We start from the raw sequence: 62,020 nt of genomic DNA on the forward strand, positions 1-62,020 counted from the left end.
TCTCTAGATATCATCATACAAACAGGGCTGGAAATTACCAAATTCAAATTAGTGTGACCTGGAATACACAACCGACGATAAGTGTACAAATTAATTTAAAGTGCCGAGTGTGATGGGCATATATTTTGATATTATTTTTCTAACATGAAGTAGTCTCTGGCAATTATTTTTATCATTGTTTATTTGAATTGTAGAATGGTGATTTATAAGTTATCGTATTATTATTATTGTTCATTATAATAATAAAACAGTGCTTAGTAAGTTATCCTTTTTATTACAAGTATTATTTATGTTAATAATAGGACAGAACTTTATACAGAGTCATTTTATTATTATCGTTGTTTATATTAATAGAACAGCACTTTACAAAGAATCCTTTAATTTGACGTTATTATTAATGCTAATAAAACGGCGCTTCATAAGGTAAGTTGTCCTTTTTATTATTGACACTATTTATGCTTATAATAGAACATTGATTTATAAGTAATTGTTTTGCTATTATTATTATTTATGTTAATAATAGAACGTTGGTTTATAAGTAATCATTTTATTATTTTTTTTGTTTATGTTTATAAATATATGGCGATTTTTAAGTTATTAAAAGATTATTCATATTGTTTGTTAGACAGTAATAAAATAGTTCTTTATGTTATCCTTTCTAAAATTATTGTTTATGTTAATAATAAAAACAGTGTTTAATGAGTTATCATTTTATTTTTACTATTATTGTTTATATTAATGAATAAACTGCACTTTATAAGCTATTTGTGTTAATAATAAAACGGCACATTATAAGTTATCTTGCTATTATGTTTTCTGTATTCTATTGGTGGGGTGCATGAAATTTATGGGAATAAATAATATTTGCAAAGAATTTTATTTTTTAGAAAAAAGTATGTATCTTTACTATAACTGTATACAACTTAGAAAGCAAAACACCAAAAAATAAAACAAGCATCTTTAATAATTGGCGACGTTGCAAACAGAGGCAACCATGCGTGTTGTCTCGCCAGTGATCCAAATTTCAATTCAGTGTCGTACATTTCTCCGAAGTATTTAGTCTTTTTCTTAATTCTGTTTGAAAAAAGTTGAAATTTTCAAAGTGCATAATGTTGGTATGTACTATTTTACTGTATATTTATTTAGTTTTGATTTACAACATTATTATTTAAAGGAGACCGTAATGTAATATTTATAAAATTAATGAATTTTTTAATGTTTTTCCGTGATAACTTGGACTTGAAAAAAAAAAAAAAAGACTATCGAGTTCCAGAATAAAATTGTTATATATCAGGATATTAGAAGCAAACTTAGAAATCTCCATAGAAGGCGGAGATATTTATTTATATTTTTATTTATATATAACAGCGCATGATTATATATTATATTTTATCAGTTCCATTTTTTTCTTATTTAAATTGCCCATTTTGTTCAGATTCAGAAGAGGTTTTAAATTTGTTAAAACTACCACAATTAATAACAGCGCACAATTATGAGGAGGACATCTATGCATAGAAGATTTATTGAAAATAATTTCTTCGTTAATTTTTATTTTTTCAGTTCCAATTTTTCTTATATAAATTGCCCGTTTTGTTTCAATTCAGATTGCATATTAATACATTTTTTTAATGTTTATATAGTATTTTTATTTAATAAACGGTAGTAATTTAAAACTGTGTTTATTTATAAAAAATGTATTTCAATATCTAATTATTTTTTCCACCTAAATTGTCGAATTCGACATCTGTGGGGGGCGTGTAAATAATGTGTAAAAAAAACATCATTTTCTAGTTTAATAAAACAGTTTGTAAAGTGTACGATATTTTACGGAAACAAAATACATTTATTGACCATAATAGGCACCGAATGCTTCTGAATAAATATGATGCCTAGCGTATGTCGGCTCGGGTTTTAGTTGTTTGTGAGTATTCTAATGGCGGGTGACTGAACATTAATGTATTATTGATTTTTGTTTATCTTGACTTGACTAAAGAAATTAATGTGCAAAAGATTTATTATGACAATTTTGAATATTTAGAATTTATTTGGGATAAAAGTTTTGTGTTTTAATAACATGTAGAAAGAGATACAGATATAAAAAAATTATACTAACTGATTGGTATGGAAACATCACCTATACTTTAAATGTCTGGCGTCCATAGGGTTAAATAATGATGCAAAAATTATGCTTATTTTTATCTATTTCTTTCTCTTTTTAGCGATTTAAGTATGAAAAAGTCATTCAGATTCATTGCTTCTGTTTGTTATTGATTATTATTATACATTATAATTATAATACATTATATTACATATGACATTATAATTATTATGCAATTGGCAGGAAATTAGACTTATTCAAATTTTAGACTACAGCCTTAATTTTTTGACAAAGTAAGGATGACTTTAATAAACTCAAAAAATGACATACGGTTTGCCTGAGGAATGCCATAATATTCTATTAACTTACTGTAAATTCTAGTTTTTTTGGCACATAACTAAATTTAAATAATCCTATAATACGTATAAAGAAAATAGTTCAAGATTCAGACGACTCGTTGACCGCAATTTAAATAATTAAAGTTACGAATAATAAATGGGTTATCAACTTTCAGTCGATCTGTTTTGCCTATTCAGTATTTCTGTGAAAAAAATATTTAATGAGAAAAGGAAAATATATAACTACATATTTTGTAGAAAGCTGTACCAACAGACTTAAAAACTAAAGATCACAAGTAATGACAATTTTATGCCACGTCACTGGTTTTAAACGATATTAGTTTAAAATATATAAGGTAGAATGTTCGAATGAAAGGTGAACACTATGATAATTGGTTATATATTTGAGTCCTTGATGAGATTTACTGGAAAGGATTTTCTGCAAAAAAAAAATTCATGTTAAAAAATGATTAAAACTAGGCAAAATAAAGCCTTTTAATTATAATGTTATGCTTTGCTTTGTATCAAAATAAAAAAAAAAAGAATATTAAACGGTACCCGAAATGTATTTCAAATGTTTCCTAGAATATAACAATATGAACATTTAATTTTATGGCAGAAATTCTGTATATATATATTATAATGTGCTACAATTGGTTGAAATTCTGAATTTTTTTGTGGTGCAATAGAAAAAAAAGTGATTACTAAAACATAAAATTTCCAAACATTTAGGGGAAAAATCATTGTATTTTATGCAAATCAATATTAAATTTTTGTGTTTTTAAATAACATAAAATTATTTAAGCATGTTTGATTTAATTCAATAAAAAACACAATATTGATTGAAAAAATATAAAATATTTTCAGCAATATCATTGAAAATAGGTCAAAATGTTCATAATCCCCAATTATGTCAGTCTTTGCAATTTTTCTGGCAGCATATTACACCAGTCAATTTGCCTAGTACATTAATGTTATTTTCATGTGATTTATCAATTTTTCCCTACACTTTTCACATCCACACTTCAGCGTTTTCCTCAGTTTTACACTTTGCTACCTTGAAAAACGTGAACAAACGAAAAAAGGGGGGGTTTCACAAAGTGTGTGCACAAACTGAATAAAAAGCAGGTAAACAAAAATTTTATTGCCTACAGCATTAGTGACCACAAACATGGCATGAAAAAAACCACATAAATGTCTTATGTAATTCTTCTGTAATGGAAGAATAAATGTGGAATTGCATCTACAAATGCTTTTAAAAAAAAATAATATGGGTCTTTGTATAACCTAGTAAAATAAATAAATAAAAAGCGGCTTTCCTGATAAGATTATGTTCAACTCTCACTTGTACGCTTCTGTGACTTCATTCAGTTTGATGCATGTACGATAATAAAATTTGATTGAAAAACGTTACAAATCTTTTCGTCAATAATAAAAAAGGGATAGTGTTTAGCAAACTTATTACCTGGAAATGGGCAACTAAAAAAATGTGTGTATGAAAATATGGAAATGAACAGTTTTATAAATTTAGTTTGAACATTAAAATATGTTTGCATTCCTATGATATAAATATTTGCATTCCTATGATTTATCCAAATATTCCCACTTTGAGAGCCATTTTCAATGAGTTGTAAATAACTAACTGTTAGAAAATGGGAATCAAGCTGGGGTAAAGTGGGTATCGGGCCTCAGATTTCTGATTGTGAGTCCGCTACCACAACCCGATTTCTTATAGGTATTATTTAAGAAAGCATTTTTTTCAATCCAATTTTGAATAGCACTAAACTTCATCACAACCAAAATAAGTAAATGTATGATGACATACCCTGGTCTGTAATGGGCTGACGAGGTCGAAAGCCACGAGTGCCATCAGGCCCACGAGGCTTGCGTATCACGAGCAAGCGCGGACCAGTCTGTTCCTCCAAGGATATGGTACGCAGTCGGCTAATCAGTCTCTCTGGCCTCGCAGGAGGAGCTGTTTCACTGTCACAGGAAATGCTTATTATACAGGGATGTTTAAAAAAAACGGTGTTGAAGCCAGCACAAATAATGAAGATGATGTGTAAGGCTTCTTTTCTAATCAAACCACTCCATTTATAGATTGAAGTGAGTAGGTGTTTTCAATAATCGTTAATGTTGTACAAATATTTTATGGTCTTAATTGAAATTAAATATACAAAATTTCCCAATCAAATCAATCTTTTACCAAGGTAAGTAAGTGTCAAAAACATAATATTTCAAATTGTATGGTCTGTTATTTTATTTCATATTATGTAAAATACCAAAGTAAACACTGCACATAGTTTTTTTTTCTTTAATTTATATTATATCAAGTCACATTAATTACAGATTTCAAAAATGCATTCGCTGTTGTATTCATTTTAAGTTTAAATATTATAAGGAAAAACGCAGCCCAACTCAGTTGGAACTGGGTCAATCATGTAGAGACGGAAAACGTTGGACACTGAGTGCTCAAGTGGCGACCATGGACGGAACCAACAAATATTTAAAGACACTCTTGGACTTGATGATGGCATGAAGGGTATACCTAGTCCTACCATAAATGCTGTTAGACGAGTTCAAAAATTCATAAAATGTAAACAATAGCAAGTAGAGACCCGTAACTCTTTTTTCAGATAAAGTACCAACCCTTATGCTATTGCTATGATTAGTCAGTCGTTGAACGTCAACAAGTAAACATGGAGTGGGGTGTTAAAGAAAACCGAATCGCTGTAAACCAACAAAGATCTGGACGTCCTCGAACTGTGCGGACTCCAGGCGCTATAAGGGCTGTCAGAAGCAGAATTCATAGAAATCCGCTCCGTAAACAAAAAATCTCGTCCAGGGAGATCAATACATCGACTCGAAGTATGTCTCGCATCATCAAATCTGACCTAAAGATGGGGGCTTACCGAAGAAGCACTGGTCATTTGCTTACTTCACCTTTAAGGGACATTAGGAAGAACAGAGCAAAATACTTATTTCACGATACGAGATGCTCATAGTTCTCAAGAAGCCGCTCAAGTCATTCCTAAATTCAAAGAGGTCATCATCCAGCAACAGTGATGATTTGGTGGGGTGTCTCCTATGAAGGGGTTTCTAAACTTATTTTTGTGCGCAGGGTGTAAAGACAAGTGCGAAATCGTACCAAGATGACATTCTAGAGAAGGTTGTTAAGCCTCTCAGTGACACAATATTCAATTCGAGACATTGGATCTTCCAGTAAGATTCTGCTCTAGCTCATAAGGCAAAATCTACCCAACAATGGCTGGAAAATCACATACCGGAGTTTATTAGAGCTGAAGATTGGCCTTCTGGAAGCCCAGATTTAAATCCACTAGGCTACAAATTGTGGTCAGTGTTGGAGACCATGGTCTGTAGCAGACGACATCCAAATTTGGAGAGCTTGAAACAGTCTTTGAAAAAAGCAGTGGCCAATTTTTCCAAGGATATCGTGCGTGCTGCCATTGACGATTGGCCATCACGTTTAAAGGCCTGTGTGAAGGCAAGGAGGACATTTTGAATAATAAATTTTTCAATTAGAGGAATATGCATGTTGGCCTAGTAATAAAAAAAAACTTTTGTAAAATTAATTGCTTTTTTATAATAATAAAAACAGTTTGTAACAGTATTTATGGCAGGACTAGGTACACTAAGCAGTATCTACTCTACCTTCCCTACTTGATTATCATGAAAAAAAATTGGAATGAAATGGCTGATGACAATAATGATAATAACTTACATGACTTTGGTAACGTTACAGGCAGTAGTTTGTCTTGTTCTCTGATTAGTGACCACAATATATTCTACAGTATCACCAGGCTGTAGAATGGTTCCTGATCCTCTGACATCGGACATGTAGAACATCAATTTCTTGCCCTCTTCTTCAGCATTTAAATACCCGTATGTTCCTTTAAAAAATACATCAAGAATTTTAAAAGAATGCATAGTAATAAAAAATTTATTTACCCCAACTCAACAAAGGATCTATACTAGTTACATTTTAGTCAAGCTTTCTTTTTTTTGCCTTTAGTAAATTAATATTTTAAAGTGTAGATTATATAAATAAGTTAAAATAGTATTAAATACACTGGCCAACGTTTATTTTTTTGTTTGCTTTGTTTTACGAGTCAAATTTGACTAATTTTGGGGAGTAAAATTAGCTCTTGTTTCTGTGATGTACAGTAGGTGGAAGTACTATCTTACTTAAATGGATTAAAAGAAAATGATACGTGTAAATTATTACACATGCCAAGAACATTGCAATTTTATGCCTGACAGTTATATTTGTAGAGTTGTAATCCTTACACACAGACCAGCAGTAATCTGCAGACATTACTTCTTTCCAATGGCCCTGATGTCTTCGAAATATCTCTAATGGAATCTCTCCGTGTTTATCATAACTAGGAGGAAAGTCTTGGTGGGATTGGAGAAAATTTATTTAAAGGGATATGTTTCATCCGAGTTGATGGAACTTACTGTCACTAACTAGGTGTGGTTATCATATATTTTCTTGCCTAAAAATCCATGAATCTCCTTTCAGACTTCCCAAGCTTCTTTATCTTTCCCCGCCAAAACTCGACCAAATGCAGGATCCTTTATAAGTTGTCGAATTTGTTGCCCAATAAAAATACTTTCCTTCAAATTTTCTAGATTAAGTGATGCAAGAGTCACTTAATCTAGAAAAATTGTCTCAAGTACTAAAGGCCTGCCTTTAGTTCACACTTTTGTCAATTTTTAAAATTAAATCCAGTTTTGTATGAAGGGGTGTAAAAATGACATCTTTTGGGTGCATGTGAGGATCGACAATGACATTTTTCTCGCAAGAGGTTGGATTTCTTGCAGGTCAGTTTGCTTTAATATAATGTGATTTCTTATCCCTACTGTCCAACATATGTATATACATAAAAAGCATCAATTTTTAATATACCCCGGTTGCATTCCTAAGAGTACAGTGATGACATTTAGATCACCACAGATTATCCACCCGTGTTCAGCATATTTGATTAAACCTAGGAGGGCTCTCAAGTTTGCATAAGTCTACTTTATGTGAACTGCATGACCAACAGGAATAGAAAGAAGACATTGCCGTTGTGAAGTTATACAGATATTAAACTAAATTTGGAAGAGTCTATGAATAGCCTCCCTATCAACATAGTAACTTGAAAAATTGACATGTCACTGTATCTCCAGAGCAAAAACTAATCAGTCATTTTTAATTCAGCAAGTGAAAATACAAAAGAATAAGCTTTTTGTGAGCCATTTTCATGGTTTGCCAGTGTTTTGGAGTGGCTCCTAGCAGCAGTTGACTACTATTACTTAAACAACTGTAAACTTGCAGCTGACTTGGTGAAAATAATGTATAAAACATCACAAGCAACAACACAGAAATAAGAATTGTAAGGCAAATAAGTGACGTTGTACCTAGTAGGTAATGATTGTTGTCAATAAAAAAAAAACCTATAAATTACCAGAAAAGGTACACCAAATTGCCATTGAATCATACAAAAAGCACTTGATCCTTTAATACCACGAATTATTTTAAATGCCTCCATATTTTCACAGTTAAGTTTTTGAAAAATACAATATGAAATAAAGAATTCATATGATACAAAATATAACTGATGTTATTCAAGCAGTTAAAGAAATAATACAAAGTAGAAGTGCGGAAGTACAAATAAGCAGAACAGGTTCAAAGTAGAGAAGATACGAGGAGTATTATTCAAAAGGTGGTGGTTGAGAATCCACAACTTGAATGTACAGAACCTCGTTTCACGTCCCCATTAGACCCAGTAGACCCATTTTTCCCCAAACATTTTATACAAATATTCTCTCAAATGTTTTTTTATGTATTACAGCACCCCAGTTTTACATTTAATTATTTTCGAAATTCATTTGATGTGTTAAAATAAGTTTAAATTTCGTTGGCATAAAAACAGAACCACAGTGACAGGTCATAAGCCTTGTAAATGCATAGACTTCCATTTTCCTTCTCTAAAATGTTCTACATCCTTATTGTAATTAGTTGAAAATGCGATAGTTTTATCAAGTATACAATTGTTACCTTTGATCGACTCCACTGTAGAACGTTTCTTCTTTCGAGCAGAAATAATGTTACTGGTACGGTTTGTGAGTCCATTTGGAAGTTTGCTATAAGAAAAAGACCAACATGTTAGCAAGATTATTTCAAACTCCATCAGCAGTCATTCACTTTGTTAATTTTCAAAATATATACATATTTTCTCAAAACATGCATTTACACCTCTGCGGCTGGAGACCTAATAACCCATGGAATTCAATGAGTAACTGCTTTGAGTATAATACATTAAAAATATGTACTTATTCATAAGTCATCGAAGTGGAGAATTATTAAAAACTATATGCCTCTGAAAAAAAATGCACGCAGTGGGTTCAAGCAGAGACTACTAAAGAGTAGCAATAGAGGAGCAAATTAATGAAATACCTAGGAAGTAACCTTAACAAAAAAAAGACTCAGATTATGTGCAAAAAATCCTATCCAGACCCTGATCAGCCTATCTTTAATAATGGACAAAGGATTGAGAAAGTTGACAGCTTTAAATACTTGTGAGTTTACATAACTGAGGATGGAAGCATCGATTTTATAACCAACATTGAAGTCCGAGAACGGACGCAGCAGCCTCCTGTAACGAGTGTCTTGAGGATGTGGCGGTGGACCTGGCTTGGACACGTGCTGCGCATGCCTCAAGAGAACCTAAACCAAAGTTGCCTCTTCTTTAAACCTGCAGGCTCACGCCGTCGATGACGATCTTTTGACTTTATTCGGCGGAATTAAGGGGCGCTAGATTGACGTGGGAAGAGGCGAAAATGCTGGCTGGCAATAGTGTCTCCTGGAGGCAAATGGTGATGTCCACATGCGGACATGTGACATCCACTTATGAGCGGATGCGGAAAAGAAGAACCTTAACATCCCTACCCTAATAAAGCTTCATAAAAACCGAAGACACCTATTAGCTGGGACAGGTATTTACACATCTATACAACTAAATGAAAATTCGTAGGTAGTGAAATGACTCATTTACAAAACAATGTTAACTATTATCTATATACGAGGTGTGTTCAGAAAATAACGGGAATTTCAAAATTTCGCTGGTTTGGAGAGTCTGAGTGTCTATTTCTTATTATGTTGGTATACATGTCCCTGAAGAATGCTAAAATTTTCAGCTGTATTCATTGTTTACTTTGTAAAAAAAATGGATCAAAGAATTTGTATCAAATTTTGTGTAAAAAAAATTAAACCAGGGCTGCATTCGCCGAGAATGAATATACAAAAAATTGGAAGAATACAATTTTTTCTAAAACTTATAAAAACTTAACTTGTTTACAAATAACATTCGTTTAAAGGATCCCATTCCTATTATTTTCTTATAATTTCTACATATTATTTTTTTATTGAATTTCTAGTAATGCTTAGATAATTTTAAATGAGATTTGATACATTTTTGAAAAATGGATTCTTACACAAAATGCACCACTGTTGGTAAGTAGAGCAGATTTTGACATTTGCAAAAAGAAATCTATATTTGAAAATAAATTGTTTTATGTTTTGGAGTTCAAACATAAATAAGTACCTAGGTTCCTACTTATCAACGAAAAGTTACATCTCTACTAAAATTTAGCAATAGCAAAGCATTGCTGGGTTCAGCTTATTGTTTTATAAAGATGATAAATCCATTATAAACAAATTATGTAGCATCTCTGAATGATGTTTGAGTATGGAATCAATAAATAATGCACAATAAGTTTTTCTCTTTTTTCTTTTTCTTTGTTATTATGCCGTGTGTCGTTCGTACTCTTTACCGATGTTTCGGATCGCGTTACAGCGTCCATCATCAGGGTTGATGTTATTTATGTATAAATATTTGTTATGTTAGGTACTTAGAATTTGTACCGTGTCGTAGTCGTTTATGTGTGACGTTATGTATTTGGGATTTGTACCGTGTCGTAGTCGTTTAGATTAATGTCGGTAAAGAGTACGAACGACACACGGCATAATAACCCAGAAAAACTTATTGTGCATCTTAACGGCCGTGAAAATCTAAGAAGTTTAATCAATAAATAATGTTAGGAAATGGAACTTGCAGAAGAAATGAACCATGAACTCGAAAAGCTAGTAATGATGAATCATGCATATATCACAAAATTGTGATCGGCAGGAAAAGGATCCTGGAAAAGGACTGCCTACACCTTTTTGACTTTTAAAGCCGCGTAACTTTTTTTCTGTCACTTTAGAATGAAATATTTTCATGACATCCTCAAAATCGGTACGGCAAACACAACGAGAACAAACACAGCAAATTTTTGTATATTTCATAATGAAAATTTTTCTTTGAAAACCATTTCTATATTTGAAACACTACAAGGTCTATACACGCCTAACATAAATTTTTAAGGGTTTCTATAGTTGGACGAATAGAACGGCAATGTGTAACGTGGTTGGGTGCTTGTTAGACTATGTTTTTGAGATAGGTATTTTAGTGTTTAGATGACATAAAAAAGATGCAGCACAGCTTCTACAAGTTACTAATTGGAATGTAGACTAAGCGAGAGTTTGAATACTATGAAAAATGCACGCTTGGCGATAATCAGTGAAATTGAGATGTAGACTACGGTTCAAGTTTTTATAAACATTTTTTGAATTCTTTCAATTTTGCAGGAATGAATTTTATTAAAAAAGAGACCAGACAGGGGAAGAAAATTCAAGTAAAACTACGAACATAAGAAAAATATAATTTTTTAAGAGTATTGGTATTTTGAAATGGTTTGCCTGTGCGTAATATAAATCCTAGTGTTCTAAAAGATTTTTCAGTGATACTATCAATGTGACAATTAAAAGTTAATTTTTCGTCTAGGGGGATACCTAAATCACGTACCGTTTCGACAGATTTAATATTCGTATTATTTAATGTGTAATTGAAAACGATAGCACTGGTCTTTCTTTTGAATATTATTTATTTTTACAATACATTGACAGTCTAGTGAGGTCTTCCTGCATTTTATGACAGTCATTGATATTTTTAATTCAAGTATATCTTCATGCCGTCTGAATACATAATGTATTTAGAATTTTTAAAACAATCACCTTTACTATGAACATAGACATTGAATAAAAGAGGACCTTGAGGGACGCCAGATGGAAGCAAGTTCAAAGTCAGACGAGTGCCCGTAAATACGCGAACAGATCCAATATGGCGACTATGACGCGATGTATAGCCCCGCCCACTGGCTCACTGGTTTCAGACAAAATCACTGAGCAACGACTCAATATTAAGTTTTTTTGGTAAAGCTTATGAAAAGTTTGCAAGAAATTACGGACATATTGAGGGCTGTTTATGGTGATAGTGCTCTGAGGAAAATATCAGTGTTTAAGTGGATAAAGCGTTTTAAAGATGGCCCAAGAAGACGCCAAGGATGATGCAAGATCTGGACAACCTGCAACCTCTTGTGTTGCTGAAAACATTGATCGTGTGAGGTCCCTTGTCCTTACTGATCGTCAAAAAACTGTGCAGATGATAGCTGATGAACAAAACTTAGGTAAATCAACGGTGCACACAATTTTAACGGAACATTTGGGTTTAAAAAAATCTGTGCCAAAATCGTACCCAAGTTACAGACGCCGGATCAAAAGTTGAAAAGGGCTGGTCAAACAGTAAATGCTGCCTTCTACATCACGGTTCTCAAGCGCTTGAGAAATCGTGTGCGACCAAATTTGGTTTAAGGCGACAGGTAGATTTTCCACCATGACAACGCACCTGCCCGTTCAGCGTTTGTTGTTTGTGAATTTTTGACGAAAAATTCAATCACTATCCTTGCACACATTCTTATTCGCCAGATCTCGCCCCCTCTGACTTTATATTTTTCAAAATGATGACGAGGGGACACCACTGGGAGGATGTGGGAACAATAAAACAAGAAACAACGAGGAAACTAAAAAGTCTAACTGCCAGAAACTTTCAGGGAAGCTTTGAACAGTGGAAAGAAGATGAAACAAGTGCCTAGCAACGAATGGAGAGTATTTTGAAGGAGACAAAATTAATGTAGATGAAATTTTGTAAAATAAAGTTATTATGACCCTTGTTTGTGAAATTTATTGAACACACTTCGAATATATACATATATTTTTACATGGCAGTGGAGTTTAGTTGCTTGCAGGAGAAAATTGAATACAGAATGTCACAAAACATATTTTCCCTGGCTTGATTAGTAAACAATAGGCACATTAGTAAGATTAGTACAAATAATGTAAAGATTACTTTCGTGTTAGTAGATTCACTGCCCAGCCTAGAATAGCGAAATTTTAAAAATTGCTCAACAAATCATTTTACGCATAAGTTTGAGTGACGAAACCAGTTAAAACATTATTTTTACTGTAAAATTTATATTTGAAGCACCAACTTTGTGGTTTTTCATTTTAATTAAAATTATAATAAAACCACTTTTTTAAATCAAATAAAAAATATTTTATAGAGTCGACTCCTCTCTAACCGTAATAAAAATTGAACCCCCCCACCCTACACCGCCTTCATCATAGAGACAAAATACTACATAACAAAGAGACTTGACTTCCATGTGTTTGGATTTAATATTTAGTAGTAATGACACTGTTCAAAATAGGATAATATAAATTAGTAAAGTATACCTTGATTAGGAGGCTTGTGTAGCTTCAAAACCGGTAGGTAAAAAAAAAAGTGGTTAAAAACAAAGTTGTTTAATTTTAATTTCATTATTTTTACTAATTAAAAATACTTTTCCATTGGACCTGTTTTTCACACAAGGCAACAAACTAGTGGAGCTAGGAGTAAACGTGTTAATAGCGAACAATCTTTACCATTCTGAGATTGGTCAGTGTTGTAAGTCTTGTTAGTTTTAGAAATAGATCCCTGTCGCTCTGTCATCCTTAACGAACCTTTGGTTATTGGTCGCATCATATCTGAACTGCCAAAACTGTTAGATCGGTCGCCATCAAACCCGGCACTATCACCATCAAAGTTTCTGGAATAAAATAAGTATTATAATACATATAGATTGTGAAATGGACAATTAAACACAGCCACACCTTTTGTATAATGTCAAACAGGATATTCTGCCAACCAAGAGGTTAATCTGTCCAGGGAAATTTATTTTGTTTACAGACCTATAAAATATTTTTAGCTAGGCAGTAGAAAATACATTAATTTACTTGCTTAGTTGGTAGCACTAAAATTTGCAAATGGGTTACTGTATTAATAAAAGTTTTTTTCTGGAACTGAACCATTAAAAATAATATGAATACAGTGAAACCTCTACCTCATCATTCCCCGAATAATCGATTTCCCGAATGTGTCATTTATTTCTTCTAACTCCGAATTCATTATATACAAACACAAAAATAGATTGCACCAATCGTTTCTCTATCCACCATTTTACCGCATCAATGGTTTGAATTACATTGGGTATTAACATATTTTTATAATTGGTCTAAAAGTTGAAAGATAATCTAAATGTTGTTGTTGTAAAAATGAGAGAGAGATTGTATGAAAATGGAATTAGGAAGATTTTGAATAAATTTTATATTCAAAAAAATATATACGTCCGAGTTGAGCACAACCCTTAAAATGGTGCAAATAAATTGTATGAATTTGATGGTGAATTCTGCCTACTTATTTGTACAATTGTTTTGCATAGTATCCAATTAACATCAACATTCGCACTCGAGCACAGAGCCCCGAGCTTCGCACCCTGCTCCACCACAACTTGGTTCTCATTTTGTATTAGTGAGTTATTTACAATTTGCTAAAAATGGCCCCCAAAATTGAAATATTTGGGTATATCATAAGAACACAAATATTTTTTATTTTAATAATAAAAAAAAAAATCCGTCAAATAACTTTTTGATATTTTAACAAACTGAAATTGAGTGTTTCAAAGTAGGCAAAATAATCCTCAAGCAACAGCCATAAAGTAATACAAAAATAATAAACTCAATACAAAAAGTGAAAAATATTCCAAATTTCATTATAAACTTATCAGGTACTTACTTATACGCATGCATGTATACTTGATCCAGAAAAATGAGGAAAAAATGTTTGTAAAAAAAATTCTTACACAATCTTGGTGACATTGCTTGCTAAAGACTTTCCGTTGCGCTGATTCAACACAAATTCCACCATATCACCGGGCTGCAAGTAGTTTGGTGGTCCACACACTTCGGACATGTAAAAAATCAGTTTCTTTCCAGCTTCTATTTCAAAAGAGAGAAATCCAAACCCTCCTGCAAGAAAATAAATAATTAAGTTACTAGAAAAAGAAATCAATAAATTTCAATTTATTCGATAGTGTTTTTTTTGGGTGAACGTGAACCCATTTCACCGGAAATATGAGGTAAAATATGCATGGCAATTTTAACTTCCACATCCGGCAAACTCGACAACTAGATGGCTCGCACACACAAGAGCTTCACAGGAATCACACTGTTTACCTGTCTTCTGTCGACTGCTGTTGCCTGCTTTACAATCCGTTCTTCACTAATCTTTTCCATAAGTGACAATTAAATAGTATTAATATTTAAAGCATTAACTTTGTGGTCAAACATTTCAATTAATGTAAGCAAATATTTGTGTATAACCACTTTATTTTTCTATGTCTACCGGTTTTAAGACGTACATCTCTTTGTCAAGATATTAATTACACTAACATGCAAAGCCTACTATACATACACCTTCACTATAGTAGTTCCACAAAAATATTGAATATTTTTGTACTATGGAGGTGTTGTTACGAGTCACATAATCTAGAGGAACTCTCCCCATTAACAAACATTTATGTAACCCATCTTTTGATTCATCTATGGCAAACGCTCGAGACAAAGACCTTTTTCTATGCCTATTTAGTTTTCTTCTTTGACGACTGTGTGAGAAGACGTTTTCTTCAATATAATGTGTTACAACTAATCAATCGTTTACCATTTAGAACCCACATGACATCTCATCATGTCTCTACTACTGTGGCTGGTTGGTGCCAATTAAACAATTTTTTTTTTATGTATCGTATTATCAGCACTATGATTTTTTTAAGTTTTGTATTTCCGAAATTACTTTGATGTCTCAAGTTCTCTTCCACTTCTTCTCGGTCACTTCTGCCGATTGGTCCATTGTCTCACCGTAAACTGGAAATGTTTCACAACTCTCTTATCATCGGTTGATTCATATATAATTTTTCGTTTGTTTTTATTAAAATATTTTTCATAATTTTTTTGGCATTTTCAAGAAACTTTGCTTTACAATTTAGTGCTCAAGTTTTTACCGCACGTAAGAAAACATTTTTTGTATCCAAATTCCCGTAGGACTGAAGTTCCTCATTTATCATCGCAGATTCAAACAATATTTCGTTAAAATAGAGAGTAAATACGCAGATCTTTTCCTGCATAAAAAGGTATGTTGACTTTCAAGAGGAAACGTTTTAAAACTAAAATAAATTTGGTTTTCAAAAGAAATCTTAATTGTTGTTCTGCTGATTTGTAGGTATACCTAATCAAATAAAAATTTCTCATTTCTTACTTAACCCTTTTAATCAGTGACCATTTTGCATATAACGCGCAAAAAATTCCAAGAAATTGAATAAAAAAAGTTTATACAATTTTTATCTATTCAGTTTCAGTAAACTAAACAAGATTAGGAAGTTTACAAAATATCACTGAACACTTTGAAATTCTCAAAGTCACAAAACTTCAACTTATAAACTTTGAGGAATAGAATTTTTCCTATATGGGGTCGATCATCAGTCCTGTAGAATTAAGATCATTTCAGTATATAAGGACAAACATTTAGAGAAATACTTTACGTACCTTTGATAGAGTCAACGACTGCTCGTCGCTTTTTACGAACGGGTATGATGTTTGTTGCTCGGTTAGAAGTGTCGACATGGAAATAAACGAGATCATTAACACGCAACAGGTCGCGCTTACATGAAAGACCCATGATGCCAAATTCATAGATTGCTCCATTCATAGCTTGGATGGCCCCTAGAAAATATATAAACAGATTTTAATATTTAGATTGAAGACTAGAAATTTATAATAGTAATGAAGAAGTTCAGTGTTTGGAAAATTGGATATAAAAATATTTTTTGACACGTAATAAAAATAAGCAAATTAAATTGTATGGAGAAGTTTCTCAAATATGTATGAAAAAAATAATAACTACTTTGAACAATGTCACATGTTCTTCCAAATCAACCAATGATAGAGTGTTATGATAGATTTCCGGTTAACGGAAGTCAACTCACCAATCAGCCGAACTCACCGAAGAGAACTTGTGAACGTCACAAAACTAAAAAAATCGTAGCTCAAACAAAAATATGGTATTTTGACTTAGTTTGATAGTCTATTAATAAATTTTCAACAAAACCACTGAACTTCCTCATTGTATCCCTAACATAGAAAAGAACCGATTTGACGCATATTTATTTATTTATTATATGCACGGCCTATGTCAATAACAATAGTTATATGAAGAAACATATGTACAAGAAACTGAACAAAAAGAACATAAAACCATGTAGCAAAGACAAACATAGTAAATAAAACAACTTTCAATGACTAACCAGAATACTGCTGCTGTTCAGGATTTAGTGCCCTCAGCGTTCGGGTGACAGTTCCTTGCAACTGAATGTCAGTAGGTTTCGGGACGGAAATAGTTCCCTTAGGCAGTGCTCTCACCAGCTCGGCACTACAACAACCTCCAGACCCACTTTGACGCCCTGGCTTATATTCAACATCACATCCTGGTTCTAACACATCCACATTTCCCTCAAAATTACTAAAACAAAGATGACCACCAATATGTGATTAAAAGTAAAGTACGACATATGCAACGCATTTTTAATGTATGTCATTTTGCCATTTTCCATGTTCAAGGTTGTATTATTACTATGTGGACATACATAAAATATATTTTATAAGCATAAATTTCAGAATGAAAAGAATTGTGACGAAATATACTAACAACGCTTGAATTAAAAAATACAATTATTTTCCACAACAATTATCACAATATACACTTGGCAGTATCCCTGTTCCAGATTTTTTCCAGTCTAACACAAAAGTCCCTTGCAAAAATCCATAGCTCGCAAAAACTTTAAAGTGGGTTAAGGATCTCACTCTTACTGGCCAGTTGGGAAAAAAATCGATTTTCCTTTAAGCTCCTTTGATTGCTATTTATGATGGAACATGAATAAACCAAATTGAATACGTTCTAATTATAAAACAATAACTTACTCTTAACCGACTAAATTAACAGTAGCGAATAGTTATTGTTGTTCAAAATCAACTAAAGTGAATACATTTTTACAAGATCCTCCAAATAAACAAACAAAATGTGTGACATTCACGTGATCGAATAGGGGGCAACTTTTGAATCTAGATGATGCTTTTTAATATATTGGCCGGGACAAAATCAAAAATGGCCAATATTTGGCATGCGACTCGTGGTGCACATGTATAAAGCCACACAGTCTCGGCAATATACTATAGCAATAATATAATTGCACCTCAGTTAAATACTATGCATGTGTCAGAACATTGCACATTTCACTACATTGAAGAGCTTTTTGTATAATACATGCAACAATCTGACGCAGCGCATTATACATCACTGGGTGAGGATGATTGTTAGAATATACAGACTATGTATTATTAATAACTATTTAAGATATGTTTAGCCCAGGTGCAAAGTTATATGGCATATACTATACCCAATAACATATTATTGCATAGACACGTTACAAGCATGAATGTAGTAGTTGACGTTTAAATTTGTGGGCCTTCCTTGCCTTTATTTTCAAACGGATTTTTGTCATGATCAGACGTGACCTTACATGTAAAAATGCAATCAGTATGATTATAAAATATTTTAATTACATGGCAATTGTAAAAAACAAAACAGATATTATATGGTTTTAGTTATTATTATTAAAATAAAATCTAATTTATTGAATTACTAGTTAGCATTTGAATTGTGATTTTTCCAAATTGTTGAGGGCAACCATTATAATAAATATACGCTTGATCTGAGATGCAGTAAATAAGGAATTAATGTGTCTATTAACCGCTCGAATGCCGAACTAGTATGACAAATTATATACCCCAACTGCCAGTCATTTTGAAAACAGAACATAATCGCCGATGGATTGCAAATTCTTGGTTGGCCTCTTTATTAATTATACATTTAACTCTAACACTGCAATAACGCCTATATTATATCATAGCGCGACATTCTTCGCTTTAAAAACAAAAATTGTGTACTATCTTAAAAAAAACTAATAAAACGTTTGACAGTACGGAATTAAAACAAAAACTGGAGAAAATGCGCAAAAAAACATTCCGTTCTAAATTTTTACACGCGCTTAGATCTACGCTTCGGCCACAAAGTAATGGCGCAGATCTGCGCTATAGCCACAGAACATGTCATACATATAGTATGATTCAAAAATGTTATATTTCAGGTCATAACTTACATAATCTACAAAAGACAAACTTCGTAAATAAAGGTAAATTATAAGCAAATTGTTGTTGAAAAATGGTTATTTACTGTGAACTCTATTCAAGTTCCCGTTATTATAAATTAATTATCAGGAGTCCGAATTCAATTTTGTATATTTCATATACAAAACCCAATTAATTTAGGAAATGAGTTTAATTAGTTAGGGACGTTTATTCCAAACTAACCTCCGTGTGATATTTTGCATTATTAGACATTTTGTGTTTCAAATATTATTTATGTAGTGTATTTTATAAAAAAGCACAGACAGTAATTTATCAACGCGACCTGTTACTATAAACATCGAGAAAATAAATAAAATTGTAATAAACTGAAAAAGCGTAGATCTACATTTCAGCAGTCCACATTACATTTAACATCCTGAAACATTCATTTTTAAACCTGCCCATGCGCATACCCCCGTCGTCCAGCTAATTTGTTTGTCAAATTGAAATTTTGTTTACATATTACAATCTTTAAAAAATGGCATAAACAATATAGTAACTGCCAAATACTTTTCACAATAAAGTCCTCAGTGAACTTGTTCCGACAAAACTATTAGAAATTTTAATGTCAATATAATTTTTTCACTTAACGAAAGTATGAAAATATACATATTGGAGGACTGCCTTCCCTGTTATCATCCCCTATCTTCATTTCACAAAATTAGAAATAACCATATCCTTACAATTGATGACTTATTTTCGTAAAAATGTCTGTTTTGTAAAAAAATATCCACAAATAATATTATGTGAAGTCTAAATATTTCGCAACAGAGGGAAAACATTTTTGAAAAGGGAATGTGGAAGTCAAGACATTTACAGGGCTTATGACCTGTCATTGACTGGTTTAAGTGGCAACGACTGAAAACATTGTCAATTATTCCCTTCTCCAAAATGTTTCCCTCTCTGTTGCAATAAATTTAGATCTTAATAACTCCCTAGGTGAAATACAGCCTGCCTGCACGCATTTTGTTTGTTACTGAAGTGTTTAATAATGATAAAATATGAAACTTAATTGAGATTGCATAAAAATAACTATTTTATGATTACATATGACTTCCAAACTAAAATATATAATTGTTTGACATTGTTTAGGTCAAAGGCATTAAACCACAATTCTGTAAAAATATGTTTTACTATTTAAAATGTGTTTCATGTACACATTTTATATATTTATGTTTTATTCATACATTATACATCTACATATACATTCTACAAACAAAAGGATTTGAACTGCAAACATCTATCGACTTAAATTCTTTTGACAAAATATGTATAAGACTTATGCAATCGATTTAACTGTTTCACTGCTGACTTTGGGGCACGCGACTGTAAATCCCGTATATATTTTAGAAATTATATTTTTAACAAAATAAATTCTTACCTTTATTTAAAACGCTCGACTTTTTTAAATGTTGTGGATCGTGACACATTACACACTTTGACTCACTATTATTATCACTAAACCACTTAATATTATATTTTTTTAAATAAAAATCGAAGTTTTGAGGTCCTCCATACGAATTAAAATAATGTACAGTCTGTTTCATTGTTTTTTGTGAGAATTATTTTTTGGATAATAATGTGTTATTTTTCAAACAGTTTTTTACCACTCAAGATATTTTATTATTTTTTACAATAGTGCATATTTTAGTATCTTGACATCGTATAAGTCTTCAAAACATGGTGCAGCACACAATGGAACGTTGCAATCCACAACAGATAAATCTAGTTTCGTTGTGGATTTCTTTTTGACATCTTTGGCATTGTGAAGAGACATGACAATATCAATATGTTTTTTTTTTTGCTGGTATCTCAGGAATGAGTTTTGGGAAATGTCTACCAGTCAGTCTCATTGAATGATCCAATGATGTTATTGATGACCAATTTTACAATTGTGAATATGATATGATAGTCGGCCTCGCGGCGTAATGGTCAGCACGTTTGCCTAGCATGAAAGAGGTCTCAGGTTCGATTCCCGACATGGTTGGCATAAAATATTTATTTAGAAAAGTGTTTTTACTCTAGAATATTTCATAGTCCCTGGACTGGTACCTGAAGCGTAAGACTCATCATCTTGCCTTCATGTAACAAAAAAATGATCAAGATACACTGTAATTGGTGTACCAATGCAGTGCCCTATGCACCATTAGGTGTGGAAAGAGAATGAATATGAATATGATATTTACTAATAATTTGCATGGCTAATTCTGAACTGAAAATCAGCTAATGAATTTGTTTCCAAAACTGTCAAATATACAGCATGAGAATTTAATAACATTATGTCAATATGATTTGTATGCAAAGATAGAGTGATGTGGCGTTCTATCCTCTCTGCCTACCCTTATGAGGAAACGGCGTGATGGTTTGTTGCTGTTGTTATGTCAATAAAATGAAACACTATATTTTTATACCACGTGGTCTTTCATAAACATCCAACCAAACTCTGCAACATGTCTGTTCTATCTACAGCTCCCATATTGACATTATAGTCTAAAACAATTTTAGGCCTTATAATTGGTTGTTTTGTCTTCCAATTCCAATTTCCCCGATGGGCCCATTAAATCGTCGTGCATCATGGAGTTATGTGGACTTCCCTCTTGTCCTGCCATTTGAGAGGCCATCATGTTGTCAAAGTGCACGGATAACACTTCACCTTACTTAGCTTCTCAAAAGTAGGAAGCCACTTCCGATTCTTCCGCACAGTGCGCGTTCATTCCATTGCCATGCAATACTTGGGAACAGTGGACTCGTGTACCAATTGTCCACCCAAACAGTGTGCCTTTTATTTAAAAAGTCGGTCATAAAAGTGGCAACCACTGATTCCAACAGCAAATTTATCAAATGTTTCTGTATTTTCACCAATGTAAGTAATAAAATTAAAAATACAACCGATTTCAAAATCGCAGAACACAAAAAATTTAACACCAAAACTGTTTGATGGAATATTTTGTTTAAAACTTAGTCTACCTTTAAATAACACTAGACTTTTGTCGACACACAAATTTTGAAAAGACTCTAATGTACACTTGAATTTACTTTTAACATGCTCTATGACAGGTCTTATTTTATTAAGTTTGCCTTCTTTATTTGCTTCTGCATTGTTACAAAAATTTAACATGCCACTTATTAAAAAGTATTGTGTTCCGTGGCAGCACTTGCGAAAATATTGGAGTAATTATGCCAGCATGGGTTGACTAATATTCACTCAAAGAAAGTTTTTTGATTTGTACCATCAACATGGTCAAAGCAAAAAATATTTACAACTTGTCGGTTGTAACATGAGAATTCATGAATGAGGTCTAATATTATAGTTTTCATAACATTGCCGTAATATATATGAGTGTGTACTGCTATTTTATCCATCAAATCATTTGATAAAAAATGCAAAAACATGTCAGATGCACTGCAGTCATCGTGAAATGGAACTTTAACACTAGAATCTGCAGTGTTGAATTTGTGAACTTTGGGAGTATGGAGACCACCTACCCGTGCAGGGGGTGTATGCAATGATGTTTGAGTTATGTTTTCTGATGTGCTTGTCGATGACTGAGATAAAAATATAGGTACATCAAATTAAAAAATAACAAAGAGGTACATACATTATCATGAAAACAGAGTTTACGCGGCGACATGTCAAGTACGTAAGGCGGTAATTTCAGACTGTGGTCCAGAAAACTGATTAGAAAAAAAGTTTATAATGATAACATGTGTCGGGAAAAAATCCCGTGTGTAGAGAAAAGATGGATTTATGGAATGACGTCAAAAAAGTTTGACATAAGTGAGGCCACTACAAGGAAGATAATATTGAAATCGGCTATGCTCAGGACCCGCAGTAAAGATTGAAACACATTTGAAAAAATGAAATCACTTTTTTCTAGAATTGTCCGTTAATGCCTTTGACCTGAACACGGTCGACATATTTCATTAAATGAGATTACTTTCCAGTATTGAAGGAAAAGGCAGATCAGTCACAATCATAAAGGATGTTGATAACAATGTATTTATCATCTACAGCAAATTTAATTAAAATTATATTTCAATTACGCATTTAAAATATGCTTCCAATTTTGATTGTATATGTGCCCCAATGCCTCCCCCCCCACCCAACTCAGCACAAAGATTGTAGTTTTATGGAGTCAGGATACTAGACATTATTTATATACTTATGAATACATAAATGGAAGATAACATCTGAATTATTTATTACTAATTATAGCAATTGTAAAAGTAAAGAATACTATCCTAAAAGTATTTAAGGAATAGTTAAAAAACGCTTTAAATAATATACATTATAATATTGTACCACCTTAAAATATTCGCAATATGTTTTTTACATTATTGAAATATGCAACGCAATAAATGGAGAATGAATATGCACAAAAATACAAAAAATACCTTATTTTACCTCTTAATAAAAACAAGAATGTAAAAAAAATTAAGAACAAAAATGTTAAAAAATTCGAATTAGCGATAAAATGGATGTCTGATTTAATTAACAGATAGTGTTGTACTGTGGCTTTATTTCCATTTTAACTATATGGAGGTAATCCTATTTCATTTTCCAAATCTGCTTGCATTTACTATGACAGAATAATAAATGAACCATTTTTTAAAATGATAAAAGGTAAAAAAGGTTTTTTTAGTTTTTACAACTTTAAACTTAAAATTGTTCATCAAGAATTAGGTTTCGTCGTAAAAGATATCTTCAGAACAGTATTGTGAGCTTAAGAAAAGCATTTTTAATAAAATACTGCAGTTTATTATTTTATTTTGTTGATGAGTTGGGTTTTAAAAAAAAGGGAAATTGTCAATTAATTCATGGAAATCCGATGCACGGTGGGAAAATTAATATTTTGGAATGTTACGCTTTGTAAATATAAGGTATTTCACTCTTGACAGATATCTATAGAAAAAGGGAACATGGCATATAACTAGGAGAGGATTCAACAACTTTATAGAAGATTATTAAACATATATTATGCAACATACATTTGATACATGAAAACAACTCTTATTTCCAGGAATTAATGATGAAAGAATACTCTCAATATTTTACATTAGACATACTACGAGTATGTTATTTTATTAGTTACATAAGCACACTGAGTCATTTCAGTTTTTTTTTTTCTTTCAAAAACATAATTTGTAAAAATTAAAATACAAAATTGAACAGTAATACTAACGAATGAATTTAGAAACTAGTAATCATTAAAACCATGGGAAAAGAGTGGTTATAAACAAAATTAAATGAGATTACAAACGCTTCTACGCAACAAAGCACAACATTATCCGGAACTTTTGAGTTTTTTTTTTTGGCTTTAACAATTATTTAGATGCTTGGAGGACTTGACTTGCTTGCAAAAAAATATACAATAAAAACAGTTTACTCGCAGAAGAAAAAAATTGCACAAATCCCAAATTGTAATGTTACCGAAACATATTTTTACCTGAAGTGGAAGAAAACTTCCTTGTCGTGTTCTTTAGTCTCAATAAATCCATATCCATCTTTTAAGGCAACAATATTACCTTGACACATTTTAGTGCCATTGTTACTGCTATTCCCATTAGTGGCTGGGTTTAAAACATAAATGTACATCCCTATAAATTCTTTAGTTCTCTTCACCTAAGTATAAAAAAATACATAAATATGTATTTATACAAATAATCATATAAGTTGGTATTAAGCATGAATGAATCAATAATTAACAAAATAAAAAAAAGTCTAATTCAAGACACCGTGGATTTGGGAAAATGTTACTATAACTTTTAGTATACAAGATGCCGGGTGGCAAATTTCATATTTTAAACTGAAACAACTTTTGAGTGATTCAGTGTTGGAAAATCCACAGATGCCACTAAGAAGGCCCTCATTAGTTTAAGAAATTGCCAAATCAACTTTGCATAAAATGATGAAGAAAAAACTCAAGTTTCTTCCATATAGAATCAAAATAGTCCAATAATTGAATGATAATGACTATTAAACGAGATTAACTTATTCCGAAAGGATATTAAGGATGTTTTCTACAGAAACACATCTTAGCAACATCATTTACAATGATGAAGCACATTTTCATCTTAGAGGTTATGTGAGAAAGCTAAATTTCCATTACTGAAGTTCACACAATCCGAAGAAAATACATGAATAAGCATTGCATAGCCAGAAGGTAACTATTTCAGGTAGAGGAATCATTAGCCATTTTTTTTTTTTTAAATTATCATAGCCAGGAAGAGGTGATGGTAAATTCTGAGATATATTGTGATTTGATCAAAAGCTTTTTTTTCCAAAATAACTTTGTAATAGTCTTTTCTTTGACAGAAACAGTTAGTTTCACAAAGCTGGCGCCACTGCGCACACTACGCTTGCGTCTATGGATGCTGAAAGAAATTGCCACCAGACAGACCCTGTAAAAGTGATCCAACAATAAATCCCATTTACCTTTACATCTACTTATCGCAAAATCATTCAGTATTTATGCTTTGCTAAAATTAAATTAAAACATGCATATTGAAAAAACATATTACCTGATAAATATCAAAAACAATTTTTTCTCCTTGTCGAGGTTGTACTTTTCCTTCAACATCTTTGGCAAAAAATGACAAGGATTTCTTGGTACCATTAACAAGATAATTTATCAGCCCACAAGCATCCTAAAACCAGAAGCAGGTATACAGTTTAGATAAGTTAGTAACACAATCCGTATTTGTTTATTTACTTTAAATAAGAATCTGCATTAGAGATTGAGTAGTATATAGCCAAATACCTGAGCTGGTTTCGAAGGACTAGAAATACGAGGCACTGCCTCTTTTGATATAACACCCTGAATACCCTTTTCTATAAGTGTTTCGAACTGAACTGTACCGGGAGGGAGATGTTTAATACGCTTGGCAGATGGTTGCTGTGATGTAGAAAAGCTAGTAACGGGATCCATTGTAAATTCCACCTAGAAAAAATATTTATTCAATAAATTACGTAAATTATATTTAAATATACACTAAGGTTAAACAAAAAATTAAATATTGTATATCTACCTCATCACCAATGTTCAAGGCCTGTTGTGGATGCAACACTTCAGAAAAGTGAAAAAACAAATGCGGCTCCCGCTCCACGCATCTTATAAAACCAAAAACATCCTTCAAAGAAGACACAACGCCATTCTCTCGCTTCTCACCTGACATTTTAAATGATTCGTCAAGAAGGGATATGTTGGTCGATCGTTTTAACTGATCACGGCGGTCTGTGGCAACCTAATAAATGTTCCAATGTATTAATTTCTCATTAAAAGAATGATTTACTTTAAAATCTTTTATAAATAACAATAAAAATGCCTTTTTAAAGGGGGAAAAATACATGATTCTAAAAATTTTAAAACTAAATCCAAAACTTATTGCACACTCAAGTCTAGAAATTTGGATATTAATTTATTTATTTCACATAAAACTTTTTTTTTCTGTTTGCTGTATACAATTCAGTTAGAAAATTATGTATCTAGAGATCTGTTTATAAAAATATAAAAATGGGTAAATGTGAGAATTATTTGAGAATTATTAAAATCATTAATTAACTTCATACTTGGAATTGAACCCAGTCTCCGTGTCGAAGAGTAAATTCTCCCAATTGATCTTTGTCTCCAAAGGGTACCTATTAAAATAAAATTGTTTTACAGTATGCATAGTTATTTGAAATATGTATATTTATTTTAGTAATGTTAATAATGTTATGTAATGTAATGTACTTACGTCCACTTCTGAATGATCAGGAGCTCTGTAACGAATACGGCCTGGAAGTGGGTCATTCTGGTGTCGATTGTTAGCTCCTCTTTCAAGAGGCTTAAGAACCTGCCCCTTTGTTATCTCGGGAGATACATCTTCAAATACAACAGAACCACTCGGCAGGCGAGTAATGTAGCATGCTACTTCTTTTCCCTAAATGTAAATATCGTTAGTAATTTTATAAAATTGAAACATAAATGTTAAAATACCTATATAACTTACATTTCTGGTTTGAATAATAAACTCTACATCATCCCCAAGATTAATTTCATCCTTAGTTTTGGCCTCGGAGAAATGAAAGAATATTTCCTTAACCACATCAGCTCTCTCGATAAATCCAAATGACTCTTTCATAGAACATACAACCCCTTGGTACTTGACAGGATGTGCAGGATTTTCCAATCTCACATGGCAAGCTCCTAAATTACCACGTTGGTTAGTGGCAATTTGAAAGCTGACAGCATCACCAGAATGTAAGGTAACATTTCCTTCAACATCATCCTTCGTGTATGGCAGAAAGAAGCATTCTCCACGGTTCTCGTAAGAAATTCTGCCAGTAGAATCTCCAACACCATCGCCTCGTAATTCAGTGGTGACTGTTCCAGTAACACGTGCCTCACTCAAGACCTAAATACACAAACTTAATAAATCCAAGCATATATTTATTTTGATGTTTTCAGGCATTTCCTAATAGGTTAAATCTCAGTGATATTGATAAAGGTTTTGACTATTTTACTTCACAAAATTTAACAGATGGAGACTTGATAAAAAATTAAAGACCATAAGCTATGTAAATGTGTGGACTTCTATATTACCTTCTCAAAAAGGTTCACCTCTGTTGAAATATCTATCAATATATTAAAAATCCAAATTAAAAACCAGTTATGTTATGAAATATTTTGAGCAAAATAAATTAAACTTACCACTTCGGGAGCAATTTTAACAACGGTTGATGCAATTGGTTTTCCAGTTCTTCTATCGTACGTCATTTCAAATTCAACTGGGTCTCCAATTTTGAGATGTTCAATTTTCCCACTAAATTGAGAAAAATGAAAGAATAGACGGGCTTGCCTTTCACAGCATTGGATGAATCCATAAGAGTGCTAAAATACAATAATGTAATTTAAAGATTGAATGCCAAGAAATAATGCAAGATTTTGTATAATTTGAATAATTTCTCACTAATAGTTTTTCAATAATGCCAGTTTCTCGATTTGGGTGACTCGGGAGGTCATATTGTTGTGATGATGTATTAGAAGAATTGTAAACAGAAGCTGTGTCATTCTGGCCATTTTCTGTTCCAAAAGTGCCCATACTGAACCGACTTCCATTACCAGTTCCTCCAAATGAATCCCTGGGAGAACTCGGAAACTCGTTACTGTAGCTTCCTGTTAAGTTACAAAATCCATACATAAAAATACTGTAAGCATTATTTATTTTATTTCTGCTGATTAAACATATCCTAATATAACTAATTTTCAAAATAATCTAAAGAAATATTTGCACTTTTCGATTTACCCAAAAAGTTTTTGACCATTTTCTTATAGTCATGAATAATCGTGTTAGCAAGTTTGTTCGTTTGGCAAGTTGCGCAACTTGGTAACTTTGTGCACTAACTCTGTGATTTTACACCAGCAAGCGCATAATTATGTTGTAATATTTATATATCTATATATTGAATCAATAAAATATGTCAAGCAAAGGCCGCACTAAATTAAAACTTAAATTGTGATGTTGACATCACTATTTTATTCTAAAATAAGGCGATTTTCATATTCGAAAAATTAGGTTAGCAAAAAATCTAGTATCAGTGAAGACTGCTAGGCTATGGAATGAAAAATTACCTGCAATGAACTTTTTTAGTTTTCTAAGCAGTTTTAGTTTTTTCTTCTTTAAGCAGATGTTAAAGAAAAATGGATCGATGCATTAGGCGATACTTGCTGATTTCTTCAAGTCACTAGTACTATATGCTCCGACTACATGGAAAAATATTGTTTTCCGCTGTTGAAAAAGTGACGAAAACTTTTCCCGTGTGCTGGTCTTAAAATGGTTGAAATGTGATGTGTGCATTAATCGCGAATGAAGTCGGCACATAGGACAATTTTATATGACGGATAGCTTCTGAGAGATGTGATTAATATTTGAAGAAAATTTAACTTATGATAATAAAGCACGCCCTCTTAGATAAAGATAAATAAAAAGTCGAGTTTTCTTTTAAAAATAAAGAAAAATTACGCCCAAAGCATAAAGAAATATTACAGACATTGGAATTTTCAATAGTATTATTTTTAATGAGTACGGGCAGCTCCCAATGAATAATTAAGTTGAGCTCACCAAAGCAGTAATGGAAAAATATACAAATATTTGTCTTCACTAGATAACAAAAACTGCAATGCCGGTATTATCAAAGTGGCAGGTGTAAAATATCTGTAATTAAATTGTCAGTAGTTTTCCTGTGCACAAGAAAGCTGCCTTTTGAGTTTTCACAAATGATAATTGGATGGCACTATTGAGATGTGACCGCTAAATAGAGAATGTGTCTATAACAGATTTTGCTGGGTATTATGTACTTTTTAATTAAACTATGAATATAATTAATTTGTATATTTCTTTTATGTTACCTACTAATTACATGGTCGGTGGTCATAATTTTACTTGAAATATCTATCATTTCGGGACAGCACTATTAAAACAATACAGCGATATGATGAGTGTGAGTGGAAACGAGATAGAAGGCAGACTATTCTAATAGATTATTTATGTTCTAAATCAAAAATGTATTTTGTAAACTAGCGACAGCGGTTTCAGTTAATATATGCAATTTTGTCACTTCCTATTCCCTATTCAGTGGTGACAACATATATAAATAATTAATGATTTAAAACTTAACGATTCATACAAAAAATGTGTTTATTTTATACAAGAATATCATTTTATTAAAATAAAACATATCAGAAAAAAAAGTTGCCGAAAATTGAATGCAAAGGATTATATAAAAATCATAAATTTGTAAAAACTTAAAAAATATATATATTTACCGTTGCGAAAGGAATTTTTTGCTTGATTGGAAGATGCTTGCATGTCCATTATTTCCTGCAAAGGGATGGTTGTAGAAATCGGCGGCTGGAAATCCATTTTCCACTGAGGATTGCTTGACATTTTAAATTTGATAACACAAACTATTGTATGTAAATTTTCAAAATCTTATCAAAAGTCGTAAGTGCAGTAGCATATATCACAGAACGGTTAAATATACACATACATTCAATTTTTTGGTCACTCACGTTAAATTTCAGCAAGTTATCACTTTAAAAGAGATGAAATACAAGTGTTCGCAGCTTAACAGAGTAACTAAACAACAACACTATAAATATGTTTACAAAATAATGTTACATCCTGGGAAAGCATATTATGTAAAGGCAAAAGTGTTTCAATCCTCACAATATACATAGTATTATATTTATTTATCCATTAAAGTACGAAAAGTATTGGTTCCGAATGAAGTAAAGATCCTCAGATGTCTTCAATGCTTGCTGAGTGCAGGTTGTGTCTTTCTTGTTTCTTCTACCACATGTTGCACCTACACAAGCTGTGAACAATGAGACAATTCATTACACACCTCCGACTTCAATGTGATCACTCATCACAGTTCCGACAACACGACCTGTGCATATCTATCTAACGAAACCTTTTATATCCACCAGAAAGTGTGTTTTTAATCATTATTGCACAACATGAGACACAAACATAAAAAATAAAATTATAAATCAATATGGTGTCAAGATCTGGACTGAAAAATTATATACTATTGTATTACTTGAGTCAATTAGATTGTGGAATGTTAAATTACTAATTAAAGAGTTTAGGTAAAAGCAATAGCAGGTTAAGAATTGTTACTTAGTATTTGTGTTGTTTGAGGTAAATGAGAATAAAACCATTACAATATAAAAACACACAAATTCTGTTAAACATAATATTTCAATATGTAATATGGAATTCAGTGGTTTTTGAAAAAAGAAAGAAATTATTGAATTTTACAATATATTATATGTTTAGAATAATCGAAATAAGTTTAAGATGTAAATAACAAAATTACTAAGCAAATGTAACTTATGGATACTTGAAAAAATAACATTCAAAAATGTTATTTTAAAGAATAAGTGGCAAACCTACATGTTTCTATGGATAAATTAAAAATTTGGATCTGAGTATCGAATTCCTAAAATATGATTTAGTTGCTAAAATCGAAATGCACCCACATTATGTTAGTTAAAAGAAAGCCGGCTTCATTTATAAAGGTTAATCAATAACGCGTCGCAATTTGGAGTCAAAATCAAAAAAAAAAACCGACGTTCTTCCATTACCATTTTAGCCGATTGAAATTTCCCTACTTTTGTTTTTCAAAGATTTGAGAACGAATATTAATCTACGATAGTAAATTGTTATTCCACCCGCACTAATTCTAAGTCCACAAAAAAGGGGCCAAACCTGTTAACTATTCTCTAAAAACATACTGAACAAAACAAAATAATGAGAAAAGAAATGACAATCAATTGGAGATGTGTCAAACACCCAGCGAGCTTGCCCCGCCGCTAGTGGTAGTACTAGACAAGCGGCAATGATGGAAGCGAATCATCCTTAAATAAATCTGAAATACGATCACAAACGCGCAAGAAAATAGCAATAACGTCTAAAAAAACTGCACTGTATCCGTTTCTAATACAATTTGAATAATTTTTAAGATAAAATTAACCCGAACGGTGATCGAATCACTCACCTCGACACAGCAGAGCACTGACGACATGCCGCCATGTTGAATGTTAAAGTTGATTAAAAAAAATTCACTCGCCGTAGATTTCCATAGATTAAAGGACGTATTTTTGGCTTGCCATTATATAAAAAATATTATTCGTAATTTTTGGTAAGTACTTAAATATTAAAATAGGTATTATCGCTATTATCATATTGATAATATAATATAGCTCGAATATTTTAGTATTAATATTATTATGGATAACTTATATAGCGCCATTTTCGTAATAAAATACCTCAAGGGCGCTTTACATAGTGATTCTTTTAAATTTGTAATTTAATTAAAATAATTTATTTTGTTGTCACATGCTACGGATTTATTTATATGATTTAGAGAACAAGTGGGTTTTAAGTTTTTTTCGAAACATCACTTCACTTTCACAGCCTCACACCTCTTCTGGGAAAGCATTTCATGCCATAGGTCCTGCGACCGCAAATGCGCGTTCACTAAATTTAGTACGCTGTTTGCGTAGAGGTATAATAACTTTTCCTCTCGCCGTAGACGTAGCTGATCTAAGCGTGAGACGCCTGTCAGCTAGTTCATCTGGAATGCATAGTTCCCTTAGATATTCCGGAGCAGAGTTGTGCAGTGACTTATACATAAGCCAACATAGTTTGTATTCGACCCTCTGTGGTAAACGTAGCCAGTGTAGTTCCCGAAGTAGTGGAGTGATATGACTGAACTTAGAGATTCCGAAAATAAGTCTCACTGCGGCATTCAATACAGATTGTAGGCGAGTCATTTTGTTCATTGGTAGACCTGCATTATAATGTAACTAGTAGTGTAACGGTCAGTGCGTTTGCCTACCATGCAAGAGGTCTCGGGTTTAATTCCCGACTGGTTGATATGAAATATGTTGATTTAAAAAAGGTGTTTTCACACTAGAATATTTCATAGTCCCTGGACTGGAACCTGAAGCGTAAGACTGATCATCTTACCTTCATGTAACAAAAATTATCAAGTTACGCTGCCATTGGTGTACCAATTTCAATTTTATTTCAAATTTATTTATTCATATATATGTACATTACAAAATGAAAAGAAATAATTAAAATAATTTGGTAAAATTAGGTATACATAAAAAGAACACATAAGTATACATAGTATCCAGAAAATAATATGTTAAAAAAGTAAGAGAATCTTGTAACGAAAAACTCCCTCAGAGATGTGAAAAATATTAATGTCCAAATTTATATTGTTCAATATGGATATAGCCCTTCCAAGAGGCAAAACCATTGGCAGGTTGGTCCTGTATATTGGAATGTGAAACAGTCTATGCTGACGCTGTTTAAGGTCCGGCACATAAAAGCTAATGCTCTGCATAATTTCAGGGTTGTCAATAATACCGCGCAACAATCGAAAGAAGTGCGTAGTTAAATACACATTCCTTCTGGTCTTCAAACTGCTGTAACCAAGCATATCCTGGAGGAACTCAGTGGGATAAAGCCATGAATAATATCCGCACTCCCTTCCCAAATAGCAATTTAAACTTGCCTCAAGCTTGTATCAAGTTTTAAGTATCAAGAGTTCAAGCTTGACCCATGTTTGAGATTGCAACTCTGTAAACTTGAGGCAAGTTTAAGGCAAACTTCCTAGTTACCATCCAACAAACTTGCATAATGTTTGGATTTATTTAGAAAAAAAAACAAAAAAAAGGAAAATAAACAAAAAAAAAAGGAAAAAAACAAAAAAAAACGAAACAAAAAAAAACACAAACCAAAAAACAAAAAACACGAAGCTTCAAAAAAAATTTAATATTAAATAAAATATCCTGTTATTATTACTCGGTATATTTATGTTGAATAAATAATAAAAATTACGGGCTATTTTTGCCAAGAAAGTCAGATGATGTGATGACAAATAATTTATGTCAATTGACTGGAGATCAGAGTCCGGTGCATTCTTTTGTTTCTCAACTCTGAAACAAATAAATAAAACTGATTTATGACTTACTAGCTTTTCGACTAGTGGGATTTCTCACGGTAAAAAGTATCCGATATTCAAATCAAAATTTGTTGCAACAAAGGGAAAACATTTTGGGAAGGACAAATGGAAGTCTAGGTATTTACTGGGCTTATGTACTGTCATTGGCTGGTTGAAGTGGCCACTTTACAAACTGTGAAATATTAAGCGTTCTGCCTATGTTTAAACATCTTCATTTCCTCAACTCTTCCATCTGTTAAATTTGTGAAGTAAAAGAGCCTCTGGGGTTAAAGTATTGGTTTATTATATTGATATATTATCAACAGCCTTTTCGTTCTGTAAATAAAACATAATTCAATAATAGTATAATGTTTGTGATATTTAATAATTAATCAGTTTAAACTATTGTAAGCACTATGCAGTGGATGAGATATTAATATCATACTTACTTTTAAAGGTTTTGTCGAGTGACAGTGCAACAAAAACTCATTTTTATTGTTTTTTCCTCAGTGCCATATCAATAGTTTATCCTTTTAACTGAGTATTAACACTTCGACAGCATAAAAAGCTTTCAAATCGCCGGAAAAACGTCCGATGATAAATGCGTAATTAAAAATAACATGAAACCCACGGACAAAAACGGTGAAATATATCATTTTTCTATGACTTTGATAGTATTGCCAATCTGAATGTTGTTTGGAATTAACCACTTTTTTGGATATTTGTAATGCACTAATTTAATTCGGCGGCCTCCGTGGTGTAGTGGTTAAGACATTTGGCTCACACATGGAATGTTCTGGGTTCGATTCCTGGTGAGAACACAAAAATTAAATGTGATTTTCTTAAGGCTTGGCGTACCGTGCTGTAATTCACCACTGTAATTGGGCCTCACGGCATGTTGTGGTGCCAAAAAAAAATCGGTCTTGCTAAAAAGTCCTGGGATTAAATATAACAGTTTAAATAAAAAAATATAAAAAAGGAATTCTTTCCATATTTTTATGTATATGGCAATGTGTTGATCATCACTATATGACTTTCGGATTTTGAAATACCATTCTTGACATAACAAGATTCCAGCAACTTTTGATAAAAACTTGCCGCATCGAATTTTCCTAACCAACCTTCCATCAAACTTAAATCAAGTTTGTACCAAGTTTCACTGCTATCTGGGTCATGTAGAGAAACCGAAGAAAATTTTTCTGAACCCTCTCCACCATAAGAGTACTTCAATTCCCACGGTCCCCAAATCATTAAGCCACTCTCGAGTCTACTTCGCACCAACGAGTTATAAAGATTTCTCAGTACCTACTCGTGTATTACCAAAAACCCTGGCAAGACGAATCCAAACATCTTCAACCAACTACTATAAACTGTTTCGATCTGATCATGAAATGTCAGGGAACTCACAAAAGTTATGCCTAGATCTTTAACCTTCGAAGTTCGCGGTTGCGGCTTTTTGACAACAAAATAGGTAAACTTCTTCGTTCACCAGTCCTGAAGATGCCTTCTTAGGCGAAAGTGCTCGTTGATCAAATTAAAGAAAAGTTCAACTAAACTAAGAAGTTTTATTGATGATTTAATTTGTAATTTTATCTTAATCATTTCTGGAGTTTCATCAAGAAATATCTACAAAAAACATCAATATACAAAACAGGTGACGGAATATGATAGAGGCCACTTAAGGAATGCATTGAGCTCTGTTACGCTAAACTGCTGCAACTAAAGTTGCGGCTTTTTGCCTTTGCAACAGTGTTTTTTGTAACAGTGAAAAAAAAAAGACTAAACCAAGTTATTTTATTATGAATTTAATTTTAAAATCATAATTATCATTCCCTTTCCGCGCCTAATGGTGCACAGAGCACTGCATCAGTACACCAATCGCAGCGTATCTTGATCATTTTTGTTACATGAAGGTCTTACGTTTCAGGTTCCAGTCCAGGGACTATGAAATATTTTAGTGTAAAAACGCCTATTTAAAAATAAATATTTTACTTCAGCCATGTTGGTATGCTTGTATGGTAGGCAAATGCGCTAATTACTACACCACGAGGCCGACAGTGTTTTAAAAATTTGTGCCTATGTTTTTTTTGTAGTTAATATGGTAAAATGTGTAAGTTGAAAATAATAAGTGTAAATAAATTTCTATTTAAATTTGAAGTAAATCAAAAATGAGCATGGAAATTTAAATTGGAGGGTATAAGTGTGTATGTATGTGCAGTGTAATAATACGTCACCAGCTCATAGTCACCAAAACCATTTTATGATTATAAATCAAGAAGTTAGCTGCAGTTTACAGCAATACAACGGGCCGTAGGTACCAGGGGCGAACCATGTATAGAAGTGATTATGCGCAGCTTACCATTATATTTGACCAACCATAATAATCTTTTACTGTGCTTTATTTACCAAAAAACAAATAAATAATCACTATTTAATTTAAATCATTTCCTCCGTTTGTATTTTCAACCTAATATAAATAATATTAATAAACCGAGGCCAGCGCCTGTGGTGAGCCAAGAGACTAGCCAATTATTCTAGCTTATTTTTTCATTTAAAGCGGGTTTTTTCTCCTAGATTAAACATGCAGCTTACATAAATTATTTGAAGATTCTTGATTTGGAAAACGGTACTTCAAACAGTTTTTCTTACGGACTATTTTTTTGAGATGATACTTTTGACATATGAATTGTAATGTTATTAAAAGTTTATAATAGTTCTTAAGATATTATGAACTAACTTAATAAAGCATAAATAAATAAATAATATGACTCGCAACACACATGGCGCTCGACGCGGCCATTTTTGGCATTATTAATTTCTAGAACAAGTCAGCCAGTTGACATTTCAATCGTTATGAGAATACCTAATACTGACTGAATTATTAACTTTTATATAAATTATGTGTTAAATTAATGGATAATGTAGCTACACAATATATTATATCACGAAGTTACGTAGTCGAGTTGATTTCATAGATGAGAGTTCACAGTGATATTTTCTTTTCAGTTCATAGTGAGAGTATCACACAGAACCACAGAAAACAATAGCAATTTATAGTATAAATAACTTACATTATATTATGTAGGTACAAAAAATTATATTTTTTTATGGCTTACCTGTAAATAAAATCACCGTTCGCCACTGGTAGGTACTAAGGTCGAGAATTGCAAGCACAAACCGAAACAATCCGTTATACGTTTGCTGTTAAATCAAAAACCAAACGAAAAATTTGGAACACTATCGGAGCGCATTATTACTATTTATTCATTTTTTTATTTATTCTTTTACAATTTATGTATACCTTTTTTACATTAAAGGTCTGGGGTTACTGGGTGTCCCATGCCGAGGGAGACATTTCATATAATTTTGAGACATGTGTTATTAAACATAATTAAATTACTTTATTTGTTATAAAATATACAAGAGGGCGAAGATGGTATATTATTGTGACTCATTTAGTCTTGTTAGGACATTTTCAAACATTGTTTTTTCATTTGAAAATGTTGTAACAAGACGAAACGTGTCAAAATATACCCTCTTGTATATTTTATAAAAAATAAAGTACAATTAAAATCCAATAAACGTGTTTTATTTTGGATACCTTACCAAATTTAATAATATTCATCATCATCATCATCGCTCCCTTTCCGCACCTTATGGTGCATAGGGGACTGCATTGGCACACCAATAGCAGTGTATCTTGATAATTTTTGTTACATGAAGGTAAGATGATCAGTCTCACGCTTCAGGTACCAGTCCAGGGACTAGGAAATGTTCTAGGGTGAAAAACCCTTTAAATTGTTATAATTAGTTTGAATATATTTAAATAATATTAGTACCTAGTAATAGAAAAAGGCCAAATATGTGTATGCATTTATATGTTTTGTTATTATTGGTGTTCACATGTAATTGATGAAAGATGTTTAGTGTTATTTTTTTTTATTTTATGAAGTGTATATACAGGTGGCCAAATATTTGAAGTAAAAAAAAATGTAGAACACCCCAAGGCCTGTAAAAAAAGGCAAATGTGTTAAATAAATTGTGAACTGTTTCTGAGATATAATTTTTTTATTGTTTTTTTTTAGTTGATTTTGCCACTGTTGCCTGAAAAAATTTTTTGGAACAAACATGAACTTTAAAAAAAATTTTTTTTCTTCATTTTTGAATGTTATGTATGTTATTGAAGAAAAAAATAACACGTGTCATTCAATCGGAAGTGTTATTGAACGGAATTCTACTTTTTATTTAATAAAAGTGTTTCTCAATAGTGTATCGGAGACGCCGACACTGATATTTTTTTAAGATCAGGTGTAAAGAGCCACATGGTATTTTTAAAACTTAAGGAATAAATAAGCTTTCGCATAACTACATATACGTATAAAGGTGTTGACTGACTGACTTTTTGATGAAAATAACATAATTTACAGCAGGAAAAGAAAACATTTTCAATATCTAAAGAAATTAACTAGAAGTGAATATGTAGTGTTTACAGAGATTAGACTTTATTTTGTGAAAATTATTAGTTTGATAGTTTTAATTTATGAACTACCCCAACCCCACTTACATACATATTATATTGGAAGATGAAACATTAAATTATTTCATTATAGATAAATATATGAATAATGAATCCAAAACATAGTGTGTGATATTTACTGTGACTAAAAAATGGCATTATATTTACTTTGAAATGTCATACGGTGAGATCACCTGTATTTATAAATTAGACAAAGTATAAATTTCATGTAAACTAAAAGTATTAAGCATTTTAACCAAGTTATATTTTACACTGGCTTACAATATTTATCTGCCAAATCGGTAGACTATAAAATAAATTATAGTCTATGTCACTATTATCACTATCATGTACGCAGTGGCGTGCGTTCCATAAAAGCACATAAGCAGTGCCTACCCTACTAGAATTTCATTAAAATAATAGCAAAAATATTATAACTATTTTTAAAATTTGAAAAATGCGCCAGAGATAATTCGGTTAAGTAGTATATTTTACCGATCAGCGCCCCGCTATCGGCCAGGGTCGGCAGAAGCACGAACTACAAATGCCTATTTCTTCCATATGAACTTATAATTATACAAACTAGAGTATTTATGTTCCGCGTTTATTTTTTTAATAAAAATAATAAAGGTAATTTTTTGGAACTTATTGATTTGCTAGCTAAATATGACCGTATCTTAGGAAATCACTTGCAATTATCTAGTAGTGCATTTACGGGAATGTCAAATAGAGCCCAAAATGATTTAATTTCGAGTGTAGCAACCGTAATAAATGAAAATATAAAAATATTTTAAAAAAGGATTTCGTAGCAATATATCCTATAATTTGGCATTTATTTGGATATTTCATGTAGTTTAGGTAATTTCGATATTAACTACAGCATAGTGATTCAAACTAATGTGACTAGTGAAGGAAACTGTTTGATAAGATTGATTACTTATACTAAATAAAAAACTCTGTGAACGCAACTGCATGTACGTCATTCCATGTTGATAACATTTTTTTCAAGCACAAATTTAGCTTATTACCTTATACCCACCAGAGATGGGTCCGATTAGACCCAGTAGTATTGAAAATGATAAATTATGAGAAGAGTCATTTTTATTCACTAAAAATAACAAAAAGGCGACTTTTAAAACTGGGTCTTATCTGACCCACCATTGCCACACGTGTATTTTTTTGAGCCAGCGGGATTTAATAGTTAATAAATCATGAATTCTACAAACAAGATTTTGGGATGCAAAGGTTCATCTTTTGGATATACCATAATTAAGTAAATGCACTTCCACAGGATTTCCAGTGGCAGATTTCAAACATTAAAAAAAAACATAAAAATAAATCTACAAGTTGTTTAAAAAATCATAATTTCGTTTCAAGTATATGAATGTGGATTTTAGTTTTTAATTACAACATTTTCTAAATGCCAACCTTTCAGATGCAAGAACTCTTCCAATTTTTCACCCATATTTTCTATATGCATTGGCAGAGATTGCTCAAATTTCTCACAACCTAGCTAACATTTTTAAGATTGGTTTTGGTAAACAATGCTCTTGAGGAAGCCCCACAGTCACATTGACTGAGATCAGACAATCGTGCGGGCCAAGAGATGTTACCAAACTGAGAGATCACTTTTCTTGGAAATAAATCTCTTACAGCATCCATAGATACATGCATAGTAGGGTGTGTCATTTCTTTCCACTTTTGAATTCAGAAATAATATAGGTCTTAAAAGTTGCGTTTAAAAATAAAATAAAATAAGGACATCGAATTTTTTTTTTTTTAAATTGCCTTTGGCTCACTAAAATACAGCTAAGTTTTAAAAAAAGACAAAAATATACAATTTTTGAATATTTTTAAAAACTGTTCTGTTCAAATATTAGATGTTTTTTTAACAAATGCCGTGTTTATAACAATACAAACAATGTAAAAAAATAGTTTTTATTTTTTTCACAAGCAAAAAAAGGGAATTTTAAAAATTGCCTTGTGAAGGATTTTTCAATTGTAACGATGTCACAATATTAATTTATTTTACATTTTAATTTTTAACTTTTAAAGTTCTTTTTTATCCTTCTCCTCTCTTCCCTACATTCAGTTTTTTTGCATCTTTCTGATAGTTCTTTTTTTTTTTGTACATAATTTTAATTGTACGTTGGCGGGCTTATTGCCAAATGGCAATTTCTTCCAACCAACCAATAAAATAAAAGTTTTCATTTTTATAATTAAAGTGAAAACATATTCAATGGAAAAAAAATACAAAATAAAGCTAAAGATATACAAAAATAGATATAAATGTATTTGTATATATATTACCTTAAATCAATACTATTACTCAATGGGAAAAGGGAAAAAAGAGGAAAGAGGAAAGGAGGAGAGATTAAGTAAGAGAAAGGAGATGTTTCTTCAGACGTGATTTAAACAGAGATACTGTAGTAACATCTTTGATGGTGGATGGGAGATGTTCTTCAGATGACAGGGGAAAAGTACTACTAATAAATGAAGATTTCATTTTGAAAAAAAATCTAACTATCCAAACATTGAAGGATTGTTTTTTAACGGACGCAAAGATATCTTTGCTTTATAAAAAAAAAGTAAAAATGTTATCGACTAATAAAGGATGAAGAGCACATAACTCTGGTGCAGGAACCGGATCAGTTTATCTTGGCCATGTTTCTCCTTCAGAAGGCACTATTAAAATATACATATATTCAAGAAAGCTGTATTTTCATCTTGAAAAGATAAAAATTATAAGGTTACTGAATTAGTTGCTGTACCAATTTTGCCCATCCTGAGAATCTTTTACTATTAATGATAATCAACAACGACTTCAAAAAAATACTTTTTTGCAAAAGAATCATACAATCTCATTCTTTGAATTTTTTCAGGATTAAAAAGAGCATTCTTCACTCCTAAATTAAACTTTAAAAGTGATAATTATCATGGTTTGATTGACCGGCATGATACAGACCTTGTTTTGACAGAACTAGGGATTTTGCAAGCCATAACGTCAGTAGTGTTAGTGCAACAGGTAAACCAGTACAATGTTAAGGTGTTAGACTTTTTAAGATTCCCTGTCACACAGTCAGCGGAAAGATGCGATGTCTTGGGGGGACAAAATGCGAGAAAATTTTGTATGCGCCACACAAAACTCTAAGATTTTAAATTAAGTTTGTTTTTTTTTGCATGTACTTTTTAAATGTATAAAATCTTTATATTCTATTATCTATTAATAAGATTTAAAAAATCTAATAACTGCCTTAAAAACTCACATAAATTTTTGTATTTTTGTGTCCAATGTGCTATTTTTTATGTTCACCTAATGTGTAATAAATTTATTTTGATTCTGCGTTTTTGTTTTTTTAATGAATCAATCAATGATGTTTTATGTTTTAAAAAAAAGCTTTAAAACTGTTCATTTTTTCATATAACATGTATTTAACTTCTTTCAGAGCAATAATTTGCTTAAATTTTGAATTTTCAATCCTTTTTAGCGAGCCAAACATGTTTTTTTATTGCTTTTTTTATTGCCATAACTAATACAACTTTTGAGACCTATTACACCAAAAACAAAAATACATAGTCTATTTTTCTTGTATGGAGCGTGACAAACCCTAATGCATAGAGTGTGCAGTAGTGCTCGCCTTGTTGAAACCAGCTGTTTCTATTGAAGAAAGCGCTATCTTTTTGAAAAAAACTGATGATCATCTCACAATATCTCTAAGAATTTACCGTTACCACTGGAACACAATATTTTCTTTAAAAAAAAGGCCAATTATTCCTCTACCTGAAATAGAGCCCCAAACAGTTATTTTCTGACTATACAATGGTTGTTTATGTATTTCCCTCGGATTGTATGACTCCAGTGAAAATTTTGCTTGTTCGCATGACCTCCAAGATAAAAATGTCCATCACTGTAAAAGATGTTGCTTTAATAACTACAAAGTTAGTGCTTCAAATACAAAATTTATAATTTCGTGTATTTTTATATTTTATATATGTAAAGGACATTTTCACAACGTTTTTGTTTTTAATTTGCACTAAAAAATAACTTCTTTAAATCAGCCTAAAGTTCAACACCTCAAATAAACATTTTGTATTTTTTAAAGCAAAATGGCAGATTACTATGTGAAAAAAATAATCTTAAAATAAAATTGTTACCTGAAGAAGCTTTTATTAAGTTCTGAAAACATATAAATAATTAGATTTATATTGGTCACCATATACATGCTTTCTAACAATGAATAAAAATGAAATAAATTAAAACATTCTTTAAAAAATTGTGAATCATTACAGTTTACAATAATTTAAGAGCAAATACTGGAATAATAAAAACACGAAAATGGCCATATACCATACAGGCTGAAAACATACTTAAAACTAAGAAAAATTAAAACCTTAAAAAGTATAATAAAATAATATTTAAATTAATACATTTTTTACGTTATGACATTAAACAGCAGCTCTGGAAATAAACATTGTTCAACTAAAAACACAGGCTCCTTATGAAGTTATTATATATATAGTTGGATAATTTATAAAGCGCCATTTTTGTGAAAATCACCTCAAGGGCGATAAATGTAGAAATCAAAATATGTATATCATTCTCATAGAGTTAAGGAAAACTTTATTTTTTAAATTTAAAAGTAAAAACTGTAAGAGCTTGTATTTTCATAAATATAATAAAACACCTTTAAACGTTGAAGAATATTTCAAATTAAGTAATAAATAACAAAATTAAATAACTTAACAATAGTATCCAGTTATAGAGTGAACTGGTTAGAACGGAGTATCAACAAAATAATATTAAGAAACAATAAAGATGAATAATTATAATTATTAGAAGTCAGTCAACAAAATAGAACCTAAATATATTATTACTGTTAGACTAATACATATTTTCGGCAAGTTATATATATATGACTGGACATAAACATTCTCAATTTCCATTGTTACAAAGGTTTATCACATCAAATATGAAAATTGTTGTAATGGTACATATTTGTTCATATTACGTTTTAAACAATCAATGAGAAAACAGTTGATCAGTGTGATGATGAATATTTACTAGGCATTTAGTTAAGAATATAAGTAACAGTTAAATGAATACGAATATCAGATAGAGAATGAATAGGTACCTGAATGCGATAGGTGCTTAATTTTACTTTTATACCATTACAAACACACCGTTAAGAGAAATGCTCATTCCAATGTGATAAAATAAAAATAATTTATACTAGTCATAAAGTCATTTGTTGCATATTCTATATCTATTTCACCTATGTATACAATAACACATGAAATTGAAAGATAGAAAACTAAACTATGTACTAAGTAAAATAAGTAAATAATAAAACGTAAAATTATTCATTCATAGGTGATTCATGAAAATCTCTCGTTAAAATAAAGCAACTGAACAAAACAACGACTCAATGTCAGCATTAATATCTAATTCTAATAATCTTAATAATTTCAGTCTTAATATTGAAGAATTGTGCTGGTGCACATTTTTCTTATACAACACAGTGAATCATTGATTGATTTCAATGGATATACCTACACAATACAAATAATCGTCAATTGTATAAAACAGTAAAACCTTTTTTTTTTAAACTTATTTACATGGAAATTTTTATTTATATGGTAGGTATCACTTTTTTATTATGGCAGCACTACATATCCTTTAAATTAAAATTTAACTGTTATTCTGATTGAGGGAAATCTATTCAAACTTTTTTGACCTTTTATTTTCTACAGCATGTTGTATAACCTCCGATGTACCTCCCTCTTAAAATAGTACAAAGATGAATTATTAAAGTAATTCTTAAGAAACCCTCGACATTTAATACGGAAAGTCTATATAAAATATTTAAGGTTCATACAGTAGACACTCTTTATAAAATAAATTCTATTTTACAAATTTATAAAAAAGAAAAAATAAAAGAATATGAGATGAATAAGCACACTGATACCAACATAATATTAAAATTCCAAAATTCCACACAAGTCATGGTCAAAATAGCTTTGTCTTCAAAGGTGTAAAAAATTATAATAATCTTCGCAATGAACTAAAAACGATTAAAAATAATATTTCAATAAATAAATTTAAAGTAAATCTAAAGAAATTTTTTGAACACGTGTAAAAACTACATGAAGTTTTAGGTATGGATGTATTATTGTTTTATGTTTTTTCTTTATATATCCTATGTTTTTTTTTTCTCATTATTTAAAAGTATATCAACTCTTATAAATAAACAACTACAACAGTGTAAGTCACTCTCCAAGCACAGGAGTTAGTCTCTTTTTTTGGAGAGTTCCAGGGATAACATTTACTAGATGTGTAAAGGTAGATATGTATAGAATTTTTTTTTTAAATGTACCTTTTATGAAATTTATTAATAAAAAAAATGTTTCTACAGCCACTTTTAAAAACTTACAGCATCATAATTTATTGATATAAAGAATGAAGATAATTTATATAGTCATTTTGTGAAAACCACCACAAGGGCACCGTACAATGAGTAACCAACACGTCTTGCAGCTACATAGCGTATGGACAGTTGGGATTGTACATTTAAAAACATGACAGATTTTAATAACAGATATGAGCTAGATTACAGTCTTGCAGCTAGAGAGAGCATGGACAGTATGAAATGTAGCCCCAATTTACATTATTTAAAAATTGGCCTTATCCTTTCTAGTCACTGTAATTGAGTAAAATGTCAATATAGTATTCTCATTAAAAAACGCATAGGGTTCATTGATTATAAAAGTTGCTAATAAAAATAAGTAAGAGTGTATTTGTTTGAAAAATGTATCAAGATTCAATGCAAAGTAACCTTTAAGGGTGTTCTACAGTAAAACAATAAGGTCAATAATTACACTGCACCCATCTGGAATTTGATGAGACAATGGATTACCCTTAGCCTATACACAATTTCTCACAAAGCATGACTTAGTTCTTTCACATTAAAAAAAAAATATTTTCTGCAAATTTGACCATGAAATGAGTAATACCAGAGGAAATTTAACCTTACAACCAATGGACATGTTTTCTTTTTCATTCTAGTAATAGTTTTTACTAATGATGCGGAATATAAAAGTTTTGTTGATTTTTTCTTCAGTTTGTGCTCACGCCGCATGCGGTACTATAGTTACGTTAATCTAATTAAAATTTTACTAATCATAAAATGAATTTCAAAGAAGTAAAACCCGGATGATGAAAAATGTTGGTTGGGGATAATATTTGTGTGAAAATGTACGGAGTAAAATGGGATTTTTATATTTTGGCATAAAAAGCGTGTATGTTAATGTTGTCAAAATTAATAATAATAAAACCATTTAAATGTGATTGATATGTCATCGGTTCTTTCTTGTCATAATTTCAAGAATATCAGTTAGCGGAAACATTTACAAAAACATACAAATATGAAACACCTGAAATATATTTAAATGTGTACTACACTGTTTTTTTTTTTTTTCAACAAATATTTTAGGAGAATTTCAACAATCCATTATGTACAAAAGACATTTCACAATTATTTTATGATAGATGTATCAACAAATATTAAGAAACTCTTTAAGAAGGGAATATGATAGTGTAGGACCATTTTAGGACTTATTATCTGGTTTCAGTAATCACTATGACTGTGTAACATTCAGCATTTTGTTTGTACATTCATATATAAATTCTGAAATGTATAAAAGTAACTGAACTGAAGATTGCATTGATGTAGGTGAGATTCTATAAAATTATTTTACTTACAATGAAACAAAAATTAATTAGATAAGACTTAAGTCATCATTCTGTCCTTGGGTGACAGAATATTTTAAAATCAGATTTTGTTGTTCCTTACTTCAGCTAAAAGAGGGTATATATTTGTTTTAAAAGCACAGATTTAAAGACAGTAAAATATATGCCATTATTAAAAATTATCAATGACCCCAATCCAAGTTTCACTGTGTTGTTTAAAATTAATTTTGGGTTTAATAAAGTTGGAGGGTCAGTTAGTCATCACATTTCTGGCAAGCCCCAGGCACATCAAAGTCGAGGACCATTAATTTAGTTTCTTCAGTCCCATTCCTAGAGCCGACAGCACAAACTAATTTAGTGGAAGATGCCCTGATCCTCCAAACGACTCCCCCAGATCCTCCTGATTCTAAAGTTACCAAATTCCTAATGAATTCTCCAGTCTTAAGGTCCCATAGCTTAACAGTTCCGTCATCAGAAGACGTGATTACAAATCGGCTATTTGACTGCAGACATGTGACAGCAGATTGGTGCTTGTTTGGGCCTGAAAATGAAAGCAGTTTACATTAAGCAAATTAAAACTACAAAATGATTTTAATTAAATTTTTTAGGATTGAATAGATTCAGAATCATGGACCAATTTTTCCCACTCAATGACTACTCTATCTGAAATCAAGTGGATACTAGTCCAACTTACAATCTAGTCTACCACGTATAAGATCTGTTCTATTCCTAATAAGGTTGAAATGAAATATTAATTTGAAAAGGTGTTTTTACACCACAATATTTCATAGTAGCTCGACTGGCTACATTGCTTTCATATTAAAAATTATCACCAACTATTATCAAACTAATAAAACCTATTTTACTTATTATTATCAATGTGTTACAAGCTAATAGCGTTCGCTTATATAATATGCATTAGTGACTTTGATGAACTTTGGTTTTTTCTGTGTCCAGGAGGATGAAGAGAACAGTTCTGCGTGTGTAATAGAACCAGGACTGTGATTACAAATGCTATCTTCATCGGTACATATTGAGACGGTATAAAGTAAAATCAATATTTATGTACAAAAATGTGTATATTTGTATGAAAATTAAAAGTATCTTCGTTGGTAACCTGTAATTGAACATGTTTAGAAAGAAAAAAAAGCTACTTTTCATACAGAAAACTTAATTTTACTTTGTAGATAAAATTGAAGATAAATGTTAACTTCCCATTGTAATACGGGCACTTAATCTTAGACGAGTGTTCTCAAGTAAAAACTCGAATGAGGCAATCCACCTCGTTGTATAGTGGTTGGCGCGTTTGCCATTTTTGAGGTCCTGGGAGGGTGGATGAGAAATATTGATTTAAAAGGATGTTTAAACTGCAATATTTCATTGTTCCTTGCCTCGCATCTAAAGCGTAGGGTAGGGCTGATCACCTTAACTTCATGTAACAGATGATCAAAATACTTTTTTTTTGTACTGTACTGTATTTGGTTTAAAAATACAGTGCCCTATGCACCACTGGGTGAGGAAAGGTGAATGATGATGATGACGTACCTTGGCTGGAAATATTGGAATAATTGTAATTTTTCTGGGAGTTGAGGTGGAATTGGGAGCTTGAACTAAATTGATACATCTTTTGCAGGGGGCAATTGTAGAAACCATTTAGAATCATTGGTCTCGGGTGCCCACAAAAATTATTCCTTTATATTCTATTTAACCCTTACTGCAAAAGCAAGCTCTGAATTAAATTCTTGCGAAAGGATAGAAAAGAATATAAATAAAAAATAAAAAAAAAACAAAATAAAAATATTTATCACACAACGGATTTATCCTAAACAAAAAACCTTTAATTGAAAGATTTCTGCGTGTGGTATTTAAAACACAATTCTGGTTGCAAAAAAGGTTTCAGTAAACATGTTTCGCAAAACTAGACTGTTTCTTTTTGCCTTCTGGACTGTTTCTTTTTTCTCTCATCAAAAAGATTACGTGACAGGCCGGCCATTTTTCAAATACTAAATGAAGATTTAAAAAATTTCATTTATTTTGTTTCATATTTTTAAACAGATATCTGTCATCAAGTATGTTTTTCTTTGTTAATGAGGAAGGCTTATTCTATCTAAAAAAAAGAAATGTACCGTGTTTTTTACACGACAATTCACTCGAGCGGGTGACTCCCGCCATAGGAGCTGTGGCGTATTTTTATTTCAGACGGGCGGCAATTAGTGTATAAAATTATACAAATATTTTTATACAGTTTCCTTACTAGATAGATAACTTACCAGATAATGTATGAAGACATTGGCCCGTAATGATGTCCCAAATTTTGACCGTACTATCTGCATTGCCTGACACTAAGATGTTGGATCTCAGCTCCATCCCAGAAGTGAGTGACTGATGTCCCATTAGAGTATGCTTCTTAGCACCTGATTCTACATCCCATACCATAATAGAGGTATCTAAGGATCCGCTTACAACATGAACACCATCAAACTAAAAGAGGAAAAAATCATTTATATTTAGAAAAAAAAAAACAATTCATAACAATGAAGAAAGAGAAATTTAAAAATACAAACAATAATGTAAAGCATATGCGTTAATATATTATGTATGATTATCCCATATTGATTTTACAAAAACAAATATAAAATTCGTCATGATCGTAGAACAACGATGCATTTGATTTTCTTCAACTTTAGATGAGAGGGATTTTTTCTTTTGACACTAAGTCACAATTTGATAAGTCCAAAAGTATATAAATTGATACTTGGGTTAGTTATACATATTTCATCTTTTTCAAATCTGGAAAAAAAGCCTTTATATGACTTTTTAAGATCAAATATTTAAAAAAATCAATGTCGCATTTTTTGTACATCCGTCTTTGTTCTACGATCCTGACGAACTATATTCATATATAAATAAAATAGGTATAAGAAGAATAAAAACATAAAAATAATTTCAGGTAAGTTTATTTTATTATTTTTTGACACATATGTTTCTAATATTTTTAATTGAATCGGCATTCACTTCGTAACACTTCATTATAAATTATTATGAAAATAAATAAAATTTGTTTATTTTTTGTTTAGATTCTATGACATTGTGAACAATATTCTGTGTTTATTATATTAGTTTTATATCACCCGTCGATGGGAGGAGTTCTCTTCCGAAACTATAGTTGTGTTCTTGTAAAATAATAAAATTGTGTAACACTGATAACAAAGTTTTATTTTCATAATAATTCATCATATGTTTCTAAATTACTTTAGGTTTTGTCTTTTCTAAAAATTTACTTAAATTTTGCGGCCTACTGGGAACTGCCATAGCAATACCTAGTGGCACATTTAAAGTTACGAGTAATAACATATTTATTTTGTATGAAATCAATAAATAAATTTAATATGCTGTCCGGTTTCAGAAGACAACTGTTCCTTTGTCAAGGCTTAAAAATAAATTTTACTAAATACTAACATATTACAACAGAGATTAAGAACACAAACACCAACAGATGAAAAGATTAAAGGAATATAGATGTTCAAATTGGGCAGAATGGTGAATGTTACACAGTGTATAATGTGGCCACTTAAACCAGCCAATGACAGGTCATAAGCCCTGTATATGCCTAGACTTCTATATTACCTTCTCTAATATGTTATTCAACTCTGTTGTAATATGTTAGTATTAACAGCTCCCCAGGGAGTTAAATCCAGTCATTGTCTACAAAAATTTAGACAAACTCAAAATATTGTTAATTATAACTTTAAGTTTTTGCTTTACACGAAATCCCAAATACTACTAACATGTGTTTGATGTTTCACATCCAGACTACACATTTTTGGAAAAAAACTAAGGGGTAGGTATTGGATTGAAGAACATTCTAAATATGAAACATTTTTAGTAAGAGGCGTGTTGCCGACGTAATGCCGCGTATTGAAAACTTAGCGAACCCTTACTGGGACCTCTTGATATCTACATAGAATAAGGACTTCAGTATGTGCATGTGAGGTACTGCCTCCACAATACGCGCTCACTCTCCCTCTCGCGGCGTGATTGGTCTGTTTAGTTCCGCCCGCTATTGGTAGTGCGGTAAAATGTATTCTATAAATAGGGCCAACGGCCAAAGAATAGTCATTTATCAACCTCACTACGGGCTTTTACTCTCTTTAGATATTTGACTAGATTTTGGACCCTGGATAAATTGGACCTTGGCTACCCTCTGGAACACACGCTGTTTGCGTCGACGGAGCGATACCAGCCTTACAACCCGGATGCCGGCTTCAGGTTGCAGCCGCCAGTGCTACCTAGTAGCGAACCTGCAAGGGGTCTCTAGGCAGCGGTAATTTTCCTAGTAGCTTATCGTACGCCGGCCGCGGCTACCTAACGCCAGGTCATTCTGCGATGACACCTGCACCTACAGTATACAGTTCCTGGTGATGGGCGCGATCACTAAGAGGGAGAAAGTGACCCGCCGCATCTGTTACAAAGTGGTTATTGTTAATCTATAATTTGGTTACTAATACATAATACTTGGAAGATCATTTTGACCAGTTTTTTTTTATTTATGATTTTTCTTAGTTACCTAATTTTAGGAATCTGTTATGTGTCATCAAATATGTAAGATATTTATTCCATTATTGTTATCAAGAGTTATATTAGGTGATTAGCGAATTGTAAAAAAGTGATTTGGTACTTAAACACCTCATGTGTTCTAATCTATTGTGATTTCTATTCGTTTTACCAATACGTAAAATGGGGCATGAGATGCGATCTAGTGAATAAATTTTACCTTGTTTAAATGTATCTACCTGAACAAGAGAACACATGAGGCATATGCGACCAACACATTATGTTAACGTTTACTCTACAGTACTGAAGCATTTACCATATAAAATATTGAAACATTATTTGCTATCTAACTCTAAACAGAGGTGAGGGCCAACTTTTAAACTTTCTACGTTTAAAACACTCGCTATCCATCATTGAATGATGAGTGTTTTTACTTAACTTAAATAAGCAAAAATGAACTACATATATATTTTTTTTAATACTTTAAGAATTATGACAATATGAATGTCTAGGCATTTATGACCAAAACCAGCCAATTACAGGTTATAAAAAACAATAATCCGGTAGATGCCTATATTGTACTATTTAAAGAAAGTACTGTACTATTTAAAAAAAACATATTTATACGAGGCATGTTCAGAAAGTAAGTGTACTAGATTAGACAAATAATTACAGTTTATTGTTGATACACTTGTTGACTATTTTTCTACATAATCGCCATTGTATGTGGTGAGCCGTGGTACAAACATCTTTATGCCCTCCTCGAAGAACTCTCTCGTCAGCTCCTTCCCCCACTTCAGAACCACTTTCAGCAGCTGCTCTTAGGTTGAAAATTTCATTCCACCTATGTGTACCTTCAGGGAGGTGAAAAGATGATAATCTGAAGGTGCCAAGTCAGGGGAATACAGGGGGTGGTTCAAAACATCTCAACTAAATGAGTCTAAGAGCCGTGGGTGGCTAAGGCTGTGTGTGGATGGGCGTTGTCGTGCAACAAGCACACTCCTCTCGTTAGCATTAATTACCCTTCTTTTATTTTGAATGCTCCATTTGAGTTTTTTTAGGGTCTTACAATATTGTTGTGCAATGATGGTCTCCCCCTGAGGCAGATATATATTTTTTTTGCCCGAAATTATGGTTTTGAATTTTTCCGCTGATGGGAAATTGGTTTTAATATTTCCGCCTTAAGATCACCTAATATATTTAATTTTAGATGTCCTAGAGTAGTACACGAGTCGGCGAGCCACTGACAGTAGTAGCGAGTGCGGGAGTCGACTGTGACTTTACGAGGTCTGAGTACATAGCGCTCGGCTCATGCGATGTAACAATATTGTCGGATCAATTTTTGCATAACCACGAGTCCTTTTTGCGGCGTAATGAAGTTTCTTGTCCCATACACGAGTAATGAAAAAGATTCACGCACTTCCCCCTACACTGTAAATAATCACCATTTTGTTGCAGCTTATTCTTACACTTATTGCACACTTCGTTACCCATATTATTTGATTCACTGGAAGTAGTTATGCACTTTTAAAAAGAACGAATGTATTTACTCGATGAGTAGAATAGAATGTCATTTTACTCTGTGTTTGCATACAAACCTCGCTTCCTCTACATTCATACATCTCCTTATGCACACATAACGATTATACCAACTTTTGACATGTCCACCTTCAAGTATTTGTTGAATTTTATCTTGCCATGTCGCTCAGTCTTCTTTGTTTTTTGCATCCATCAACATTCGCATCATAAATCCTTATAGCCGTTCTTTCACTGTCCATTCCCTATACATGTCCAAACCAAAGCAGCACTCCTTTCTTGATTTTGTCAATAACGCTTGTCTCAGCCTTATCGACAATCTGACCTAACTCACGGATCTTGACATTTTCGATATCTATTAAAAGTATATATGTATACCCCTTCATAGAGTGATATTTTTTTTAATGTATTCTATATATTTTTTTATTCATCGATATATTTCATAAATGGTACATGTTTTTTTTATTCTATACAAATCTACTTTTATACATCTAGTACACGTTATAACTGTAACTCTCCAAAAAAGAGACTAACTATGGGGCTTGGAGAGTGACTTACACTGTTATAGTTATATATTTATTAGAATTTATATAATTTTGAATAGAATACATGAGAAAAAAAAACTTATAGGATATAAAAAGAAAAACAGAAAATAATAATACATTCTAAGCTATTTTGACCATGACTTGCGTGGAATTTAGGGATTTTAATATTATTTTGGTATCTGAGTGACTTATTCATCTCAAATTCTTGTATTTTTTTCTTCTTGATAAATTTGTATAATGAAATTTATTTTATAAATAGTGTCTGCTGTATTAACTTCAAATAATGTATCTAAAATTTCCGTATTGAATGTTAAGGGTTTTTTTAAAATTACTTTAATAATTCATCTATGTACTATTTTAAGGGGGTTTAATATAGTAGCATATGCAACACCCCATCCAACAATTTTATATTGTAACAAATATTGTACAATTGAGTAATAAGCTATTTTTAAAATATTGATTATTAAAATACTCCTTAATCTAATAAATATGGATATACATTTTCTAATACGTTTAACTAGTTCACTAATATGGTTTTTCCATTTTAAGTTTTGATTTATGTATACACCAAGATATTTAATTTTATCTGTTGTATCAAGTACTGAACACATTAGATTGCAGTTAGTTTTGTTGCAATTGCTTTGGTGAATAATTATTCTCATAACTGAATCTAAATTTATTTTGTTAATAAAAATGGGATGATTTTTGTCTTTTCCGTATTTAAAGATAATATATTTTTGTCAAACCATAATTTAAATTTATTCATAACATCATTGGCTACTAAATTTACTGAGTTCCAGTTAACTCCCTCAACTAAAACAACCGTACTATATACATTCTATATCTGTAGTGGTCAGCGCATTTGCCTACTATGCAAGAGGTCTTGGGTTCAATTCCCGACATGGTTGACATGAAATATTTATTCAAAAAGGTGTTTTCACACTAGAATATTTCATAGTCTCTGGACTGGCACCTGAAATGTAAGACTGATCATCTTACCTTAATGTAACAAAAATTATCAAGATTTGCTGCGATTCATATACCAATTCAGTGGTCTATGCACCATTAGGTGGAGAGGAAATGATGATGATGATGATATACATTTTCATAACAGATTTTTTTTTTAATGGTAGGTCATATTCAAAACCTATGTGCGTTATCTGAGAATGATTCAAATCTATAAGGGTGTTATAAACTTGTCAAATTAAAGAAATATAGACTTTAATGTTGTCAGTTTCAAAAATATTAGTTATTGGCTTATGAAAGAATATAGTACAAAAAAAAGTTATAGTTTTTACCTGTAAACTGTAGACTCTGTTGGTATGCCCAGCCAGCGTGTGTAGGCACTCAGCGGTGTCTGGATTCCACACCTTAACAAAGTAATCATAGGCTCCGCTAACCACTAGTCTTCCATCGTACTGAACACAGCGTACGGCGGCCATATGCCCTACTAGGACACGAAGGCACCTACCATCAGGAACTGACCACACTCTTAATGTAGCGTCCCGTGAGCCGGATACAACTCTGAAGCAGAAAACACATTCAACACTTAGATTGTAAAATTTACAATACACATACTTTTTTAAGGATATTTAGGAGATATCTCAAGAGAGGTGAAGGTATAATATGGAAGTATAAGCATTATGCACGCCTCGTGGTCTAATGATCAGCGTGTTTGCCTACCATGCAAGAGGTCTTGGGTTCAATCCCCTGCATGGTTGACATGAAATATTTATTAAAAAGTTTTTTACACTAGAATATTCATTGCCCTTGGATTAGCACTTGAAACATAAAACTGGTCATCTTACCTTCAAGTAACAAAAATAATCAAGATAAACTGAGATTGGTGTACCAATGAAGTGCCTTATGCACCATTAGATGCGAAAAGGGAAATGGTGAAGTATTTATAGGCTTGATGGCCTGACATTGGTTTGTTTGTAACGTAACTTTTAACATTTTGCCTATGTAAGAATGTACACGCCTCCAGTACTTTTTTTACAATGATTTAGACACTCAAATTAGTCAAAGGATGTCTGAATATTTGCAGAAAAAACCTAGATTTACCCCTTGTAGGATTTTATCTAGATGGAAATATATTTATTTATTATTTTATATTATTAAGTATTTTTTAACAGCCATAAGGGTTTTACATACATAAATTTTTTTTTTTTTTTAAATAAGTACATAAACAACATACAATTCAAGAAATACAGTACACTGAAACCTCGTTTTACAAGGTTTTGTAATAAAAAAAATATATTAAAAAAAATATTTTTTTTAAAAACATTAATTTAACAATGCGTAATAGTAATATAATTATGTATACTATTTGTTTTTGGAATAACAAACATCGCTCTTTTATTTACTTGTCGTATAATATATAATAATGATAGTGAATAATATGTATTACAAATTAATTTTAATAGTACTTCGATGTAATGTTGTATTTAACTAATTGGGCCTAAGGGGGGGGATTTGAATCCCCCATAGACCGATTTTAATTTGATAACTCGAGTATTATTAAAGCTGTTTGCCCTATATTTTTTTTAATCGTGAAAATAACAGAAAGAAGCTTTTTTCTTTTAAAATTTTCAAATCGTTTAATATTAAAACAAAAAAAGACGTAAATAATACAAGGGTAAATTTCACTTTATGTACATTGGCATTCGGCAAACTAACATAAATGAATAAAATACACGAATAAGTAAAATATGTGTACGTGAAAACATGAATAAATTATTGCACTATCATAAACACTGCCAACTATTTATTCTCACGATGCTATGTACAAGTAGGCGCTGGGGTGGTTTGGTCCCCACATTCGGATAATGTGTAATTTTTGGAAGCTTAGTGAGGAAAAGATTAATCATCATTTTGATTTCATTTTTTTCATCGCCCTGCCCCATAATTTTAAGAATGTATCAAAATATTTTTCTGCCAAATATTTCCAATCGTAATTCAAATTTGTCTTTACATTTCTCCCGTGCAAACAGCAAGTATAACAATTCATTTGCTTTACAATTTAGTAATCTTCGATACGTTAGTTTGCACGTGTGCTTGCTGCTGATTGATTGCATATTTCCAGAAATAACCACGAAAATCTGGATTTCGTGTGTTCCTTTTATATGCATTACCCCTCCCAACTCCCCACTAATGGGTTGCGTCACTCAGTGCTGGCAATGTCATATAGCACTCGTCTCGGAAAGGTTAAGAAAAAAATTAAGGTCTAATCAGAAAGGCAAACAATTTTTTTTCGGATTCCCGAATCCATTTTTATTTGAGGAAACCTACACATCAAGCATTGTTTTTTTTTTCATGGTAATGTTTGGAAAGTATCTCCTGTGTAAAGAGGGGTTCAGTGTACAGTATGGAAAAATATAAATTTAACATCAATTAGACCAGAATATCACCTAGTCAACTTTATTACTTCACGAAATCAACAGGTGGCACAAGTGAATTTTGAACGCGCTGCTCTTTAAGCACTGAATATTAGAGTGTACAAACCGATCTTTAAACCCAGTGACTTTAAGGGTAACAAGCACTGTAAACGCAGACCTTTATAATTCCTTTCCTAAGAATTTCTTAGTCTCTTCTGAGATATCTATCAATATAAAAATAAGACTTCATAAAGCACATTATTTAATTTGACAGTCAATGCGACTATGGTTAAGAAATAATTATTATTCTATTTGACAATACTATAATTTTTCTAAGGATGGTCGTCCCCTGACATTTTGGCGATCATGAAGTAAAACATTCAAGTTAATTAGTGAAAATTCTCGGTGGATATTCACTGTAGTTTATTTAAAAGAATAGTGATACTTAAATCCACAAATTAAGAATAACTGGTTTCAAAGCTTTTGCGACATTATCGAGAAAGGTCCTTGGGACAAAAATAATTCAATTAATTGGAATTTAAAAAAAAAAAATCTCTATCCTTACTGTTCTTCTAGAATATATTAAATTTTTTAATAAAGATACCAGTCTCGATGGCATCACGAAAATGATAAAACCGATCACAGGTTATTCCAAATTTGTGGATTTAATTATCACTTGTCATTAATTTCCATAATACATCAGGAAGTACTTAATTTATCTTTTGAATTTCAAATGAAAACCTTGTTTTAAAAACCTCAAATGTCACAAACTCACAATTTTTCAGAAAAGTGTGAAAAATTACTACAGGTTTACTGAGGTTATTATATTATATATCTTATAATGAAAGGGCAAGTCATGTTAGTTATGGGAAAAATGTAAAAAAAAAGTTATGTATTTTTAAATTATGGGCATTTAAAAAAAAAATCGAGAAAATCAACACCTGTGATGGCCTTTTAACTCCTGTTGCTACAAATCTTAACTTTTTTTCCATCAAGCATTAGCTTAATTAATAATGCACTATCTGTCTCGCTCACACTTCGTAAACTGACTCTTAGTCTCTTTATAAAAATTGTTCAAAAATGGGTTTCATTACAAAATAAATTGTCCACGCCTAATTTGAGAAATAATCTAGCAAGAGTCATACCATTTTGGAATTCTTAATAAATGCGCCAACATTCAAAGTTACCTGCCAAATTAGCGTAGTACATTTTATTTTCAGTACAGTAAGTTAAAGTTGGGCGTAGTATAAATTTTGAATACTTGGTTGGGCAAAAAGTAACATTTTCATTGTTGGAGCAGTTCTAGAAGCATTATTCAGGATTACATAATAAAAATAAAAATTTTAAAAGTAAAGATTTGTAGTAACAGGGGTTAAAAGACCATCACAGGTGTTGATTTTCTCGATTTTTTTTAAATGCCTATTTATTTAAAAACACATATTTTTCAACATTTTTCTCATAACTAGCGTGACTCTCCCTATCATCCATTTCCGGCTTGACGTCGACTTCTGGGACCCCTGCATATGTGTATAATTAAATATTAAATAAAATGTCAATAAAATCTTTTGACATTTGCTGTTTTAAGTGCAAAACTATGCAATCACATTTTGATATATTTAGTTTATCTCTGCCTTACTTAAAAAATAAAGTGACCAACATATTTTTATCAAAAAGAGCAAATCATCTTCAGAAGATTGGGTTGGATAGTTATAATTTGATTGATTAATGTATTTTGTTATTGTATAATTTCTTTAAAATATATATGTATTTCAAGTAATAAATAATGTGTACAGTACGAGTATATTAATATTTCATACTCGATTTTTTTATAATATTTTTATTTTTAAGCACTCTTTATACCACATATATGTAAATGGCAGAAATGCCAAATAATGGTTCAAATAAAACTTTTTTTTTAGAAAAACTGAACTTAATACCGTAGTTCTACATTTAAAATTAAAATTATGGCCAGAAAAAATCTACGCAAAAATACTACTACAAAAAATAAGAGTTATGAATTAAACAATGTCAATTCAAATTGAGGGACAATTTTTTTATTTTCCTGATTTTTCGGAAATAATTATTAGTATTGAGGCATGGGCGAAAAATTGTAAAAAAAAAACAATACATTTTTGTTGTTTTTAAAACAAGATCTTCAATTAAGAACAAATGAATAGTGGTGTGACATTACACATTTTTGTTTTCTATCTATCAAGATAATCGAGTAAAACATCTGATGTAAGTAAATATTAGTATATAAGCACTTAAAGACTTTTTGTATCTACCGGTTTCGAGACTTACCCATCTCTTCGTCAGGACACTTATTACACCAACATACGAGAGTACAACGTACAAGAGACGGGTACGTCTTAAAACCGGTGGACATAAAAAGTCGGTAAGTGGTTATACACTAACATTGGTCAAAATGTTTGACCACAAAGTTAATGCTTTAAACATAAATAATATAATACATACAAAAATATTTTCATTTTTAAATACACCATAGAGGTAATTCGGCGTACCATCCAATATTTTCCTAAGAAAAATCTATGTACTAAATTAAAACCAACATTTTTTAAAACTAATTTGGGAATCAGCACATCCCTAAATAGAACTGTCTGGCGACCGTTCTTAGAAAAATTATACTATAGATGTGTATGTATACTGCATGCAGAAGCGGATCCATTATTAATTTTTAAACAGGTGATGGGGTGACCCATTAGATTCAATAAATTAATTATCCTCATCCCAGAATTAGAAAATTGATAATTCCATTTGATATGGGGTATGTAACTCTTTCTAAGGCATGACAAAATATAGAACTTCATTTACATAATATACGCTTGTCGTTGCCGCATAATTAAAAAATGCCATTATGTCAGTAGTTTGAAATAGGAGACACTATAGAGATGGGGCAATCTACAATTTATAGATTAAAATGTTTTTTTTTTCATTCTTACAGACAATGCAAGATTTTCCTGATTATTGTGGAAATTCCTTTAATTTACTTAATTTGTATACTATCCACCTCATAATATACCGGTTCGCATGTTGGCTACCGTTCATGAGATTTCAAGTTGAATTCTCGACTACGTCAAAAATGAGATTTTGGTAATTTAAAAAATATATTTTATAATTTAGAGAAATCATAAGACCGATCATTCGAACTGGTAAATTATTCAATAAATTATTAAGAAACACTGCAATCCATGATTCAATTCAGTGACCTATGCATACTACTCGCCATAGAGGTGAGAAATATATTTTATAGTTTGATAGACAAATTTTTTAACATCAAATTGACATGTCTGATGCTAAATGTTATAAATGAAGCAAACAAACAAACATTATAAATCATATTTTTCATTTTAACATATGATTTGCCACGGTTAAGCATAATTGGAATCACTCTAGTTGTTTTAGCGCATTTTGGATTTATCACACTACATTTACTTCACTTTGAGCATTACAGATTATCATTACTGCAAATCCATTGCTGGGTATATCAGATCACCGCCATAACTCATTCTGAAATGTCAGTAAACAGAGATAATTGTTCTAAATTGAGTTAAATGAATATTACATATTATTAAGAGTAGGCAGGTATTGGCTGATATGCCTCTCTATGATTTATCTGGTATGTCCACTTACATAGATTGTTTGAAGTTTTTTTTAATGTTACAGTATGTTATGTGATCATTTAAACAATATGGTATCAGGTAATGCGAGCGTCTCCTCTCCGTTTCACTCGGCGATGAGTTACGGCACGTTTTGCCTGAGCCCGAAGCGCCATGGGCATTTTTGAACAATAAATCAGTTGACCTCTGGTTTCTGACAAGTAACATCGTTTTTTATTTCCGTCTTTGCACTGGGTGTTCTCCGCTATCCATTCTTCGCCTCTCTACACCACTTGAATCAGGTGGAAAGTCCTTTTCAGAGCTATTGAGGTCGACTTGTAGCCTGCACAGTCGTGCTCCTACCTTCCAGTTTCGTCATGCCTGGGATGTGGTCTCCCCTTTTTCACCGAGAATCCCGACTGTGATAGATGGCCGGCGACGAACCAACAAAACAAGCGGTAATGCGTACGTTACAATGAGTATGTATCATGTCCAAAATATGAATAAGGAAGACTAGAAAAGACTTTTGTTGAGCCAAACAATCAAATAGATTTTTCTCGGTATGGGCAATAGAGGGTATTATCAGTATACCAGTGATGTTATGTGGTTAATATATCTTTTAGGAGAATTCAAGTCACGAATAACTAATAATGACGAATAAACCCTGTCAGAAATTATGACCTCTTACTCTCCTACTCGCTCTTCTTGATTACATATTTTATAATAGTGGTAATTAATAGATTTATGTCATCATCGACCACATTACCAATATCAATACCGATAACATACATTATCTGTGTACTCAATATATCTTATTTCTTTCAATGTGCAATGATTTTCACGATGGGTAATTTTTCAAACATGTACTCGTAACGATCGCCACTTTTAAAAACAGATTAAAAGGAATACAATTAAAAGTGTTTTAACCTCAGAGTAATAATGTGCATGCTATAGAGGAGCCCAAACGTTAAAAAAAAAAAATCTATGACAATTAAGTATTAAGTTAGCTACATTTCGCCGCAAAACAATGGGCCGTACTCAGGTCGAGAATTGCCAAATGGATATTACTTTACATTGTAATTACTTTTAAATATGTACCTGTGTATTTATTATTGCTGGGTTATTCCAATTTATTTTTCTATATTGATTTCATAAAACTGAAAATACATGTGTGTGTTTATTTGTTTGTATCACATCTCCGAAACGGTGAGTTGTAGCGACCTGAAATCTATTTAAATCGATTTCTAGGTCAACGGTGCTATTGAACTAGAAACCGAACTTTTTCGAAATCAATTACCTGTGAAAACTGACTCTTTGAACACCTTTGAGGCTCCTACTGCTGCAACCAAACATACTGCAGTTCCCCATTGTCGATTTTTATTTATTGTAACGAGTAAATATCCAAGTTATTTACAAATAAAGCCAAGCACACCGACGAAAGCGTTTGTTATGCGTCTGTTGTCAAACAAAGCAAAATGGCCACCAACAGAGTGAAGTTGTCGCTTACCAAAAATATGTAACGGTTTCCTTCTATGCAAAATAACGATAGGGCCTCTCTATAGCTAGCGCATTATTACTCTGAGGTTTTGACAGTGGTATTTATATAAATTTCAGGGGAGCGAAGATACAGTATTGACTTTATATACAATGACTACTGGTTTGCATTTTAAGGTTACTACTAAAGAGAATAAGTCAATTTTAATTTAACAATGAGATGGTGCCAAGTTTGACAATTAAGACAAAATGAATACAAAACATACCAACCAACTACCGCTATATCACCAAACACACATAGACCACAATAGCCTAACGTAAATAACATAACAGAAAAATATTCTTAAATCAACTAGTTAAGGGTGAAGGCGGCTAGCAACCAGCAACCATCTTGCTCCAGACAGAGCGAAGGGAAAACATGTGCAGCTTTAGCATACGTTTGAGAAGGGCTGCACTAATTCAGCCTCAGTTTAATTAAAAAATTGTACTTAAATAGTAAATGTAAAAAAAAGGAAATTAAATCACAAAGACGCTCACTTGTCGAAAGTTTCATTAAATCATTTTATGTTACTTGCATAATGTAGACCTGAAACTAAGTAAGCTCCTTGTTAAGATCTATGCATGGAGTGACTTAATGTACAGCTGTGAGACATGGTGCCTATCCAAAGGAGACAAAGAGTCCAGAGGCTTTTGAAGTGTGTGAAATATTTCTAGGAATTTCACATAGAGACTGCATCAGAAATCGCGAGGTACTTTATAGTCGAAGTAGGAAGGGACCTGCAAAAGTCCATCTCCGAAAGACGTATTGGATGGATTGCACAAATAATGCATCACAAGGGTCTCCTACATGAGGTTATAGAGGAGTTGTATGAGGGGACAAACCACAGGAGGGGGGGGTTTGACCGAAATAGTATCTTGGTTAGGCCCTTGTTAAGTGCTGCAAGCAATTCACACAAACAACATATTTAAAGTGGTCTTTTAAATATACCTTGATCATAATGATCAATCATGTACTGAGTGGAGTTAAATAGATATGGTATATTCGAATGCTGGCTTCTGACATCCTGTAGTATATTGATGTGTTTTCTTAGATAATCTGCTATATTCTCATCATGATGTCCATTCATCAAAGGA

General features: G+C 31.7%; 2 protein-coding genes across 2 annotated transcripts; both read right to left on the reverse strand.

The window, feature by feature from the left end:
* Window positions 1–1,111: 1,111 nt before the first annotated feature.
* On the reverse strand, window positions 1,112–30,353 carry LOC148282557 (RNA-binding protein Unr-like). Its single transcript, XM_088224896.1, has 19 exons — window positions 29,803–30,353; window positions 27,947–28,152; window positions 27,688–27,867; window positions 26,987–27,391; window positions 26,732–26,917; window positions 26,565–26,633; window positions 26,024–26,239; window positions 25,756–25,935; window positions 25,517–25,642; window positions 24,442–24,617; window positions 17,056–17,270; window positions 16,298–16,474; window positions 14,560–14,725; window positions 13,304–13,467; window positions 11,649–11,724; window positions 8,501–8,586; window positions 6,179–6,347; window positions 4,262–4,419; window positions 1,112–2,875 (listed from the first exon to the last, which is right to left on the reverse strand). Exons 1-19 carry the CDS (start codon window positions 29,921–29,923, stop codon window positions 2,859–2,861), a joined length of 3,093 nt encoding a protein of 1,030 aa, XP_088081022.1. The 5' UTR covers window positions 29,924–30,353; the 3' UTR covers window positions 1,112–2,858.
* Window positions 30,354–41,792: 11,439 nt separating this feature from the next.
* Window positions 41,793–54,414, reverse strand: LOC148282558 (uncharacterized). The gene is made up of 3 exons (XM_088224895.1): window positions 53,697–54,414; window positions 48,034–48,244; window positions 41,793–46,304 (listed from the first exon to the last, which is right to left on the reverse strand). Exons 1-3 carry the CDS (start codon window positions 53,838–53,840, stop codon window positions 46,018–46,020), a joined length of 642 nt encoding a protein of 213 aa, XP_088081021.1. The 5' UTR covers window positions 53,841–54,414; the 3' UTR covers window positions 41,793–46,017.
* Between the last annotated feature and the right edge of the window lie 7,606 nt (window positions 54,415–62,020).

This window comes from Micrasema longulum, unplaced genomic scaffold (genome assembly GCF_059751315.1).
Source record: "Micrasema longulum isolate JH-2025_06_02 unplaced genomic scaffold, ASM5975131v1 h1tg000318l, whole genome shotgun sequence".
Classification (NCBI taxonomy): domain Eukaryota; kingdom Metazoa; phylum Arthropoda; class Insecta; order Trichoptera; family Brachycentridae; genus Micrasema; species Micrasema longulum.

Excerpts from the sequence above, each read along its gene's own strand:
- LOC148282558 (XM_088224895.1), bottom strand. The coding sequence starts at position 53,840 with ATGGCCGCCGTACGCTGTGTTCAGTACGATGGAAGACTAGTGGTTAGC. Across the intron at positions 48,245-53,696 it reads ACAGAGTCTACAGTTTACAG|TTTGATGGTGTTCATGTTGT; the intron begins GTAAAAACTATA and ends TTCCTCTTTTAG. Across the intron at positions 46,305-48,033 it reads ATGTCTTCATACATTATCTG|GCCCAAACAAGCACCAATCT; the intron begins GTAAGTTATCTA and ends TTTCATTTTCAG.
- LOC148282557 (XM_088224896.1), bottom strand. The coding sequence starts at position 29,923 with ATGTCAAGCAATCCTCAGTGGAAAATGGATTTCCAGCCGCCGATTTCT. Across the intron at positions 25,643-25,755 it reads GTCCTTCGAAACCAGCTCAG|GATGCTTGTGGGCTGATAAA; the intron begins GTATTTGGCTAT and ends TTCTGGTTTTAG. Across the intron at positions 13,468-14,559 it reads AGCAATGTCACCAAGATTGT|AAACTTTGATGGTGATAGTG; the intron begins GTAAGAATTTTT and ends ATTTTATTCCAG.